Source organism: Dendropsophus ebraccatus, chromosome 15, assembly GCF_027789765.1.
Source record: "Dendropsophus ebraccatus isolate aDenEbr1 chromosome 15, aDenEbr1.pat, whole genome shotgun sequence".
NCBI lineage: Eukaryota > Metazoa > Chordata > Amphibia > Anura > Hylidae > Dendropsophus > Dendropsophus ebraccatus.
This window is the reverse complement of record NC_091468.1, coordinates 9,637,343-9,709,431: the sequence shown is the minus strand read 5'-3', so window position 1 is coordinate 9,709,431 and position 72,089 is coordinate 9,637,343. Positions and strand designations below refer to the sequence as shown.

General features: G+C 47.3%; 1 protein-coding gene across 1 annotated transcript; it reads left to right on the top strand.

Annotated features, from left to right (window-relative positions):
- The first annotated feature begins 28,777 nt into the window (after window positions 1-28,777).
- Window positions 28,778-53,942, top strand: RRP15 (ribosomal RNA processing 15 homolog). The gene is made up of 5 exons (XM_069954694.1): window positions 28,778-28,864; window positions 35,972-36,222; window positions 36,797-36,894; window positions 38,016-38,205; window positions 53,092-53,942. The coding sequence occupies exons 1-5, from the start codon at window positions 28,825-28,827 to the stop codon at window positions 53,257-53,259; spliced, it is 747 nt and encodes a 248-aa protein (XP_069810795.1). The 5' UTR covers window positions 28,778-28,824; the 3' UTR covers window positions 53,260-53,942.
- Window positions 53,943-72,089: the final 18,147 nt, after the last annotated feature.

The window sequence follows — 72,089 nt, the reverse complement described above, 5'->3', positions numbered from 1 at the left end:
GCCATGCTGGTTGTAGTATACTAACCTCTTGCACTTTCTAGCACTTGCACTTTGACTGTTTGCAAATAAAATTTCTATTTATTTATGCTATTTATGAGGTGCAGTCCAATTTTTTCAGTCCTTTTTTTCTTTGGAATATGTGTAAAGTAAGCTGAGAAGAAACTGTTAGCTGTGTCTTGTCTTACTTCCTACTCATACAGGAACCTGACTAAGACTGACCCTTTAGGGTAGGGGGACCTGGCAGAGGGCCATGGCCCAAGAGGACCACTGTAGAGAGCTTTCTAGCTTGCGTCCTTCCCCTACAACGTCTAACACTGAAGACTCATACACTTCCTCTACCCATGTGACTTCCTATCTCCAGCGTATCTAAAGTGCGCTGTGAGTGGGTGAAGAGTGCATAAGAAGTAAAGTGAGAGGTGATAGGATAGAAGAAGAAGATACTCCCATAGGTTCACAGATCCATGTGACACACAAATAAACAATAACTTTTTCCATACTTCAGCCGTGCCGCATCTAAGTACAAATACCTATAACTATGACATCTAGTGGCGAAACTTTATCACTACTTCATCACCACTGACTCACAATAAGTACAGGCTTTTACGAAGGTTGTAACCAATAGCAACACCTATGGTGGGACACCACAAATGAACCACTGGCAATATTAGATAAGGATGCTTGGGGGAAAGTTGTCCACTATTAAGCAGTATGTTTCTGAGCTGGAAGTGTAATATGAAGCAGGGGTGTAACCAGGATTCATGGGGCCCCATAACAAAAAACTCTATGGGGCCCTATGAATCCTGTACGGCCCCCCTCCCCTGTACTTGCATGCAGGGGCGTAGCTGGGATTCTGGGGGCCCCATGCTGTACACCTCCCCCCCCCAACAGCTATTGGGCAGCACAAGCATACAAATATACTTGCCTAGCGCAACAGCCCCCTGCGTTATGCCGTTCTCCTGGCTACCCAACACATGAGTGACGTCACACAGGAGCTGCAAGCTCCATTGAGTGAACTGACAGGGTTTTCTGCGGCTGCTATTCACTGAATAGCGGCTGCCGAAAACTGACATGTCAGTTTTTTGCTGCGCCGCTAGGGATCCCGGGCGTTAGTGTATACTATGTGTATACACTCCGGCCGAGATTCCTTAGAAGGCAGCACTACGTAAGTTCCGTAGTTATCACAGCCATTGTTACAAAGGACGTGATTATTACGAAACTTACGCAGTGGGATCATAGCCTAATACTGCTCCTATATACAAGAATATAACTACTATAATACTGCTCCTATATACAAGAATATAACTACTATAATACTGCTCCTATATACAGGAATATAACTACCATAATACTGCTCCTGTATACAAGAATATAACTACTATAATACTGCTTCTATATACAGGAATATAACTACTATAATACTGCTTCTATATACAGGAATATAACTACTATAATACTGCCCCTATATACAGGAATATAACTACTATAATACTGCCCCTATATACAGGAATATAACTACTATAATACTGCCCCTATATACAGGAATATAACCAGGGGCGTAGCTAATGTCTCCTGGGCACTGGTGCGAGAGGTCAACTTGGGCCCCCCCCCCCCTTTTCACGACCAAGCCTATAGGAAGAGAACATTTTATCACCATACATATTACCGCCATACTGTTATTGACCAAATCCTGTACACTGAGACCAATATTACCAGTATATAGGAAGGAAATATTACCGCTACACCACACCCACTACCATCACCACCATGTTGTTACTGACCAAATCCATACTGAGACCAATAAAACACTGTACCAGATAAAAGTAACAAATATTACCACCACATACTGACTAACACCACCGCTGCTACTGAATAATCCACTGTACACAGATCACTATCACCTCATCCAGTCATATAGAGGCTGACCCAGCCCTACACAGGCTCTGTACACCATATACATTATAGTGCAGTTATATCAGGTGACTCACAAGGGGCGTCTTCTCTGATCAGAGTCGTTTTAATTTTCTCCTCCATCCGTTCTGGGCCGTTATGAGAACTTCTCCGAGCCACGAATCCACAGAATCTGCCAGACAAACATATTAGGCTCCTCACTCCATTAGGCACCATCCTTATCTCTCTACTAACTGCACATCTGTATTGGTCCCTATATGCCCTCATTTAGTGGGTATGCTGACACTATGTGATCCCCCTTATAGTATATGCCCCCCTCTGTGTAGCCTCCTTATAGGCCCTCTCCCCCCTTACTTATACCCCCTTGTAGATGGCTCCCCTCTCCCCCCTCCTTATAGATGGCTCCCTTTCCCCCCTGCTTACAGATGGCCCCCCACTCCCCCATAGATGGCTTCCCTCTCCCCCCTCCCTTATAGATGACTTCCCTCTCCCTCCCCCCCATTATAGATGGCTTCCCTCTCCCCCATTATAGATGGCTTCCCTCTCCCTCCCCCCATTATAGATGGCTTCCCTCTCCCCTCTCCCCCATTATAGATGGCTTCCCTCTCCCCCCTCCCCCATTATAGATGGCTTCCCTCTCCCCCATTATAGATGGCTTCCCTCTCCCTCCCCCCATTATAGATGGCTTCCCTCCCCCTCCCCCCATTATAGATGGCTTCCCTCCCCCTCCCCCCATTATAGATGGCTTCCCCTCCCCCATTATAGATGGCTTCCCTCCCCCTCCCCCCATTAGAGATGGCTTCCCCCTCCCCCCATTATAGATGGCTTCCCTCTCCCTCCCCCCATTATAGATGGCTTCCCTCTCCCTCCCCCCATTATAGATGGCTTCCCTCCCCCCATTATAGATGGCTTCCCCCTCCCCCCATTATAGATGGCTTCCCTCTCCCTCCCCCCATTATAGATGGCTTCCCTCTCCCTCCCCCCATTATAGATGGCTTCCCTCCCCCCATTATAGATGGCTTCCCTCTCCCTCCCCCCATTATAGATGGCTTCCCTCTCCCTCCCCCCATTATAGATGGCTTCCCTCTCCTCCCTTCTTATAGATTACCCCCCTCCTCTCCTCCCCCTGTGCACAGCAGATAACAAAACAAAAAAAAAAACTCACCTGCCATCCGTTCCCACGTCGACCCTCTCGCCTCCTGGTCCGGTCCCCGACTGATGCGCGGCTGCCGGGGGTGTCCCGTCCTATCCCCGGCAGCGCTACGCATCAGTGAACTCCCTGTACGCCGGGGCTGGGACTTTCGGCACAGGAAGCGTCTCTGACGTGCGCTTCCTGTGCCGGAAGTCAGGGCCCCAGCCGGCATAGGGAGCTTACTGACTCGCTGCGCTGCCGGGGATAGGATGGGACACCCCCGGCAGCCGCGCATCAGTCGGGGAACATAGAACTCTTGTGACCGCAAGCAAAATTATGCTTGCGGTCACAAGAGAGTGCAGTGGCGAGGGGGGGCCTCGCGGGCCCCCCCTCATGGCGGGCCGGGTCGCAGCGGCGACCGCTGCGACCCTGGTAGCTACGCCACTGAATATAACTACTATAACACTGCCTCCTATATACAGGAATATAACTACTATAATACTGCTCCTATATACAGGAATATAACTACTATAATACTGCTTCTATATACAGGAATATAACTACTATAATACTGCTCCTATATACAAGAATATAACTACTATAATACTGCTCCTATATACAGGAATATAACTACTATAATACTGCTCCTATATACAGGAATATAACTACTATAATACTGCTCCTATATACAGGAATATAACTACTATAATACTGTTCCTATATACAGGTATATAACTACTATAATACTGCCCCCTATATACAACATAGCTACTATAATAAACCAATAAGTACATATATCTTGCCAGACTATGATTTTCTACACCTCCCATAGTATTGTATATAGTGAGTCACGGTCATCCCTCTGTTTTTATTTTCCAGGTTGTGACCATGCTAACAGATGGAACAGAGTTCACAGGATCACGGTTTTCTAGATAGGTGGGGGTTGGTGAGTATGCTATTAAGAACTGTAATTGAAAAAAATCCTCTAAGATTCATAGCTATGTCTCTATATCAGAACACAAAAAACGAGCATTTCCATATGAAAAACGAGGGTTTTCTCACAGGATTCCCTCTACACGTCTTCTCTCGCCCGGTGTTGCCCGTATTATGACGGAACACTCCGTACAAAAACTGATCCATACTGAAGGCAGAAAACTCTTTCCAGTCGGTAAATGTGTACAAGTTCTGCTTTTCACCTTCAAATTGGCTCCTAGACCCCCCCCCCCTCCTGTATGGAGAGTCTCAGAACAGGAGCAAAGCATTGGTGCATGCCTGCGCTGCTTCTCCGCAAACTAGGTTTCACCCCCAAGAAATAAAATAAGATAGACAAGAAAGAGAAGCTAATCCATCTGATGAAATTAGCAGACGGAGATTGTGACTGTGTGGAATGATGAACGAGGCTGAGAGTGCTACAAAGGTTTCCGTCCACCGGGATAATTACTCCGCGCTCTCAGGCTAAAATCTGTCTTGGAGCAACTGGGAGGCATAGATGACTCAATTCAATGGGCATGCTTAGGAAACACATACTAAAAGCTATTAAAATTGAAATTGTTCTTGGGTGGGATTGTGGAACTGGGCTGCTGACCCCATTTGGCTGCTTTAATAAGGTACAAGATATTTTTGTTTAAAGTGGTGGCACTTCAGTGTCTGATATTAACCCCTTCCCACCATGAAGTGCTGCCAAAGGCACATTTACCGCTACAGGGATAATGTATGGAGTATGCTGCTTATTAAGAAGAGGTCTGCAAGGATCTGTTCACATCATGTTTAGGGACTCTGTGTAACCTGTATGCTGAGCAAATATGCTAAATGGATGTTCTACAGTGGTATCAATCACTACTACAACTACTACTACTGCTACACAGCCGCACATCTCCTGCCTAGTCCATCATGTTCTGTACTGTACTACTACTACTACCGCTACCATTACCACTACTGCTACTACTACCTACAGTATACTACTACTACCACTACTGCTACTACCACTATTACTACTCCTACTACTACCACTACCACCAGTACTACAACCACTACTACTAATACTACTGCTACTACTACTATCACTACTGCTGCAACTACTACTACTACTACCACCACTATTACTTCTACTATGAATACCACCAGTACTCTACACAGCCCCACATCTCCTGCTTTGTCCATCATGTTCTATACTGTACTACTACTACCACCACTACTGCTACTACTACCTATACTACTACTACTACTACTGCTGCTACTACCACCACCACTACTGCTACTACTACTAATGCTGCTACTATTATTACTACTACTACTACCACTACTACTACCACTACTACTACTACCACCACTACTACAACCACTACTACTACCACCACTATTACTTCTACTATGAATACCACCAGTACTCTACACAGCCCCACATCTCCTGCTTTGTCCATCATGTTCTATACTGTACTACTACTACCACCACTACTGCTACTACTACTTATACTACTACTACCACTACTGCTGCTACTACTACCACCACCACTGCTACTACTACTAATGCTGCTAGTACTATTATTACTACTACTACTACCACTACTACTGCTACTACAACCACTACTACTACCACCACTACTACGTCTACTATGAATACCACCAGTACTCTACACAGCCGCACATCTCCTGCTTTGTCCATCATGTTCTATACTGTACTACTACTACTACTACCACCATCACTACTACTACCAGTACCACTACTACTACCACCACTACTACCAGTACCACTACTGCTACTACTACCTATACTACTACTACTACCACTACTGCTGCTAATACTACTACCACCACCACTACTGCTAGTACTACTAATGCTGCTACTACTATTACTACTACTACTACCACCACTACTACAACCACTACTACTAATACTACTACCACCACCACCACTACTGCTACTCCTACTACCACTACCACCAGTACTACAACCACTACTAATACTACTGCTACTACTATCACTTCTGCTGCTGAAACTACTACTACTACTGTGAATACTACTAGGGATGGTCCGAACCGAGTACGGTTCGGGTTCGTACGAACACGAACCCTCGGTAATGATTCCTGCTGTCTGCTCGCTCCGTGGAGCGGGTGGATCCAGCGTGAGGACTGCCTGGAAAACTGGGATACAGCCATAGCCATAGGCTGTATCCCAGTTTTCCAGGCGTTCCTCCCGCTGTATCCGCCCGCTCCACGGAGCGGGCAGACAGCGGGAATCTGCTGCCGGGCGTTCGGGTTCATAGGAACCCGAACCTCGGCAGGTTCGGACCATCCCTAAATACTACCAATACTACTACTACCACCACTACTCTCAACAGCCGCACATCTCCTGCTTTGTCCATCATGTTCTATACTGTACTACTACTACCACCACCACTACTACTACCAGTACCACTACTACTACTACCAATACTACTACTATTACTACCACCAGTACTACTACTACCACAACTACTACTGCTGCTGCTGCTACTACTATTGTATTACTAGTACTACCATCACCAGTGCTACTACCACCACCAACTACTATGAATACTACAAGTGCTACTACCACCACCACCACTACTACTCTCTAAACAGCCGCACATCTCCTGCTTTGTCCATCATGTTCTATACTATACTACACTACTACTAACACCACCAGTACTACTATCACTAAAACTACTACTAACACCACTACTACTACCAGTACTACTACTACCACTAATACTATCCCTACATAGCCGCACATCTCCAGCCTTGTGCATCATGTTCTATACTGTACTACTATTACTACTTCTACTACTATCACCACTACTACTACTACTACTACTACACAGCCACACATCTCCTGCCTTGACCATCATGTTCTGTACTGTACTACTGCTACTACCACCACTTCTACTGCTATTACTACTATGACTACTACCACTACTACTACAAGCTGCACATTTAAGTTGTAATATTCACCAACTATGTACTGTATCAAAGTGCTAAAGTAAAAGTATAGTAAATCTTTTGGGCCATGGGAATAACTCTTACCTTCCCTGCTCCAGCACTGGTGGCCACATATCACCGATATGGTCCCCAGCCGCTTCCTGGTATAAGCGGGGACCTGAGTTGTGATGTGTGAGGTCTGCTCGGGGTGGATGCGATCGCTGGCAGAGTATATTTATACCGCCGGGGTGGGGGACTGGTACGGGTGGGTGGCACAGAGCACAGGAGCAGCCAGGACGGGGCTGACAGGGGCGATCTTTGGGAATGTAATATATGTATGCTCCGGGGACTGGTGCCAGGGAGTGGCAACGGGGGGTGGGGGGGTTGGTGGTCACTGTCGGATGGGACAGGTATAGAATAACATAACAGACCAGCTGTGTGCCTCTCTTGGGGGGGGGGGCGCTGTAATCCCCCTCTTCAGTGGGCAGGGTTATAATCGCTCATCCTGCCCATTGAGGAGACGGAGGACACGTGATTCTGACTCGGAGGGTGGGGGCCAGGAGCAGGGAGCAGTGTCAGACAGGACTGAGATTTGATGGTTTTATGCAACGAAAGGGAATGATTACACCCAAACAGCAAAACTCTGCAGAATCCTTAATAAATGTATATTGGAAAGATGAAAAGCTATGGGTGGGCAATATATTAAATAAAAAATCATTTTGGGGGGAATACCCCTTTAAGAGCATGTTAATTTTTTTCCTTCCACTTTAATCCCAATAAAATATTGGGAATTGTACTGTGAATAGCGTTATATTGAAAAAATGTTGTCACCCAAACAAGGCAGACAGATAATAGCCCCCCATGGCTATGCAGGTGCTATGAAGCTCTATATCAGTAAAAAGGGAGTCCTCACATCTATACAATTACAGTAAGAGGTGAATCTTTACAGATTTTTGCACCTACTTTACAATAAAATATTTACCTTATTATTGATATATAGAGATGGGATATCACGCCTTATTGTAGCATTCACTATTTCACATATTACTATTTTAATTTTAAAAAAATTCTTTAAAAGAAAAAAAACGCATTCACTAAACTAATAAAAAAATCTCTATTTGCTGCAATGCCACTATGCTTAAGCTAATGTAAAAAAACAGGATGTGAAAGGCACCTTTATCTAGACCCAATGCTTTGCTTCATTTCATTGAAATGACTAATACTTTAATGTCTTATTCCATATTTGCAATTGATTGGCCTATTCCATAATGGAACTGATATGGTGCACTCTTAAAACACCATAAACTAGATCAGAAACTTCTTCCGCTAGGCAATAAACACAGCAGATTTAAGACGTGCCATTCACCACGGAGACGTACCGTAGATGTGTAAATTTGCAACTAAAGACATCAAGAGCTGTGTTCTTCATGCATAGGTGCCTCCTTCTGCAAATAGTTTTTGGATACATACAGTGGGTAAGTCAATATGCAAACAGGATTCATGTCTTGAAAGACTTAAGACAATGAGACGTTGACCTTCAAACGCACTTTAGTAAACCGGCGGCTGATACCTTTCTCTAATCTCTCCGTCCGTTTCATTATAAAAATGCCCCCGATGAAGGGAAATGAGGGAAATAATAAAATTAAACAACAATTCAAAATTAAAGTTTTCGACATTTTCTGCTCATCTGCACCCTGGAGGTGTCTACGGAGTCCCGGAGTTAAGGAATCTGTTTAGAAGTTACATTCAAAGGATTCAATCAAGGTAATGGAAACGAGTCAAAGACAAGGGTAAAAGTTGTTTTATCAAATGAGATTTGAAAATAGAAAAGGTGGTGACATAAATTATAGGAGAGAAGTGTGTCTCACGTGGGACAAGTCTGTGAAGAACAGAATCGGGGAAAGATCATTGAGAGTCCTGAAGGTTTAGATGGACCCTTCAATGGATAACAGAGGACATTGAGTAGAAAATGAGACTCGTGCAAGGTAGGAGTAAGCAGCCTGTTCCAGAAATCGGATGTTGTTAAGTATATTTATCCTGAGGTTCTAAAGTCGCAGTCTCTGGTCCATTTGCTTAAAATGAGAATGCAAAGTTCCCCATACCTGTTAAGAGTTATCCAAAACACACAAAATCCTCTGTGGCGTGTGGAGGTCTTCCACTCTCGCCACAAGATGAAATGGAAGCAGAAAAAGTCTTGATGAGCCTGATGAAGGGTCCGTTGGATATCGGAGGCCAAACGTCTTGCACCAATAAGCAGAAAGTTTTGCTATCTCTTGGTTGGCCCTTTATTTGATTTTGGTTACATTGGTTGTGCCCAGTAGTGGAATCTCTCTCGTTTGTTGTGAGCTCTGGGAGTGCTGTCTCTTGATTCTGTAAACGATAAGTGTTTACACTAAAAGACTTACGAACGATTACCAATGATTTTGAAGGTCAGCTCAAAAGATGCGATCAATGGCATACGAATTGTTCCAAGAAAATAACGCACAGGTTAGGGACTCCCGTCAAAGGCATGAGTTCCTGTACATCAAGAAGTAAGGCGTACACTTATGTCTCGATGCTCAGTTAACATTCAAATGTGTGTGGCCACCTCTAGGTAAGCAGTAGTGCTGTATTGGTTGGTTACTCACATTCGTACATTCACCAGGCGAACACTCTGCACCTCGTCCCATTGAATTTGTAAGATGGAATTCAAATTGGTTTTCAAGTTCCATCAATTACAATGGCCAAATCTACCTGAAACAAGTTTCAAGAGATTTGTTTGGTTCTATGTTACTTTCACATTGTAGTCCTACCCTCTGAGGATCAAAAGATGACTGAAAAAGAAGACATCCTTCTGAAATAAGATCCCCAAACTAGCCTAACAAGTAGCCTAAAGTAAGGCATCCCCCCCAAATAAGGTGCCACCACCCGAAAATAAGGCACCCCCTGAAAGTAAGGCCGCCCGCCACCACCCGGTGCCTGCTGGGGACGCCACCCGGGACTCCGAAGACTTAATCCCCTTGTTGACCTACACAGACGGCGCCACAGGCATACTGGTCCATGGCCCCTACATTCTGCTGCATGTCTGGACACATGCTGGAGGTCACCTGACGCACGTTGCGATATGTGCTCCTGGTCCCGCTGCTGGTTACACTGAGGACATTGGTGAGTATTCCTGGGGGGGGGGGGGTATGGTTGGGCCAGGGGGGAGAGACAAATAAGACATCCCTCAAAAATAAGACATAGTGCCTCTTTGGGAGTAAAAATTAATATATTTTCGGGAACACACTGTATATAAAACTTTTTCATCCAAATTTCATCCTTAAGGAAAGTGTTTAGGTTTTCTGTGCAAGATGATTTTTCAGGTAGATCCAGATGGAGTTTTGGAAATCCCATTCACATTCACTATGCTGCAAAATGCCAAGATCTGAGATGCACACTCCGCAATACCAATCTGCACTAATTCCGCTGGGTGTGGACATCACCTACTACCATCATCATTTCTAGCCTTATCACAACATCAGGGTGTTCCAGCCCTTTAAGCCTCTACCTATTAGGTCGTAAATGAGCATTACTATAAATATGGAGGAAATAGACTGTGTTAATTTTTATCTCCGACCATCACGGATTCTTCTCTCTGATCATCGGTGAGAACGGAGGATTAGTGCTCTTTTAGGAAACGTTTTTAATTGATCGACCTAAATAATACGAACAATGGGCATACGGGTTTTATTTTAGGGTCCATCTCGCCCGCTGCAGAGATATAATGGACCCAATTTTCATTTACTCCAAGTCTGAGCAGTTCCTAAAACATCTAAATGGCTATTAATTTAATCAGGTAATTTAACGCTAACGGTGGAAAATGCCACTAGCGAATTGTGGCGGGATGATTATAGGTGTGACATTTCTCTCATATGATGCCAGTCCTACTTGGATCCATCATTTTCCTTTTGAAGGTTAAGCTCAGATAACCTGCCTTTGGCATTTAATTAGCTACATATTAAACACTCTTTTAATAATAAAATGATTAAAAATTTTATTGCTTCTTAAATGAGGCCCTTTTAGGTAGATTTAATGAGTGGGTTTCTTAGAGCACTTGTCTTCTGTGTGAATGCGAGTCCGTCTCTCCAGCCTGGCATGTAATGATAATGGGCACTATAGCTTGCAAAATCTCTCTTTTATTCAAATGACAACTATAACCATTTTGTCGAAAAGTTCTTGTGTGTGTGTTTAAGCCTGAACTGATTTAAAGGGAAGGTGGAAGCGCTTTGTATTTTCTTCTTCTTTATGTTTTCGTTTTGCCTGTCGGGAGAGGTCGTAAAGAATAAAAAGTCATATTTGCTCATTTGCATGTGTTACGGTTGTAAATGGGGGGCGGCCATATTGATTAATCATGCCAGAAGTAATGATGTTATAGTTTGGAAATTAGAAACTTCAACCAAACATTGCCACCTAGTGCTATATTGCCATACATGACTTACTAGTTAAAGGGGTTATCCACACTTTAAATTTTTTTTAATAATTATCTAAAAATATATAAAAATCTCTCCAGGGAAATGCAGCACAGCGCTCCCCAGTTCACACCCTCCCTCCTGTGACGCTGTTGTTGTGGTTGTTGTTGCTATGTGGGGCTGGGCCACTTTTAGTTAGGGACCCACACGAATCTGGGACCTTAAAGGGGTACTCCAGCGTGGGGGCACTTTTGCGCTGGGATCAGGGAAGAGGTGGCCGAGGGAAAAGACTCCACTCACCTCCCCGGTTCCAGCGGCGGGTCCCGCATTGCGGAGCTCCGGTGCCCGGTTCCCGGACGCTTCTGGGTGTCAGACGCGGGTCCGAGAGGTGACGTCTCAGGTCCGCTCAGCCACTCAGTGAAGGAGGCGGGATCCCGGCACGGGAGCGCCGTGATGCGGGACCCGCCGCTGGAACCGGGGAGGTGAGTGGACGTCTTTTCCCTCAGCCACCTCGTCCCCGGTCCCAGCGCAAAAGTGCCCCCACGCTGGAGTACCCCTTTAATGTGGTGTGTGGGCTTATGCACTTTGATCAAATTGACACTAACTCCTGATGTTTGTAGTATACAGTGCTGTTACCATGGATGTTACCATGTCTGTTTTTCTCTCCATAGAACTACTTTGTATATATTCTGTCCCCTCTTTTTTTCTTGGCTTAGCACTACACCCCCACCCCACCACCCCCGGACAGGCGGTTTTAATAAGTATATATAGGGTCAAAACCTGACTTCCCTCAGTCTTGTGACTGATAGCACAGGATAAGGTGTCTTTTTTTCCATCTGCTTTTCCTTGTGTGGTGTTGGCTTTGTGTGGCGGCCATTGCTGTGGCGGCACTGTGCCTGCGGGTGCTGCGGCCCAAAGCCCAAAGGGGCTATGTCTGGCAAATTGGGGTTGCTGGACATCTGGGCCACTCCCCCCTGTGGTACTATTGTTGTTGTTACAGTGGTGGTCGTCGTTTTTAAGTTAGGGACCCACACGAATCAGGAACCTTGAAGCGGTGTGTAGGCTTATGCACTTTGATCAGATTGCACATGACCAATGAAGGCAGCAATTAATTGTCGGCCACCATCAAAGATTGGGGAGCTTTGCTCTTGATCATAATGGCATCGGAGCGATTTCTTGCTTTCATGCTTTAAAGTGGGGATAACTCCTTTAAATTGGTGGTAACAAGAAGGAAACGGCAACATTAAGACCCAATGTGAGACTCCAATATAAAGGGAGGAATTGCGGATCAGCCGGTCACTGGCCGCAGTCCCATCTCAGTCAGTGATTGGTGGAGCAGGCAAGTCCTGCTCCAACCTGATATCTCAGAAACAGGAGAAAACAGAACAAAAAAGGGGTCTGAATAAACAAGTGGAAATAGTTTGAAGTCCATATACAGGAGGGACTGCTCGGGGTCTGTATACACAAGGGGGGAGGATTTGCGATCTGTTTATACAGGATGGAATGGTCTGGGGTCTTGGTCTGTTAATGGGGAGGTCTGGTCTGGAGTTATAATTTTCAGGATTGAGGTCTCTATTTATTTAGGGGGGCTGGGGTCTGCATACAGGAGAAACTAGTCTAGGCTCCATATACACAAGTAGGCATGATCAAGGGTCTAACAGGGGGTGGTCTAGAGTTAGATTTTTAGGTCTCTATTTGAGGGGGGTCTGGGGTTTGCATACCGTCTGGCTTTGGGTCTGTATAAAGGGGGGTCTGATGTGAGGTCTATATCTTTATTAAGGTGTCTGGTGTGAGATCTATATCTTTATTTAGGTGTCTGGTGTGAGATCTATATCTTTATTTAGGTTTTATCCAAGAAAGAAAAAATGCTGAACTTACGTAGCAAGAAAATGTAATCTTTATTGAGTATACATATTTAAAACAATTCATAAAAAGAGAGAAAACCTAACATTAAAAAGAACGGTGGCTATCCCGGAGATGGTTCTTATATTTATTGAATCATACTATTTGCTTCAATCCCTGACCCACAACACATGTTGTTCAACAGATGGATAAAGTGCAATACACAATAAATAATGCTAAAAAATGCTATATTTATCTTAACAATGCCAAAGTGCTAGTGCATAAAATTCATTAGATTAGAATACATCACAACATTAGTCCTATAATCCACCTATTTGTTGTTGTTACTACCCCACAAATTCTGGGGATCCAGCAAGTAAACTACCTTAAAGGTCCGTTATTGTGTAAATCCTCCGGGACGCCACCACCCCGACACGCACATTTCGTTGCCTTCGTCCGGTCTGGGGATGTCTATATATTTAGGGTTCTGGTGTTAGGTCTATATATTTAGGGGTCTGGTGTGAGGTCTATATATTTAGGGGTCTGGTGTGAGGTCTATATATTTAGGGGTCTGGTGTGAGGTCTATATATTTAGGGGTGTGATGTTAGGTCTATATATTTAGGGGTCTGGTGTGAGGTCTATATATTTAGGGGTCTGGTGTGAGGTCTATATATTTAGGGGTCTGGTGTGAGGTCTATATATTTAGGGGTCTGGTGTGAGGTCTATATATTTAGGGGTCTGGTGTGAGGTCTATATATTTAGGGGTCTGGTGTGAGGTCTATATATTTAAGGGTCTGGTGTGAGGTCTATATATTTAGGGGTCTGGTTTGAGGTCTATATATTTAGGGGTCTGGTGTGAGGTCTATATATTTAGGGGACTGGTGTGAGGTCTATATATTTAGGGGTCTGGTGTGAGGTCTATATATTTAGGGGTCTGGTGTGAGGTCTATATATTTAGGGGTCTGGTGTGAGGTCTATATATTTAGGGGTCTGGTGTGAGGTCTATATATTTAAGGGTCTGGTGTGAGGTCTATATATTTAGGGGTCTGGTTTGAGGTCTATATATTTAGGGGTCTGGTGTGAGGTCTATATATTTAGGGGACTGGTGTGAGGTCTATATATTTAGGGGTCTGGTGTGAGGTCTATATATTTAGGGGTCTGGTGTGAGGTCTATATATTTAGGGGTCTGGTGTGAGGTCTATATATTTAGGGGTCTGATGTGAGGTCTCTATATTTAGGGGTCTGATGTTAGGTTTCCATCTATATTTAGGGGTCCGGTGAATTACTTTTGTAGCCATATTGTCTATCATAAGGGATAACGCGCTGCCTTCTATAGTGACTAAACAAAATAATTATAATTTACGCAATTTGCAAAAAATCTGTATATTTTTCCCCAAAACGTTGTACTTCGAAATACTTCAAAAAGAATTGAACATCTCCTAAAGGTAAAGGAAATCTTTGCAGTTTGGATATTTTGGGGGCGACAGATGATGCGTTTGCTATAACAATTACACCAGCTATCCCAGCGCTGGCTCCTTCCTTGTGTTAGAGGCACGGCTGCTCCCAGTGCTGTTTAATATGCGATTTCACATATATGTCTCCTACTGCTATTCCGAGCGCCATCGCTCCTGTCTCTTTGCTATGTCAATCACCGTGACAGGTACCAGTTCTGCCGCGAGCGCCGAGGGCTATGACAAGTGACAAAGAAATGTTCAGTTTGTCTTGTGTTAATGTAAAATGCCCCCGGACCCCTCCACTTATTCATCTCCTTCTTGTTGACTAACGCCTTTCCCATGTTGTTACATGTTGGTAAATTAAAGACGGTGTCCTGACAGCTCTGTCAACACTTTACTGCAATATTCCGATCTAATGAAGTGGAGCCGGCACATAGGTAGAAATAAATCTCTGAAAACCGACAGAGAAACAGACTTTGGTGCAAAATGGGCGCTTTGATGTTCTTTCTCTACGTGATTTGAGGATAGGATTTTGAAGCATTCTCATTTTGTAGATTTTATTATTTCGTCTGTAAGAAGGCGACCCTTCTATGTCCTAGGAGGCTAGGAGGGAAGAACTGCTCGCACTACTGATTTCCTTTATGATTTGTTCTTATGCTAGGATAAAAAGCAATTCTCCTCCAGAAAGAGAAGTGTTGGCTCTCTGCTGCCACCTACTGGAAGTCAATGCCCAACCCCTTAAAGAGCCTTAAATGGGTTTGCTCTAAAAACAACATTTATCCTCTTTCCAAAGAACTGTTGAAGAGTGTCCGATGGCTTCAGGATCTATTACTGATCTATTTGATCTACATTTCGATTACTGATCTACCACAGATCATATGAACTGGGTCCTGGGTGCCCCGTATGAATGGAGTGGCAGTTGGACATGTTAGTTGACTCTCCATTCAGCACATTAGGCCTGATGGAGACATGGATAGTCTCCATCAGCTTCAGTGCTCAGCAATGGGATGCATGATACCAGTAGTGCATTATGTGACCACTAAGAGATGGGATGCATGATACCTGTAGTGCATTATGTGACCGCTCAGCAATGGCAAGCATGATACCTGTAGTGCATCACATGACCGCTCAGTAATAGGATGCATGATACCAGTAGTGCATTATGTGACCACTCAGCGATGGGATGCATGATATCAGTAGTGCATTATGTGACCACTCAGCGATGGGATTCATGATATCAGTAGTGCATTAAGTGACTGTTAAGCAATGGGATGCATGATACCTGTAGTGCATTATGTGACTTCTTAGCGATGGAATGCATGATACCTGTAGTGCATCACGTGACCGCTAAGAGATGGGATACCAGTAGTGCATTGTGTGACTGTTAGGCAATAGGATGCATGATATCAGTAGTGCATTATGTGACCACTAAGCTTGGGATACATGATACCAGTAGTGCATTACTTGACTGTTAAGCACTGGGATGCATGATACCTGTAGTGCATTATGTGACCGCTCAGTGAGGGGATGCATGATACCTATAGTGCATTATGTGACCGCTCAGCGATAGGATGCCTGATACCTGTAGTGCATTTTGTGACCGCCCAGCAATGGGATACATGATACCTGTAGTGCATTATGTGACTGCTCAGAGATTGGATGCATGATACCTGTAGTGCATTATGTGACTGTTAAGCAATGGGATGCATGATACCTATAGTGCATTATGTGACCGCTCAGTGATAGGATGCAAGATACCTGTAGTGCATTATGTGATTGCTCAGCGATTGGATGCACGATACCTATATTGCATTATGTGACCGCTCTGCAGTGGGATGCATGATACCTGTAGTGCATTATGTGACTTCTTAGCGATGGAATGCATGATACCTGTAGTGCATCACGTGACCGCTAAGAGATGGGATACCAGTAGTGCATTGTGTGACTGTTAGGCAATAGGATGCATGATATCAGTAGTGCATTATGTGACCACTAAGCTTGGGATACATGATACCAGTAGTGCATTACTTGACTGTTAAGCACTGGGATGCATGATACCTGTAGTGCATTATGTGACCGCTCAGTGAGGGGATGCATGATACCTATAGTGCATTATGTGACCGCTCAGCGATAGGATGCCTGATACCTGTAGTGCATTTTGTGACCGCCCAGCAATGGGATACATGATACCTGTAGTGCATTATGTGACTGCTCAGAGATTGGATGCATGATACCTGTAGTGCATTATGTGACTGTTAAGCAATGGGATGCATGATACCTATAATGCATTATGTGACCGCTCAGTGATAGGATGCAAGATACCTGTAGTGCATTATGTGATTGCTCAGCGATTGGATGCACGATACCTATATTGCATTATGTGACCGCTCTGCAGTGGGATGCATGATACCTGTAGTGCATTATGTGACTGCTCAGAGATTGGATGCATGATACCTATAATGCATTATGTGACCGCTCTGCAGTGGGATGCATGATACCTGTAGTGCATTATGTGACTGATGTGGCCTGATGGAGACATGGATAGTCTCCATCAGCGCTCAGGGTGGGATGCAAGATACCAGTAGTGCATCACGTGACCACTAAGAAATGGGATGCATGATACCTGTAGTGCATTATGTGACTGCTTGGCAATGGGATGCATGATACCTGTAGTGCATTATGTGACTGCTTGGCAATGGGATGCATGATACCTGTAGTGCATTATGTGACCGATTGGCAATGGGATGCATGATACCTGTAGTGCATTATGTGACCGATTGGCAATGGGATGCATGATACCTGTAGTGCATTATGTGACAGCTTAGCGATGGGATGCATGATACCTGTACCTGATACCGCATCACATGATGACTCAGGGGACTGATTGCAGAAAGGTGCCATGTGTATTACTATTAAACAAATGTCAGAGCTAGAGGATATTCCAGTAACACAGGACCCGGCTAATTGTATGCAGAGAAAGAATTATTCATAATGTGACTTATTTCTGGACTATTCAATCATACCGCGCTCAGCGGCTCATCCTCAGGCAAGTTTTCAATGTATTTAGTCCAAATAGTTCAAGTTAATTGGGACCCTGAGGGGTAAGAAATGGAGTTTTTCATGGGAAAGCTGAAGCCTGGTCATTCATTTTCAGGGTTCCCAAATGAGCGGTCCATCATTGCCTGAGCGCGGCTCTGACCATAAAGTGGATATAAATACGACTGGTGGAGACTTCACTTATTCTATATATCACTGCTCATAATGGTGATTAAAGCGACAACCAAAGGAAAGATCCCGGACAACTAAGTGGGTCTCACTACAAATTGGTAACTGTATAAATTACTGTGGATTATGGATGGAGCTGGAGTACTTCAGGTATCTGAGGGGGTTCTAGGGGCATCAGTCGGGGGGGTTGGGGGGTTCAGGCTATTATAGGTGGGTAGAGGGGAGAAGCCACTCTTGGTACACATGACCCGAGATGATCCCCATTGTCTTGTATTGTGAGACTTTCTCGGTTACATGATACAGTACCGGGATAGATTGTGCTTAGCGTGCTTTGTTCCATTGATTGGTCAGGACTAAACAATCAGCCCAACATGGCCCCTAGGACATTTCAAAAGTATTTTTTTTTAAATCTCAGCGACCCTTTAACTATCATTTAGAAGTTTTCCAAACTTCAATTGCACCGGCCTGATCTGATGCCACATTTGTTCAATTAAAGGTGGTGGTGGGTAAGGAGATCCAGCAGGTGTATGGAGTCTTACAGGCAATACAGGTATCAAAACTAGATTTGCATTTCCAGGGAAATACATAGTGCTTGAAAAGAGCGCCCCTTTAACAGTGACTTCCCTTTAAGAGAAACTTTAACCCTACAGACCCTCCCTTTAAGAGCAACTTTGGTACAGTCCCTTAAGTAGCAACTTTGGTGCCAACGCTTTGAGTGACCTACATACTGTCCCTTTAAGACAAGCTTAAGTACTGTCCCTTTAAAAGAGACTTAGATACCATCCTTTGAAAACCAGCTTAAGTACTGACCCTTTAAGAGCAACCTGGGTACCGTCCCTTTAAAAGCGACTTGAGTACCGTCCCTTTAAGAGTGACTTAGGTACCGTGCCTTTAACAGCGACTTGAGTACCGTCCTTTTAAGAGCTTAGATACCGTCACTTTAAGAGCGACTTATGTAATGCCTCTTTAAAAGCAGCTTGGGTACCGTCCCTTTATAAATGGCTTGGGTACCGATCCTTTAAGAAAGGCTTAGGTACCGATCCTTTAAGAGCGACTTATGTAATGCCCCTTTAAGAGCGACTTGGGTACCGTCCCATTATGAGCGACTAATGTAATGCCCCTTTAAGAGTGACTTGAGTACCGTCCCTTTAAGAGCGGCTTGGGTACGTCCAGTTTTAGAGCGACTTGGGTACCGTCCCTTTAAGAGCGACTTGGGTACCGTCCCTTTAAGAGCGGCTTGGGTCCCGTCCCATTAAGAGCGGCTTGGGTCTGTCCTATTAAGAGTGGCTTGGGTACCATCCCTTTAAGAGCGGCTTGGATACCGTCCCTGCTACATGGCTGGCTCAGCTCTGCTACTTATAATGGTAAAGATCATTGCTCGGTTACCATGACAATCTTACTAATTTCAATGAGACAAAATTGTTAAGGACCTTCCATCTTCTACATCTTCTATTGGCCAATAGTGGACATGTGACTGTGTTGATGTTGTGATACATTGACTGACAAGACCTTAGCCAATTTCTATTGGCTGCTATATTTCAGCTATTTGCATATGTTCTGTGATTGGCTGTTAGCGTTTAAAGTGTGGCCATTATTTCCAATGGGCCATTATTTTCTATGGGAAATTCTGGGTCTTTAAACTTAAATTTCTTAAATACGACAAATCCGATAGAAACGAAAAATAGATAGCACACCTCACACTGCCGAGGGCTTTGAACCGCAGTTTGAATGGAGTCTGTGCGCAAAGCGGTTCGGGCTGTATTTTTCGCAGAAGAATGGCTGGAAGAAGAAGAATACGGATTACAATATAGGGATTTTTAAAGCACTATAATTAACTTCTAATAGGAGGCAGACTGTCTCTCTACTGGCAGGGTGATATGGCTGTATATTCAGCAGGGCGGTGCAGGAACGTAATAAACAATGTATACTTACCAGTCCTCGTGCCTCCCATGCGCAGCTCCTGTATCCTGCTGATGGCCGCAGGCCTCAGTCATTTTTGGCTATAATGTCACTTATGTCACGTACCCGGCTCTACCAGTTGCATAATCATGGCCCGGCTGAGTGATTGTGTGTCCGCCAGTCAGTGACTGGGCCAGTGTCCCACCACACTCCCTAACTGGCTGAGCAGGCAATAGCTCCACCAGGTCCTCAAAGTTGCAGCTGGACCCAGATTTTGTTTATTATGTTCACTATGTTCCCCCCGTCTGTTTTTTTTTTTTTTTTTTTGTAATGTCTTAGGACTCTTTTAAAAAAAAAACTTTACTATTCACAGATATTGCCCCCAGGTGTCCTAATAATTACTTCTCAGAATGTCCATCTAATGCGTCCGGGACCGGTGAGAAGAGATCACTTTGCTACACAGGAACAGGAGTGGGTGGTAGGACGGAGCTACTGAGCATGTGTGACCCCCCCATACTGGATACATTAGGTGGACATTCTGAGAAGACCAGGGGGCTCCATAACAAGTATGTAACAGCAGGATTCATGGGTTATTCAGGGAATAAAGTAAAAAGAAAAAATTATAATTGGTGCTCATGCAGGTTGGTAAAACAAAAATAAATGCTATACTCACCTTCCTTACACCTCCCTGCTCTCAGTATCACGGAGCTCTGATCCCTGCTGTGCAGCACTTCCAGGTTTAGGATCACGCACGGATTGGCTAAGTGATCAATACTACCAGCCCCAAACTTATAGACCCTGTGCAGTAGGGATCATCCTCACCCTCCTGTGTCTGGTGGATGCTGCATTCAGTGTTAGGCTATGTTCATACAACATAAGTTCTGCAGTAATCACATCCGTTGTTGCAACGGCCATGATTAGTACGGAACTTACATTGTGCTGAAGGCTGAGGGAATCCCGGCCGGAATGTATACACATAGTATACACTACGGCCGGAATCCCTAGCAGCGCCGCAAACAACTGACATTTCAATTTTCTGCGAATAGCGGCTGCAGAAAACCCAGTCAGTTCACACAATGGAGCGAGCGGCTCCGGACGCCTGCTTCATTGTGTGCAGTGGAGAGTTCTGATGCGGATGCGCAGGGATGTGCCTGCATCAGAACTCAGTGGCGCTAAAGATCATCTGGCCGGTACTGTAGTACGGCTTTGGATGATCTTTAATGAGACCGGCCGTTCCGTGACCTGGTCGGGGGGGGGTCAGGGTGAACATAGCCTTACACAGTGCTCTCTGCTGCCACCTCTGTCCATGTCAGGAACTGTACAGAGCAGGAAAGGTTTTCTATGGGGACTTGCTGCTGCTCTGGACAGTTCCTGGAATCCCCCTTTAAACCTTCCTGTAGGGCAGTGATAGTCTGCACGAAACTGCAACATGCAACCCCTGGCCTGCTGCTGGGATGATACAAGCTGCTGGGATGATACCGGATACTGTTCTGGTTACACGACTGACCTCACTGACTCGAGGTTCGACGAGATTTCCGCCATCTTTGTAGCTAGGTTATTCTTTCTGCTGAAAGTGAGAAAACCTCGGGTGGCGTCTCCGGACGGCGACACAGAATATTACTATTTCACACATGTCCGCCGTCCCTCCATCCCGCCCCGGTCAACTACATTACTGAAACCTTTTCCGATGAGTCCGTCGGCGTTGAATCACCCCGGCTCTTAATCAAAGATCCCATTTAAAACAACAAATGGAATTGTCTCCTTACTCACTCAACACTGACAAATTAGCAAATGTGGGACTAAATTATGCATATCTTCCCGAGCCGTAATGATATACTGTACACAGCGCCGATAATTTACTTACGCCGAGTCCATTCATTTAATTATGCCGCTAAACTGGCTAAGCCAATTGGTCATCATGAGAGATTCCAGGCAGGCTAATCACAAATATATAGAACGCGTCCCCTTATTGTCCCCAGCGGCTAAGTGCTAAAATGCTACTTACTGCTCAGAAGGTTAATGTCCTGCTTATGTAAATTGTCCAATTTAACATGCAGCCGGCAGGATTATAAATCCCGGCACCGGGGATTTCATCTAACGTATGTTCAAACTAGTTGACCTGAAAGGTTAACAAGCACAAGTTCTACAGGACGATTATTGAACCGGCTGCTTATCAAGGAGCGGAAGCTTCTAGACGCTTAATAGTGCTGCGCACCTGGCGACGAAGTCACCGCGCCGCGGCCGTAAGGTCGGGTTTGTCAGATAGCGACTATATTCGAGGTTCCTTGTCCGGGATTAGGAGAAAAAGGCCAGAAAGAGCGCCGCTCTTGTTCAGGGGCTGTCTCCGGTACTGCATTACTTTCTCGTTCTAGTTAATAGAGTTGGGCTGCAAAACCAGACACGGACAAGAGGGGCGCCATTTCTAGGATAAAAAGCAGATGATTTTTTTAAAAAATTGTGAACTACAAGATTGGTTAAAGTGACTCTGTACCCACAATCTGACCCCTCAAACCGCTTGTACCTTCGGATAGCTGCTTTTATTCCAAGCTCTGTCCTGGGGTCCGTTCAGCAGGTGATGCAGTTATTGTCCTAAAAAACAACTTTTAGGCTACAAACACACTGGGCGGATCTGCAGGGAGTTTCTCAAGCCGTAGCGGGGACCAGGTGATGTATACGTTCCGGCGGCCGGGGGGTTAACGTGGCGGGTTGAGGACAAACTCGCATCTGGATGTGCATCCTGCTGCGAGTTTGTCTGCCCATAGGGGGTACAGGATGTGTGACACTAGACAGTTCATGTATCTAAGCCTAGGATGTGTGACACTGGACAGTGTATGTATCTAAGCCTAGGATGTGTGACACTGGACAGTGTATGTATCTAAGCCTAGGATGTGTGACACTGGACAGTGTGTGTATCTAAGCCTAGGATGTGTGACACTGGACAGTGTGTGTATCTAAGCCTAGGATGTGTGACACTGGACAGTTCGTGTATCTAAGCCTAGTATGTGTGACACTAGACAGTGTGTGTATCTAAGCCTAGGATGTGTGACACTGGACAGTGTATGTATCTAAGCCTAGGATGTGTGACACTGGACAGTGTGTGTATCTAAGCCTAGGATGTGTGACACTGGACAGTGTGTGTATCTAAGCCTAGGATGTGTGACACTGGACAGTGTATGTATCTAAGCCTAGGATGTGTGACACTGGACAGTGTGTGTATCTAAGCCTAGGATGTGTGACACTGGACAGTTCGTGTATCTAAGCCTAGGATGTGTGACACTGGACAGTGTATGTATCTAAGCCTAGGATGTGTGACACAGGACAGTGTGTATATCTAAGCCTAGGATGTGTGACACAGGACAGTGTGTATATCTAAGCCTAGGATGTGTGACACTGGACAGTGTGTGTATCTAAGCCTAGGATGTGTGACACTGGAAAGTGTGTGTATCTAAGCCTAGGATGTGTGACACTGGACAGTGTGTGTATCTAAGCCTAGGATGTGTGACACTGGACAGTGTATGTATCTAAGCCTAGGATGTGTGACACTGGACAGTGTGTGTATCTAAGCCTAGGATGTGTGACACTGGACAGTGTATGTATCTAAGCCTAGGATGTGTGACACTGAACAGTTCATGTATCTAAGCCTAGGATGTGTGACACTGGACAGTGTGTGTATCTAAGCCTAGGATGTGTGACACTGGACAGTGTGTGTATCTAAGCCTAGGATGTGTGACACTGGACAGTGTGTGTATCTAAGCATAGGATGTGTGACACAGGACAGTGTGTGTATCTAAGCCTAGGATGTGTGACACTGGACAGTGTATGTATCTAAGCCTAGGATGTGTGACACTGGACAGTGTATGTATCTAAGCCTAGGATGTGTGACACTGGACAGTTCATGTATCTAAGCCTAGGATGTGTGACACTGGACAGTGTGTGTATCTAAGCCTAGGATGTGTGACACTGGACAGTGTATGTATTTAAGCCTAGGATGTGTGACACTGGACAGTGTGTGTATCTAAGCCTAGGATGTGTGACACTGGACAGTGTATGTATCTAAGCCTAGGATGTGTGACACTGGACAGTGTGTGTATCTAAGCCTAGGATGTGTGACACTGGACAGTGTATGTATCTAAGCCTAGGATGTGTGACACTGGACAGTGTGTGTATCTAAGCCTAGGATGTGTGACACTGGACAGTGTATGTATCTAAGCCTAGGATGTGTGATACTGGACAGTGTATGTATCTAAGCCTAGGATGTGTGACACTAGACAGTTCATGTATCTAAGCCTAGGATGTGTGATACTGGACAGTGTGTGTATCTAAGCCTGAGATGTGTGACACTGGACAGTGTATGTATCTAAGCCTAGGATGTGTGACACTGGACAGTGTATGTATCTAAGCCTAGGATGTGTGACACTGGACAGTGTATGTATCTAAGCCTAGGATGTGTGACACTGGGCAGTGTATGTATCTAAGCCTAGGATGTGTGACACTGGGCAGTGTATGTATCTAAGCCTAGGATGTGTGACACTGGACAGTGTATGTATCTAAGCCTAGGATGTGTGACACTGTCAGTTGTGCATAGACCTATTATGTATGTGTCTCGTGTATCTAAGCCTTTCATGTGAGATACCACTAATTTTATAAAAATCCACTATGACCTAAGTGTAAGTTGGATGCAATTTGTTGTACCTAAACCAACCTCACGTGAGATTTTCTTCACTGTATCTAAGCTCATCACGTCTGATACTGTTATCCTACATCATGTGCTAAACTGGCTCTATCACAAGGGCGTCCTTCCCGGCACTATTATTTCTTATAGGACTCAATACCTGGTACTGTTATTGGGCAGTATTATAGGACACACTGCCTGGTACTGTTATGGGGCAATATTAGGGGACACACTTTCTGGTACTGTTATAGGGCAGTATTATGGGGCACATTGTCTGGTACTGTTATGGGGCAGTATTATGAGTCTCAGTATCTGGTACTATTATGCGGAAGTATTATAGGGCACATTGGTACTGTTATGGGGCAGTATTAGGGGACACACTGTCTGGTACTGTTATGGGGCAGTATTATGAGTCTCAGGGTGGTATTACACGGGCCGAGCAGGGCCCGATAATACCTGTAAACGAGCAGCGATCTGCTAGATCGTTGCTCGTTTACTGGACCTATTACACGGCCCGATAATCGTTTGACAAGAGCTGCAAGGACATCGTTACCGATGTCCTTGCAGCCCTTGCTAAACTGGCATACATTACCCATCCACGTTCCAGGGCTGCTCCTGCGTCCGCTTCTCCCGGGGGTCCCGCGCGCTCTAGCTTCACAGCAGCCTGTCAGCTGATAGGCCGCTCAGCCAATCACAGGTCGGGACCGCCGCGGCCTGTGATTGGCTGAGCGGCCTATCAGCTGACAGGCCGCTGTGACGCTAGAGCGCGCGCGGGACGCAGGGAAAAGCGGACGGCAGGAGCAGCCCTGGAACGTGGATGGGTAATGTATATCGTTAGTCGCCGGCCACGCACCGCTATTACACTTAGCGGTGCGCGGTCGGCGCCCGACAAAAATAGGTCCAAACCTATATCAACGATCAGCCGATGATCGTTGTCATCGGCTGATCGTTGCATTTATTACACGGAGCGATAATCGGCCGAATCGGGCCAATTCGGCCGATTATCATTCCGTGTAATAGTACCCTCAGTGTCTGGTACTGTTATGGGGCAGTATTATTGGGCACATTGTCTGGTACTGTTATGGGGCAGTATTATGGGACACACTGTCTGGTACTGTTATGGGGCAGTATTAGGGGACACATTGTCTGGTACTGTTATGGGGCAGTATTAGGGGACACATTGTCTGGTACTGTTATGGGGCAGTATTATAGGACACACTGTCTGGTACTGTTATGGGGCAGTATTAGGGGACACATTGTCTGGTACTGTTATGGGGCAGTATTAGGGGACACATTGTCTGGTACTGTTATGGGGCAGTATTAGGGGACACATTGTCTGGTACTGTTATGGGGCAGTATTAAGTGGGAAAATTGTCTGGTACTGTTATGGGGCAGTATTATGGGGCACATTGTCTGGTAGTGTTATGGGGCAGTATTATAGGGCACATTGTCTGGTACTGTTATGGGGCAGTATTATGGGGCACAGTGTCTGGTACTGTTATGGGGCAGTATTATGAGTCTCAGTGTCTGGTACTGTTATGGGGCAGTATTATGAGTCTCAGTGTCTGGTACTGTTATGGGGCAGTATTATGGGACACACTGTCTGGTAATGTTATGGGGCAGTATTATGGGACACACTGCCTGGTACTGTTATGGGGCAGTATTAGGGGACACACTGTCTGGTACTGTTATGGGGCAGTATTATTGGGCACATTGTCTGGTACTGTTATGGGGCAGTATTATGGGGCACATTGTCTGGTACTGTTATGGGGCAGTATTATAGGGCACATTGTCTGGTACTGTTATGGGGCAGTATTATAGGGCACATTGTCTGGTACTGTTATGGGGAAGTATTAGGGGACACACTGTCTGGTACTGTTATGGGGCAGTATTATGGGGCAGTATTAGGGAACACATTGGCTGGTACTGTTATAGGTCAGTATTATGGGGCACATTGTCTGGTACTGTTATGGGGCAGTATTATTGGGCACATTGTCTGGTACTGTTATGGGGCAGTATTATTGGGCACATTGTCTGGTAGTGTTATGGGGCAGTATTAGGGGACACACTGTCTGGTACTATAATGGGGCAGTACTATGGGCCTCAGCATTTGGCCATATCATTGGGTACTATGACAGTGACTCATTGGACACCACATAAAAAGAGAACTGCAGTCACGCTATCAGCACTTCACTAAAATGTAGTCACGCTATCAGGAATTGCAGTGCTCTTATATACCATGTATTACGGTAATAGCCAGGACTAGTTAGTTCCAGGCTTCAGAATGTGCCAGGACCATCATAGGGCGACACCTACACAAGACTAAAGAATGTCAACTCTTAACCCCTTCAGATCCATTCACCCACTGTTAACCCCTTCACATCCACTACAATCTAATTCATATACTGTTAACCCCTTCAGTTCCGGGAATATTTTTTTTTTCTAACTATATGTAAAACAATCCTAAAATTTTAAAGTGCTGCGGAATCTGTTGGTGCTATATAAATAAAAAAATATTATTATTATTATTATTATTCTAATTAACACCTAAAAGAAAATAAATGTGTTTTGCGCCATTCCTGCACGTATAACCGCCTTAGGGTAGCTTTACATTACCGGATTCGCAGCGGATTTCACGCTGCCAGTTTGCAGTGAAATTTGCTGTGAATCCTTGTACTGAGAAGGTCAATGGGGTTCCGCTTCTTGTGATGCATTAAATTTCGCCACATAATATTTAACACCTGAAAACCCGGCGCATTGTAATTTATTTCTCTCATTTGTCTTATAGAAGAATCATTGTTACTGTAGGAATTCGGAGTAATGTGATGGTAAAGTGTCTATTTGGAGCTATATGTCGCAGTATTTGTATCACAATAAAATCACGAAATCAAGTTGTTATCCAATCTCGTTACCATATCCTAGAAGAACGCTTACTCTCATACAGGTTCTGTGATTTTCAGACATTTTTTCTGTTGAAATTTACAGTAATGTGATGGTAAAATGTCTATTTGTAAATCCCTACAGTAAAAATGTCTGAAAATCACAGAATCTGTAGAACAGTAACCCCTCTTCTAGGATATGGTAACGAGATTGGATAACAATTTGATTTCGTGATTTTATTGTGATACAAATACTGCGCCATATAGTCCCAAATAGACATTTTCCCATCACATTACTCTAAATCCCACAGAAAAAATGTCTGAAAATCACAGAATCTGTAGAACAGTAACCCCTCTTCTAGGATATAGTAACGAGATTGGATAACAATTTGATTTTTTTATTTTATTGGACTTCAAAAAATGCGACATATAGCCCCAAATAGACACTTTACCATCACATTACTCCGAATTCCTACAGTAAAAATGATTCTTCTATATATAAGACAAATGAGAGAAATAAATTACAATGAGTCGGGTTTTCAGGTGTTAAATATTATGTGGCGAAATTTAATGCATCACAAGAAGCGGAACCCCATTGACCTTCTCAGTACAAGGATTCACAGCAAATTTCACTGCAAACTGGCAGCGTGCGAATCCGGTAATGTAAAGCTACCCTAAGGCGGTTATACGTGCAGGAATGGCGCAAAACACATTTATTTTCTTTTAGGTGTTTATTATTATTATTATTATTATTATTATTATTATTTTAATTAATATAATAATAACAATAATTTTTTTTTATATAGCACCAACAGATTCCGCAGCACTAAAATTTTAGGATTGTTTTACATATAGTTAGAAAAAAATAAAATATTCCCGGAGCTGAAGGGGTTAACAGTAAATGAATTAGATTGTAGTGGATGTGAAGGGGTTAACAGTGGGTGAATGGATCTGAAGGGGTTAAGAGTTGACATTCTTTAGTCTTACATGTAGGTGTCGCCCTATGATGGTCCTGGCACATTCTGAAGCCTGGAACTAACTAGTCCTGGCTATTACCGTAATACATGGTATATAAGAGCACTGCAATTTCTAGTGCTGATAGCGTGACTACCTTTTAGTGAAGTGCTGATAGCGTGACTGCAGTAAAAGAGAGGCCATAAAAAAGCAGAGGACTCCGTTACCTCAGCCTGCTGCATCCTGGGTAACTAAGGGGTCACTGACAGCTGCAAAACCCGCTGAAAATATCAAATAATCACTAAACACAAACAAGAAAAAAGGTGACTGGAACACCAGCGTGTACTCACCACCAGATGGCGACAGAGCAGCGGAAGCAGGATTCCCGAATCAAAGATGGCGGCGAGGGAGCCGCACAGACAGGAAGTGAACCGGGACCACGCCCACCCACCGGAAGCGGTACTCTCAGCACGTGTGTGATCCTGGGCAGCTATGGCAGCTGAAGTAGCAGCGGAGCGGGGCAGCCCTGCAGGTATGGGCAGCGGGCCGGGGGCGCCGTCTAGGTGTACAGGGCTGAAGGGCTGTTCTGTCTGGGAACCGTGAATGACAAGTGTATCTTGTAGAACTACATGTCCCAGAATGCTATGTGGGTGCACGAGTGGTGGCCTTACCTGGGGAGCAGCAGCAGAGAGTTTATCTAAGGTGACTAGTTACATAGCAGCAGTGTCCTCTGTATCTCCTCCCCCCCCAGGAGGGGCAGCAGTGTCCTCTGTATCTCCCCCCCCCCCCCCGGAGGGGCAGCAGTGTCCTCTGTATCTCCCCCCCCCCCCAGGAGGGGCAGCAGTGTCCTCTGTATCTCCCCCCCCCCCCCAGGAGGGGCAGCAGTGTCCTCTGTATCTCCCCCCCCCCCCAGGAGGGGCAGCAGTGTCCTCTGTATCTCCCCCAGGAGGGGCAGCAGTGTCCTCTGTATCTCCCCCCCCCCCCAGGAGGGGCAGCAGTGTCCTCTGTATCTCCCCCCAGGAGGGGCAGCAGTGTCCTCTGTATCTCCTCCCCCAGGAGGGGCAGCAGTGTCCTCTGTATCTCCCCCCCCCCCCCCCCAGGAGGGGCAGCAGTGTCCTCTGTATCTCCCCCCAGGAGGGGCAGCAGTGTCCTCTGTATCTCCTCCCCAGGAGGGGCAGCAGTGTCCTCTGTATCTCCTCCCCAGGAGGGGCAGCAGTGTCCTCTGTATCTCCCCCCCCCAGGAGGGGCAGCAGTGTCCTCTGTATCTCCCCCCCCAGGAGGGGCAGCAGTGTCCTCTGTATCTCCCCCCCCAGGAGGGGCAGCAGTGTCCTCTGTATCTCCCCCCCAGGAGGGGCAGCAGTGTCCTCTGTATCTCCTCCCCAGGAGGGGCAGCAGTGTCCTCTGTATCTCCCCCCCCCCAGGAGGGGCAGCAGTGTCCTCTGTATCTCCCCCCCCAGGAGGGGCAGCAGTGTCCTCTGTATCTCCCCCCCCAGGAGGGGCAGCAGTGTCCTCTGTATCTCCCCCCCAGGAGGGGCAGCAGTGTCCTCTGTATCTCCCCCCAGGAGGGGCAGCAGTGTCCTCTGTATCTCCCCCCCCAGGAGGGGCAGCAGTGTCCTCTGTATCTCCCCCCAGGAGGGGCAGCAGTGTCCTCTGTATCTCCCCCCCCAGGAGGGGCAGCAGTGTCCTCTGTATCTCCCCCCCCCCCCCCCCCCCCAGGAGGGGCAGCAGTGTCCTCTGTATCTCCCCCCCCAGGAGGGGCAGCAGTGTCCTCTGTATCTCCCCCCCCCAGAAGGGGCAGCAGTGTCCTCTGTATCTCCCCCCAGGAGGGGCAGCAGTGTCCTCTGTATCTCCCCCCAGGAGGGGCAGCAGTGTTCTCTGTATCTCCCCCCCCAGAAGGGGCAGCAGTGTCCTCTGTATCTCCCCCCCAGGAGGGGCAGCAGTGTCCTCTGTATCTCCCCCCCCCCCCCCCCCAGGAGGGGCAGCAGTGTCCTCTGTATCTCCCCCCCCAGAAGGGGCAGCAGTGTCCTCTGTATCTCCCCCCCAGGAGGGGCAGCAGTGTCCTCTGTATCTCCCCCCCAGGAGGGGCAGCAGTGTCCTCTGTATCTCCCCCCCCCCCCCAGGAGGGGCAGCAGTGTCCTCTGTATCTCCCCCCCCCCCCCCCCCCCAGGAGGGGCAGCAGTGTCCTCTGTATCTCCTCCCCCAGGAGGGGCAGCAGTGTCCTCTGTATCTCCCCCCCCCAGGAGGGGCAGCAGTGTCCTCTGTATCTCCCCCCCAGGAGGGGCAGCAGTGTCCTCTGTATCTCCCCCCCCCCAGGAGGGGCAGCAGTGTCCTCTGTATCTCCCCCCCCCCCCAGGAGGGGCAGCAGTGTCCTCTGTATCTCCCCCCCCCCAGGAGGGGCAGCAGTGTCCTCTGTATCTCCCCCCCCAGGAGGGGCAGCAGTGTCCTCTGTATCTCCCCCCCCAGGAGGGGCAGCAGTGTCCTCTGTATCTCCCCCCCAGGAGGGGCAGCAGTGTCCTCTGTATCTCCCCCCAGGAGGGGCAGCAGTGTCCTCTGTATCTCCCCCCCCAGGAGGGGCAGCAGTGTCCTCTGTATCTCCCCCCAGGAGGGGCAGCAGTGTCCTCTGTATCTCCCCCCCCAGGAGGGGCAGCAGTGTCCTCTGTATCTCCCCCCCCCCCCCCCCCCCAGGAGGGGCAGCAGTGTCCTCTGTATCTCCCCCCCCCGGAGGGGCAGCAGTGTCCTCTGTATCTCCCCCCCCCAGAAGGGGCAGCAGTGTCCTCTGTATCTCCCCCCAGGAGGGGCAGCAGTGTCCTCTGTATCTCCCCCCAGGAGGGGCAGCAGTGTTCTCTGTATCTCCCCCCCCCAGAAGGGGCAGCAGTGTCCTCTGTATCTCCCCCCCAGGAGGGGCAGCAGTGTCCTCTGTATCTCCCCCCCCCCCCCCCCAGGAGGGGCAGCAGTGTCCTCTGTATCTCCCCCCCCAGAAGGGGCAGCAGTGTCCTCTGTATCTCCCCCCCCAGGAGGGGCAGCAGTGTCCTCTGTATCTCCCCCCCCAGGAGGGGCAGCAGTGTCCTCTGTATCTCCCCCCCCCCCCCCAGGAGGGGCAGCAGTGTCCTCTGTATCTCCCCCCCCCAGGAGGGGCAGCAGTGTCCTCTGTATCTCCCCCCCCCCCCAGGAGGGGCAGCAGTGTCCTCTGTATCTCCCCCCCCCAGGAGGGGCAGCAGTGTCCTCTGTATCTCCCCCCCCCAGGAGGGGCAGCAGTGTCCTCTGTATCTCCCCCCAGGAGGGGCAGCAGTGTCCTCTGTATCTCCCCCCAGGAGGGGCAGCAGTGTCCTCTGTATCTCCCCCCCAGGAGGGGCAGCAGTGTCCTCTGTATCTCCCCCCAGGAGGGGCAGCAGTGTCCTCTGTATCTCCCCCCCCAGAAGGGGCAGCAGTGTCCTCTGTATCTCCCCCCCAGGAGGGGCAGCAGTGTCCTCTGTATCTCCCCCCCAGGAGGGGCAGCAGTGTCCTCTGTATCTCCCCCCCCAGGAGGGGCAGCAGTGTCCTCTGTATCTCCCCCCCCAGGAGGGGCAGCAGTGTCCTCTGTATCTCCCCCCAGGAGGGGCAGCAGTGTCCTCTGTATCTCCCCCCCCAGGAGGGGCAGCAGTGTCCTCTGTATCTCCCCCCCCCCCAGGAGGGGCAGCAGTGTCCTCTGTATCTCCCCCCGGGAGGGGCAGCAGTGTCCTCTGTATCTCCTCCCCCAGGAGGGGCAGCAGTGTCCTCTGTATCTCCCCCCCCCAGGAGGGGCAGCAGTGTCCTCTGTATCTCCCCCCCAGGAGGGGCAGCAGTGTCCTCTGTATCTCCCCCCCCCCAGGAGGGGCAGCAGTGTCCTCTGTATCTCCCCCCCCCCCCCCCCCAGGAGGGGCAGCAGTGTCCTCTGTATCTCCTCCCCCAGGAGGGGCAGCAGTGTCCTCTGTTCTCCCCCCCAGGAGGGGCAGCAGTGTCCTCTGTATCTCCCCCCCCCCCAGGAGGGGCAGCAGTGTCCTCTGTATCTCCCCCCCCCAGGAGGGGCAGCAGTGTCCTCTGTATCTCCCCCCCCAGGAGGGGCAGCAGTGTCCTCTGTATCTCCCCCCCAGGAGGGGCAGCAGTGTCCTATGTATCTCCCCCCCCCCCCCCCAGGAGAGGCAGCAGTGTCCTCTGTATCTCCCCCCCCCCACCCCCCCCCCCCCGGAGGGGCCGCAGTGTCCTCTGTATCTCCCCCCAGGAGGGGCAGCAGTGTCCTCTGTATCTCCCCCCCCCCCCAGGAGGGGCAGCAGTGTCCTCTGTATCTCCCCCCCCCCCCCCCCCAGGAGGGGCAGCAGTGTCCTCTGTATCTCCCCCCCCCCAGGAGGGGCAGCAGTGTCCTCTGTATCTCCCCCCCCAGGAGGGGCAGCAGTGTCCTCTGCATCTCCCCCCCCCCCCCCCCAGGAGGGGCAGCAGTGTCCTCTGCATCTCCCCCCCCCCCCCCCCCCCCCCAGGAGGGGCAGCATTGTCCTCTGTATCTCCCCCCCCCCCCCCCCAGGAGGGGCAGCAGTGTCCTCTGTATCTCCCCCCCCCCCCCCCCCCCCCAGGAGGGGGCAGCAGTGTCCTCTGTATGTCCCCCCAGGAGGGGCAGCAGTGTCCTCTGTATCTCCCCCCCAGGAGGGGCAGCAGTGTCCTCTGTTTCTCCTCCCCCAGGAGGGGCAGCAGTGTCCTCTGTATCTCCCCCCCAGGAGGGGCAGCAGTGTCCTCTGTATCTCCTCCCCCAGGAGGGGCAGCAGTGTCCTCTGTATCTCCTCCCCCAGGAGGGGCAGCAGTGTCCTCTGTATCTCCTCCCCCAGGAGGGGCAGCAGTGTCCTCTGTATCTCCCCCCCAGGAGGGGCAGCAGTGTCCTCTGTATCTCCTCCCCCAGGAGGGGCAGCAGTGTCCTCTGATTCCCCCCCCACCCCCCAGGAGGGGCAGCAGTGTCCTCTGTATCTCCTCCCCCACCCCCCAGGAGGGGCAGCAGTGTCCTCTGTATCTCCTCCCCCAGGAGGGGCAGCAGTGTCCTCTGTATGTCCCCCCAGGAGGGGCAGCAGTGTCCTCTGTATGTCCCCCCAGGAGGGGCAGCAGTGTCCTCTGTATGTCCCCCCAGGAGGGGCAGCAGTGTCCTCTGTATGTCCCCCCCAGGAGGGGCAGCAGTGTCCTCTGTATGTCCCCCCAGGAGGGGCAGCAGTGTCCTCTGTATCTCCCCCCAGGAGGGGCAGCAGTGCCCTCTGTATCTCACCCCAGGAGGGGCAGCAGTGTACTCTGTATCTCCCCCCCCTCAGGAGGGGCAACAGTGTCCTCTGTATCTCCCCCCAGGAGGGGCAGCAGTGTCCTCTGTATCTCCCCCCCCCCCCAGGAGGGGCAGCAGTGTCCTCTGTATCTCCCCCCCCCCCCCCAGAAGGGGCAGCAGTGCCCTCTGTATCTCCCCCCCCCCCCCCCCCCCCCCCCCCCAGGAGGGGCAGCAGTGCCCTCTGTATCTCCCCCCAGGAGGGGCAGCAGTGCCCTTTGTATCTCCCCCCAGGAGGGGCAGCAGTGCCCTCTGTATCTCCCCCCCCCCCCCCCCCAGGAGGGGCAGCAGTGCCCTCTGTATCTCCCCCCCCCCCCCCCCAGGAGGGGCAGCAGTGTCCTCTGTATCTCCCCCCAGGAGGGGCAGCAGTGTCCTCTGTATCTCCCCCCAGGAGGGGCAGCAGTGCCCTCTGTATCTCCCCCCAGGAGGGGCAGCAGTGTACTCTGTATCTCCCCCCCCCAGGAGGGGCAGCAGTGTCCTCTGTATCTCCCCCCAGGAGGGGCAGCAGTGTCCTCTGTATCTCCCCCCAGGAGGGGCAGCAGTGCCCTCTGTATCTCCCCCCAGGAGGGGCAGCAGTGCCCTCTGTATCTCCCCCCAGGAGGGGCAGCAGTGTACTCTGTATCTCCCCCCCCAGGAGGGGCAGCAGTGTCCTCTGTATCTCCCCCCAGGAGGGGCAGCAGTGTCCTCTGTATCTCCCCCCAGGAGGGGCAGCAGTGTCCTCTGTATCTCCTCCCCCAGGAGGGGCAGCAGTGTCCTCTGTATTTCCCCCTCCAGGAGGGGCAGCACTGTCCTCTGTATCCTGAAAGTTATATAGATTTCTAATTTACATCTATTAAAAAGTCTCAAGTCTTCCACTACCTATCAGCCGCTGTATATCCTGCAGGAAGTGGTGTATTCTTTCCAGTCTGAAGAGCAGGATCAGTTTTCTATTTGTTACTGCTCTGGACAGTTCCTGACATGGACAGAGGTGGCAGCAGAGAGCACTGTGTCAGACTGGAAAGAATGCACCACTGCCTGCAGGACATACAGCAGCTGATAAGTACTGGAAGACTGGAGATTTTTTTAAAAGAAGTAAATTACAACTTTGTGACACAAGTTGATTTGAAAGAAAAAAAATGCTGGAGTACCCCTTTAATTAAAGTCAGTTCTCAACCTAACCCCAATGACTGGGACTGAGAGCAGCCCATGGTTATAAGGATCTGTTCACACCACCATAGGGGTAAATGTCAGATCTGTGAGGGTCCAGTGGCTGCAGCCGGGGTCCGGACCTCTTTGTATGAGTCTGTATTATCTGTTTCCTCATCTCCCATAGATTTGTATAGAATGGTCGCACATACACTCGGCCGCCCCACTATACGCCATAGCTGTCCGTGCATAGAAATGTTTTTGTTCCTATTCAGAGGATAAAACACACATTGTTCTCACCAGCGAGAGGTGTAATGGTCATATCCCCTGTGACCCAGCACCCCTGCACAGATATCTCCTCTCCTGAGGGTTTGCTGCAGTGTCTCAGCCCCACACACCGCATTACTCTGTGCATCCACTAGAGGTCACTGTTGCTCTGTAACCAGTAGTAGAAGCTTCGCTGTGAGCTCATGGTCTGTATGATGATGCGTCTTGGTATATGTGAGAGATACATCGCCAGGGTTTCTCAGGGTGTATAGATAGAAAATCTCACAGCATTCAAAGGTTTCACAAATAAAGATCAGTAATTTCATGTATTATAAGGAAGCAATGTATTACTGCAGCTACATAGGGTGAATATGAAACACGCATGTGACCATTGCAAAGTTATCACTAAATATATATGTGCATTATAATTCTGTAAAGCAAGTATTAATATTAAAGGGGTACTCCGGCAAAATATTTTTCTTTCAAATCTGCTGGTTTCAGGAGGTTATATAGATTTGTAATTTACTTCTATTTAAAAATCTCCAGTCTTCCAGTACTTCTCAGCAGCTGTATGTCCTGCAGGAAGTGGTGTATTCTGTCCAGTCTGACACAGTGCTCTCTGCTGCCACCTCTGTCCATGTCAGGAACTGTCCAGAGCAGCCGCAAATCCCTACAGAAAACCTCTCCTGCTCTGGACAGTTCCTGACATGGACAGAGGTGGCAGCAGAGAGCACTGTGTCAGACCACTTCCTGCGGGACATGCAGTAGCTGATAAATACTGGAAGACTGGAGATTTTTAAATAGAAGTAATATACAAATCTGTATAACTTTCTGTCTCTGGTTCATTTGAAACCTCTTTTTTTTTTTTCCTTTAAAGGATGACCCTGTCTTGTATTACACTACTCTATGGATGGATATATATTATTATAATCTATTTCTTAGGTTCTGAAGAATCAGATTTTGCAGACGATAGTTTTTCTTCAGATGGAGGAGACGATCCAGAAGCCTCTGACCATGAAAGCGACGATGAAGCAGAGTCCCAGGACCCGAACCAGGGCTGGGCGGAGGCCATGGCCAAAATCCTCAACAAGAAAACCCCCTCTGACAAGGCCGGCACCATCCTGGTGAAAAGTAAAGCGCTGCAAAAAGAGAAGGAAAAAGAGAAGCAGGAGCGACTGGAGAAAAAGAAAGAGGTGGGTAGAACCCGTGGGTGAGCGCCAATGCTGCTTCTGAGGACACAGACCGGGTACCAGTGGCTGAGGGAAGAGGCCGGGAAAGTGCAAATAATTTCCTCAAATCAACTGGTGCAAGAAAGTGGCTGAGATTTGTAATTTACTTCTATTTAAAAAACTGCAGTCTTCCAGTACTTATCAGCTGCTGTATGTCCTGCAGGAAGTGGGGTATTCTTTCCAGTCTGACACAGTGCTCTCTGCTGTCACCTCTGTCCATGTCAGGAACTGTCCAGAGCAGCGGCAAATCCCCACAGAAAACCTCTCCTGCTCTCCAGACTAGAAATAATCCACCACTTCCTGCAGGACATACAGCAGCTGATAGGTACTGGAAGACTGGAGATTTTCTAATAGCAGTAAATTAAATATTTCTGGCACCAATTGATTTGATTTAGTGAACAACCCTTTTAATCCGTAGACAAAGCCCTTCCTTTAGCCTATGAGGCAGCCCAATGTTTTTTATTTGAACGGTCAGTCATTTCATGTGTCTCCCGCTCCACGCGCCTGCCGCTGCCTGACGTTCTCCCTTCTATCGCAGTTTGATAAGAAGCGACAGTGGGAGATGATGTGCAGAGTCAAGCCAGATGTGGTTAAAGACCGAGAAGCCGAGCGGAATCTGCAGAGGATTGCTACAAGGTAAAAGAGAAATCATCTCTATTCCGCTTCCTTTTATGTCTCCTCATTTTTTTTTCAAAACTGATATTAAAGATGGGACGTTGTGCGTAATCTGGTTCCAATAAGAGAGATCCCGAGATCAGCCGCAGAGGAGCCGTAAGATTTATGTAAGGAGAATACGAGGAACAGAGGGGTCCGAGAGGAGAAGATAAGAGGTTTGTGTGTGTATAAATATATATATACACACATAGCAGGATCAGCCATAACATTAAAACTAACATTCTAATAGTTGTGCCCTCCCCCTCATTCTCTGACCCATCAAGACCCGGACCCTCATAGCCCTGTGACGTGACTCCCAAGACCCGGACCCTCATACCCCTGGGGTTTGGACCCTCATAGCCCTGTGATGTGACCCTTGGGGCTCGGACACTCATAGCCCTGTGATGTGACTCCCAAGACCCGGACCCTCATACCCCTGGGGCTCGGACCCTCATAGCCCTGTGATGTGACCCCTGGGGCTCGGACCCTCATAGCCCTGTGATGTGACCCCTGGGGCTCGGACCCTCATAACCCTTTGATGTGACCCCTGGGGCCCAGGACCATATAACCCTGTGATATGACCATCATAGCTCTGTGATATTCCCCCCCGGGGCATTATCCTGCTGACCACTGCTATTAGGGAGTCCTGCTTCCATTAGGGGGTCCCGCTGCCATGAAGGGGGTAACTTGGTGTATATAATGGTTAGGTAGCTGGTATGTATCACAGTAACATACACATGATACTTAGGCACAAGGTCTCCAGCAGAACATTGCCCATCACACGGCCCCGCCATCTTGTCTTCCTCCCATAGTCCATCTCTTCACCAGTGACACAACCACCCCCGGCCGTCCACATGATGGAGAACGTGACCCATCAGACCAGGCGCCATCTTCCATTACTCCACTTCTAATGCTTATATGATGATTGTAGACACTTCTGGAGTGACCAGGAGGCAGATTCCTATGGCTGCCCGGACGCCCATGTGCAGCTTACAGACCAGTTTGGTGAAATTAAAGGGTTATTCTGCCTGCAGACATACTGTATATGGCCTGTCCCCAGGACTGTCTATTACCGACCTGTTACTTGCATTCTTTCCCCACAGAGGTGTCGTACAGCTATTCAACGCTGTGAGAACCCACCAGGGTAACATGAGCGATAAGATGAAAGAGGTTGGGCGCTCCGAAAGGAAGAAGAGCAAACTCATGGCGTCCGTGTCAAAGAAAGACTTCATTCACGTTCTGAGAGGGCAGGAGAGCAAAGGCGAGGCTGGGGAGCGACACGGGGCGAAAAAGGTGCGTTCTGTCTGCTGTTGTAATATATATATATATATATATATATATATATATATATATATATATATATATATACACACATTAATACACTATATACCTATACAATCAACGCATCCAGTCATCTTTACATTATTATATATTACTGGGCGGGCATAATTTATATTATTATAGCCGGGTTGTTGATATAAGCAAATCCTAATCTCTCTCCTCTTATATGAGCAGTATTACAGCTTGGCCTGCAGGGGGCAGTGGTGCCTTTGAAATGACAGTAAAGCAGTTTCTTCTGTTCGGGTTCAGGGCAGGTATCTCCTGTGTGTTTGGCCTCGTGTAATAATGGCAAAAATAGATGTGACTGCGACACTGTCACCATTCAGGTGAACGTATCACAAAGACTTGGCATGGATAATAATAATAATAGTTATCCTTGATAGCTGCCATAACTGGTTAAATCATCATAGAGGAAGCTCCTTCCCAGGGTTCGGGGTTTGGGTGCAGATGTCCTACAAACCAATTCTGCTGGAAGTTCTGACAACTTAGTGACCTATTCTTAAAGGATCTACTTTAGACTTGAGATTTACTTTTGTTAAAAAAATCTCCAGTCTTCCAGTACTTATCAGCTGTTGTATGTCCTGCATAAAGTGGTGTGTTCTATTCAGTCTGACACAGTGCTCTCTGCTGCCACCTCCATCCATGTCAGGAACTGTCCAGAGCAGGGCAAAACCTCATAGAAATCTTCTCCTGCTCTCTAGACTAGAATGAGTACACCACTTCCTGCAGGGCAAATAGCAGCTGATTAGTACCAGAAGACTTGACTTTTTTTTATGTAAAGTTAAATTACAAATCCCTGGCACCAGTTGATTTGAAAGATAAAAATTTAAGGGTGAACTACCCCTTTAATTGGTCACTTTTAGAAGATACCCACCACATATGGAGCAGGGTTCCCCTGAACCTGCAAAGAGTTACTGTCACTTTAAAAACTTTTGACATATCATGTCATTGTGTTGTGGCGCGCACAAATTGCTGGATGGAGATGAGAGTAACACGCCTCCGCAACTTTGGTTTTTAGCAATTAATGGGGGTCCGAACAACCCAGCCCCCAACCGTTCAAAACTTTTGACATGTCTAAAAGTTTTTTCTTCTTTGTTAAAGTGACAGTAACGCGTTAATCACATTGTAGTGTCAAGGGGTTAAACTGTCCAGATGTTAAGAAGCCTAGCTTGTTCTTTTCAGGTAAATACTGCATTCAGCTGTAAGCAGCACCAGGGTCCGTCCATCCCCCCCGACCCCTCCTTCACTTCTCGGCTCTGTACAGAATGTGCTGTAAACGTCCTCCTAAAAAAGTGCCTAGTAGGCAACTGGGTTTTCTTTAAATCGCCTTGGCACGGAGCGGCGCCTCTCATGAGCTAATGCTTCTAATAATGGGCCCAGTTTTCCTTCCATCTGAACTCCCCCTGCAAATCCCCTGCCCGAGTCCTCCGCTGGAAAATGTTTGTGTGGTTTGTGTTCGGTAATAGCCGAGATCTAAAAAACAAATGTTCCCTGGTGGTGCGGCAGTAACAGAGTGTGCGGAGCCGGTGCTATCGGAGTGTTGCTGTTTACACTTTGATGTGCGCTGGCCCAGGCGGGGGATGCACTTGGCCCCCTTTCTACCTCGGTGGGTTTTCTTTTTTTCTTCTTCTTCTCCGTCTAAGTGCTTTTTGGATGCCAGGAAGCCGTCCTTGATCCAATTACCACATAAACATATTGTCATATGGTTTTTGTTTGTGTGTACTCTGGCCACGCCGATGGTTACTTTATCATCGAAGGGTTTTATGTCTTTCAATAACAGATACTCTGAATCAGACGCCCGATATGGAAAGGTTACTTCAAAGGCTCCGGCTGCTGGGAAGCTTTTAACATTTAAAGGGGGGCTCCACCTTATACTGTAACATTGCAACTTTTCTTACTTTCTAAAAGTCTTCCCTGACCCGACGCATCTCATCTGCCGCGGTGGCGTCTTGTATCAGGTACAGGGGAAAGTTTTAGACTACCCTTCACTCCTATGTGCAGATTGGAGGGGTTGTAGTATGAGGCTGTGGTAATAACCATAGAGTTATTGGGAGCGAAATAAAAGGTCAGAGCTGAATGGGACTAGTCACATCCCAACGTTTTATGGGTCTGAGAGGTGACAGTGTTATATTGCAGCATTATGCATCATAGTGGGCCCATTGACTGACCTTTGTGATGTCGGGGAAAGTGGAAAAAATTTAGAGATTACCGTATTTTTCTGTAACTTTGGTCATGCTCAGTGGTGTACGTGTATCATTTACAGCTCACTAATGGAAATAATGAGTAACTGTATAAAGCATTACTGATCCTGAGTTACATCCTGTATACTCCAGAGCTGCACTCACTATTCTGCTGGTGGGGTCACTGTGTACATACATTACTTATTCTGTACTGATCCCGAATTACATCCTATATTATACATCCAGAGCTGCAGTCATAATTCTGCTGATTGTAACTACCGATGCGATTGGCTGACATGATCACATGGAATGGAATCCACTGCATTCTCTTGTAAACCCAGGATCTACATAGAGCGGCTCAATGGTTAACTTAAAGTGATAGAATCCTTTGGTTTTCTTTATGGACTACACTGGATTTCTGGCCGCTTTACATCCCTTACAAACCTAAAACCTTTGACATTTGAGGATTTGCTTCCAGTCTAGGAAATCCCCTGTGAGCCGGACTCTCCTCACTATTCTACAGTGTGGATCTAAGATATAAATGGATACAATTGTAGCAAACCCTCTGCTGTGAGTAATCATCTTTCCGTCCTCAGTTATAAGGTTGTTAGCGATCGGATCCGTACGTTATGTTGCAGTTTTCTTTAGGCTTGGGGAACGAGTGTGTATTCGGCAGCTCCTGCTTTATCTACATTAGCGCTCCCCGTACACCTTGAAAGAGTTTATTATAAATTGTGCCGTCTCCAGCTTTGGATTTCATTAACTTTGTTTTTTACGATCGTCGCGTCACATCTAGAGCCAAGAGCGCCTGCCTGCATGTTCATCAGGATCACATTAACGTTAGTCCGTACCTCCGCATCACATAGCACTTCAGCTCATTTGTAGAAGGTTTTTCTTTCTCTTCTCTTGGATACAATATTGGTGGTAGCTTTTTTTTTTTTTTTTTTTTTCTTTTTTTTTTTTGGGGGGGGGGGGAGGTTATAGGTATGGCAACCGTCATTTATTTAAAGAGACTCTGTCAGTAGGTTTATGGTGTCCTATCTCAGAGTAGCATAAACTAGTGAGAAGCTGAACAGAATGATGGATCGCTTACATTGTTCTATGCAGCTGTTCCAGAGATCTCCTCCTGAATAACATGGACAATAAGTAGTCCTCTCCATTATGTGCATGAGCCCAGTAGTCCTGGATATTCATGAGAAGCAGAAAACTCCGCCCACCAGCTGCTGATTGGCAGTTATCTATTCATGCTGTGTATAGGCAGTAACTTAGAATCATGTAAGTAATACACCTAGTGACAGATTCCCTTTAAGGACAACTGCAGGCAGGGCAATTTTTTGTAAAAGTGGACGAGCGTCTGAAAGGAATAACATGCACTCATCTCCCTTGCTCCAGCGCTGATGCCGCATACCGCTTCTCCGATCCCCCGGGTCCTCAGCCGCTTCCTGGTTAGAGGGAGGACCTGGATCGTGACATATCAGGTCCGCTCAGCCAGTCAGCAGCTGAGGCAGGACCCTGTTACAATCTGTGACTGGCTGAGGGGCTCTGACACATCATGACCCAGGTCCCCTCTCTAACTAGAAGGCGGCCAGGGAATGGAGCGGTGGTACGCAGAATCAGCACTGGAGCCTGGCAGGTGAGAGCACGTTATTGCTTTCAGCCTCCCCGACACATTTAGAAAAGAATTACCCAGCCCGGAGTTGTCCATTTAGGTTTACAAGAACATCAGACAAGCTCACCAAGAATGGGTAGTCTGCCCGGAACACCCCAAGGTAGTACGAATATTACTGAGGAGGAGCCTGAAAATAATTCATGGCGTGTATAAGAGCACATGGCTAATACCAAGAGTGATTCGCTATGGACTGGACGTCATCGCACCTGCATCAGGGCAGAGGTTACGGCCTGTAAGTGTAAGCTACGGACATGAGGCCTGCACTCACTCACCCCGGGGATCTGGGACAGCTGTCCTGCATTCTCTTTTTAGCGAGCGGTCTATGGCAGCAGAGAGAGCTCTGAGCGCTACATCTAGCATGTGTGCCATACATTTGCCATCACTGCTATAGACTGGGCAATGCCCCATGGGAATAACATATGCAAAATACCTCTCCTCCTGAAGGGAAAGTTACATGCTGCCACCTATTGCACACCATAGAACTAACCACGTTCAACTGCAAACTGATCAAAAGCAAATAAATTGCCAAATGCCGTGGGAACATAGCCTCATGCAGAATAATGGCTAGACATACAAAAACAAGACCTACATAGGGGAAAAGAAAAAGCTAACCTGACCCATAAATTGCCCCCTGCCCATCTTCCTTCCAGGTTAAAAGGATTATCTAGTGTTTACATTTTTTGGTGCGCTCTTGGTAAACATAATAAACATGTTATACTTACCTCTCCGCTCTCCCTCGGTGTCTCGATGCGGTGTTGCCAGTCCCCCCGACTGCAGCTCAGCTACAGTGATTGGCTGAGTGGGCTGTCACTCCACTCTGAAGTATCGGAGCCACAGTCAGTGGGGGACAGTAGAGAGGTAAGTACAACATATTATGTTTACCAACAGGCCAGCAATATATAAAAACTTTTTAAACACTGGATAACCCCTTTAAAAGCGTCATTTACCATTTTTTTTAATCAGCTGTTGCCAGAGATTGGTAAATTACTTTTATTAAAAATCTTGAGTCTTCCAGTACTTATCAGCTGCTGTACGTCCAGTAGGAAGAGGTGTATGCTTTCCAGTCTGGAGAGCAGGGGAGGTTTTCTATGGGGATTTTCTACTGCTCTGGACAGTTCCTGACATGGACAGAGGTGGCAGCAGAGAGCACTGTGTCAGACTGGAGAGGATACACCACTTCCTGCAGGATATACAGCAGCTGATAAGTACTGATAGACTGGAGATTTTTTTTTTTATTAGAAGTAAATGTCTGGCACTTGCTGGGACAAGTTGATTTGAAAGAAATTTTTTTGGGGGGTGAACAATCCCATTGAACACCCACAGTGGTCTTTCCACTAGTGTTTACACATAGTAGCATAGTACATAGGCATCTGGTGAATATTTGCCCCTTCACCCTTGAGTGCGATATAGAAGTCATTGAATGCCCATATGGTGTTCATTATATTTGGGACTTGGGCCAGTGTTCTCCTTTCATATCTTCCAGTGTTTTTATCAAGGTATTGCCTTATCCTTATTCAACCTATTGCTTTTTTTCCCTGTCACTGTCTTTCCCGGGGTCTTTACTCTGTTCTGGTTTTTCGGTCCACAGCATTTAATTTATTTGTGGCCCTTTGGGGAAGAATGAATCAGATCAAACACACACGTTCCTCCACGGCTTGTTTGCCAAGATCTCTGCTCCAGAAATCATATTTTGGGGGTTTATGAAGTCACTTCCATCTAAGAGGGTAATACATCTATGGGAGCGTTTTCATGTCATGCTCTGGTTTTATTTTATAATAACCCGGTCTCATGTTGCTCGTGTTCTTGATGACTTGGTTCTTGGCTACTGGAAACGTTAGATGTTTTAGCTAAATCCTCCTGCCGACTGGCTCATCGTTTTCTTGAGGTTAAATAAAGTTACGGGCTGGGACACTTGGAGGTTTTTAAAGCTAAAAACAAATTGTCTCCTTTGTTTTAGGAACTTTTTTTTTCCACTTCTAATCCTTAGATTTATTAAACATTTTTAAACTGAATGTACCATCAGGTACATCACTGCTTTTTCTTTTTTTTTTTTTACCTTAATAGATTGTGTCAACGATGCGGGTGGTGCGCTCTTTTTTTTAAAAACGCTGCCCAGTTCTGGTCTTTTCCAGAGCACCGTCCTGCCCGGAGCAATAGTGACAGGCTCGCACCCCCCACTGTGACGAAACCCCCTCCCCTTTGTGACGCCGCTCCATTAGAATCAATGGAACTGTGTCACAGAGGGGAGGGCATAATTCCACGCTAGGCGGGGGCGGCCGCTGCTCACGAAAAGACCGATGCCAAGTGCGTAAACCAGGCAACATTAAAAAAAAAAAAAAGCACCTGTGGAATCCCTGCTTCGGTGGCGATCAATTAAGGTAAATTATAAAAAAGCAGCGATGTGCCTGATGGTACATTCTCTTTAACTTTATCTATGAATGACTCTTAAAGGAGCACCCTGGATACATTGCATTATGCCAACTACAAGGCCGACAGGGTGGAGCGTGACACTAGGGTTCAACGAACATATAATGCTCCGCCCATTATTCTTGAAACAGTTTTTTTTATCAAAGGATTGTATCCTTCCGATCAGCCGATCGCCTCCAATCCTACTTCTCTAACCTCAGGAGATGACAAGAAGCTGCTATTGGATGGACATTTTTCTAGCAGTGGCAATATAACATTGAAAAAAATGGCTGTCCAAGTAATGCATGTAGGCGCTCCATCGTGGCTCACAGAAGATGTACCTAGAGGGGAAACCACCCTGAGGGGCCCCATTAGTTGTTAATGGGTCTGTTGGGTGCTAACTACTGCAGTGTGAACAGAGTCTAATTATCGCTCCGTGGAATAGGCCCCTTGGTGAGTTTAAAGGAAGCCTGTCACCCCGACTGCCGGGGTAAAGCCTGCCCGACCCCACGGTGGAGCCCCTTATACTTACCCCTTCCTTGAAGTCCCGGACCCTGTCCCGCCGCCGAGAAAATCCCCGTCGGAAGCCGTGCTCGCGCTTACCAGAGATGTGTCAGACGTTGGGACTTAGGGGGTTAAGTATAAGGGGCTCCACCATGAGGTCGGACGGGCTTCGCCCCAGCAGCCGGGGTGACAGGTCCCATTTAAGCAATAATATTTCTGTGTGTATGCAGGCAAAGATCAATGAAAGTTTGTAGTCGTTGATCGCCTCTTTTGAGCCGACCATAAAAGCATTATTAATTGTTTGCCAATCGTTCAATGTATGTACACATTGTTCTTCATTGCGATCATAGCTATCGCTCTGTGTATTATGGGGAATAATTTCAGGTCGCTCGCAAAAGCACTTGTTTGCAATAAAACAAAGAATTTGCGAGAAAACTAAAAATTGCTTCACCTAATAGGAACCGTAAGATGACCACACATTAGATAGACCATGGCTGGTAGTTGACCAGCTATTTAACAAATGATGAAGATTACCATTCCCCTTAATGTTTTTCAATTAATCTTAGTTTGGAGCAAAGATTTCTATAATTCATTCCATTGAAATTCCGCTTTGCACAGTGAATGTTTTAGTTATATTTTGGCCGTTTCACCAAAAAATGAATAGAAAACTTGTATCATCTGGAAGTTAGGAGAGCCTCTAGATTCTATACTTGGTATTAGTATTGTCAGATCCCCACTTTGCAGGTGCAGATACCTGAATAGGAGGTTATCGTTCAGGTTCATCATTGCAGTATTTATTTGGATACCATAGATATGATACGACTATCCCATGGAGCCCTATCTCTGCGGTTGTGGCTCAGTCACTGGGTGGTCTCCTGTTCTCCCTTTTCATTGTCTCCCCCATTGCAGGATTAATAGGTGAGCTCTGGAGCCTTTGCAGCCTGGCACCTCTTGACATTTCGCGTAAACAGAGATTCCTCTTTCCTTAGTGCTCTGTGTGGTCAGGGATTACATCCATTATCTTCCTTGTGTACATATAACAATATATTCTTACGCTCAAAGCCGTCCTTTAGGCTATAGCAAATTGACACAGCTAACCAAACATAAAATACTGTAGTGTTAGTCCTCCTAAAATATTGGTGAAAACCATTGAGTTCATCGAGACTCCTCTTGACCATGTCAAGAGTTTCTCCCTAATGTTGTGTCATTGGGTCTTTTAGCCAGCTCAATGATGTGTTCATGATTTCTGTCATTGTCCTTGTCCCCATTGTTTCTGGTTGCCGCTGCCTTCCTTTTCAATTTTTTCTCAAAGATCTGATCTTCAATTCTGTTTGACCAAAACAAGATAAAGATTCTCTCTGAAGGTCCATCCTAATTTGGGTAAATGGCTTATCCTGAATCGCCTTGGGGAAAGCTTTGCCATGTTCAGACTTGTTTGGTCTTCCAGCGCAAGGGACGCTCATTGTAGCCGTATTCTGCCCTGATGAAAAGACAAAGGCTCTGAGAAGACTCCATCGTAGAAGCAGAAAAACTAAAGTAATAATTCTAGATCCAATAGACCAATAGATAAACCTTATTGACTTATAAGTGGACCCATTAGGTTCCATCAAAGCATAAATTCTTTTGACATTTTGAGCAGTGCTACATGCTTTTCTTTTGTCAAAGGATCTGCAGTGTAGGTTGCGAGCAGAACCTCCAAAGTAAATGTCGCCCTACCTGGGGCAATCAAGTACATGTTGATTGCTGTTGGCACACGTTTTAACTTGACCCCTGCTGGTGTGTTTGGTTGTTTTACTAAACCCATCACGTTTTACATGAGGGCAAATAATTCAATTTCTTTACCAGATCATAGGATGTATAGAAGAATAAGTCCATCCTCTATATTTCGAAAGCTTAGGGTTCACACTGAGGAATTGGAGAGGAAAGTTATCTGCTTGAAATTTCCTCCTCTTCAGCTCTTCCGGAATAGGCGTGGAGAGGGAGCAGAAATTCAAAGCCCCAATGACTTCTATGGGATTTCTCTAGCGGAATCTGCCCTGAGGGTGGGTTCACATTGAGGAATTGAAGAGGAAAGTTCCTTGCCTATTCAGCTTTGGCAGAAACGGAGCGGAATTTGAGCAGAATGCAATTGGAATTGAAGCAGAATTCAAGCCCCAATGACTTCTATAAGATTCCTCTAACACAGGGGTGGGGATCCTCCGGCCCGCGGGCCGCATCCGGCCCCTGACACCTCCGGATGTGGCCCGCGGCTCCCCTGTGACATGCGCCGCTCTGGAGGAGAAGGAGCCGACACACACGGCATCCTCCTGTGTCTGTGACAGCTGCCAGGAGGATGCTGTGAGCGCCGGCTCCTTCCCCTCAGAGCGGTGCACATCTTCTGACTCCTGCCCTCCTGTGACGTGCGCCGCGCTGGTGAGGCAGGAGCTGGCACAGACACAGGAAGATGTGTTGTATGCCGGCTCCTGCCTCACCAGCGCGGCGCACGTCTTCTGACTCCTGCGGGCCGCGCGCGATGACGTCATTTCATCGCGCGCCGCCTGCAGGAGAAGACCGGCACAGAAGAGAGGAGGGAGAAGAGGACCTGGACAGCGTGGGAGCGGAGGAAAGGTGAGTGGGATGTTTATTTTTTTCATTTGGGGCAGACACTGGGGGTTAACTAGGCCACCAGGGACATGACTGGGGGAGGGGGGGTTAACTAGGCCACAAGGGACATGACTGGGGGGTTAACTAGGCTACCAGGGACATGACTGAGGGGTTAACTAGGCTACCAGGGACATGACTGAGGGGTTAACTAGGCCACCAGGGACATGACTGAGGAGTTAACTAGGCCACCAGGGACATGACTGAGGAGTTAACTAGGCCACCAGGGACATGACTGGGGGGGGGGGGGTTAACTAGGCTACCAGGGACGTGACTGGGGGGGGGGTTAACTAGGCTACCAGGGACATGACTGGGGGGGTTAACTAGGCCACAAGGGACATGACTGGGGGGTTAACTAGGCCACAAGGGACATGACTGGGGGGTTAACTAGGCCACCAGGGACATGACTGGGGGGTTAACTAGGCCACCAGGGACATGACTGGGGGGTTAACTAGGCTACCAGGGACATGACTGGGGGGTTAACTAGGCCACAAGGGACATGACTGGGGGGTTAACTAGGCCACCAGGGACATGACTGGGGGGTTAACTAGGCCACAAGGGACATGACTTAGGGGTTAACTAGGCCACCAGGGACATGACTGGGGGGTTAACTAGGCCACAAGGGACATGACTGGGGGGTTAACTAGGCCACCAGGGACATGACTTAGGGGTTAACTAGGCCACCAGGGACATGACTGAGGAGTTAACTAGGCCACCAGGGACATGACTGAGGGGTTAACTAGGCCACCAGGGACATGACTGAGGAGTTAACTAGGCTACCAGGGACATGACTGAGGGGTTAACTAGGCCACCAGGGACATGACTGAGGAGTTAACTAGGCTACCAGGGACATGGCTGGGGGGTTAACTAGGCTACCAGGGGCATCACTAAGGATTCAAATCAGGTACAAGGGGCATCACAGAGGGTTAACTACAATAGCAGGGGCATTAGGGGAACAATACTTTGCCTTGTTCGGGTGCTGCAAACCCACGCCACTAACTGCCGCGCACGGTATAACATTGAGTGCGGCCCTCGAATGATTTTATTAAGGCCCGACCGGCCCTCGACATGGAAAAGGTTCCCCACCCCTGCTCTAGCAGAATCCGCCCAAAGAATTAACATGTCAATCCTTTGGGCAGAAAACTCTGCTCGGAAATTCTGCAGTGTGAACAACAGAGCTGAAATAAGAGCGGATTCCTCTTCAATTCCTCACCTAATGCCTTACCTATTCCTCAGTGTGAACCCACCCTAAGAATTGACATGTCGATTCTTTGGGAGGAAAGCGTAAATTCCACTTTGTAAACGATAGAGCGGAAATCCCATTGAACACAATGGGACATTGCTTTGTACATATTTTATGGGCAGAACTTTAAGCAGAATATGCGTAAAATTAAGAACAGATTCCTTGCCTATTCCTCAGTGTGAACATACCCTTACTGTTATTACAGGCATTGGGCATTGTAAGCTGGTCATATATTTCAGATATCCATAATTTAGCTAAGAGCCATCTCTTCCGATCTCTGCATCTTCAGAGCGGCCTGTCAGAGCACAGGAGAACACCGGTAGCATGGACAGGTAATATATTAACTTTGGGCAAGGGCTGCACGGAACGATGTCCGTGCAGCCCCAGCTAAACCATTATCGGGCCATCTAATAGGTCCAGTAAACGAGCGTCAATCTAGCAGATCGTTGCTCGTTCACAATATTGATCAGGCCTTTAGCGGTCCATGTAATAGTACCCTTACCCCAGCGTTGGCTCCATCATGTGGCTGTAGCATTCTTAGCTATGACTTTCCAGTATTTGCACTGGAGGACTGAGCCATCCCGGAATCTGTAACAGGTGCTTGAAGCTAAAACCTTACATAGATTGGGCTCTTTATCTTTGCTGTTTGTGAAGGAGGGCTGGAGAAGACAAAAGACCCCAGTATGTTTTATAGGCTGGCATTGTGTCAGGATTCTACAAATAAAGGAAAGCTCTTTTTACACAAGTTTATCACTTGGATTTCTTCTGTTTACAAGCGAATACCAAAGCGTTATTAGGAGAGCACAGAACGTCTCGGAGCTGTAGCGGAGGAATGGACAGACTCGCGTAGGCTATCTGCTACAAAGCCTATAATTCTAGGTCTCGGTTTTCGCCTCTACCCATCATCTGTCTTCTGTAGAGACGTACATATTGTGGCTTCTACTGTTAGCGCCTGATTTTACTAGAAGACAATACCTCATGGCTGTAAGTGTTGCCAAGCCTACTGTATCCCTCCGAGCAGTATTGGTGGCTGCAGAGGGTTATCTCAGGACAACAACCCCTTCTACGTGTATCTTATTAGAACATATGGATGTCATAGAGTGGGATCCCGTACACCAGACCCAATGTGTCCCTCCACTGCACGCCCACTTATAGGAATGGGCACTATATAATATCATAGTTTTATTTATTTGATGAAAAGATTGAGATCTTAGCGTTGCTACGTCATGTCTCGACGGTCCAGAAAAAGGGGGGAGTGGGGGAGGAGTAGAAAGTGATATAAAAGGGGTATTCCACTCAAACATAACTTTTGATATGTTGCTGCCCATGGTGAGACTAACAATTAATTCTGTACTCGTTATTATCTATTCAGTCTCCCCCAGTTTTGAGCTGCTGTTTTTTGTTGAAGACACAAAAATCTGTGTGTGAGCTTTTCTCTCTGTCTCCCTTTCCTCCCCCTCCCTTCCGAGACAGCTGATGTAAACAAGTCCCTGGCAGGAATTATCTGCAACATTGTAGCTTCTTTGTAATGTTGGGAGAGTTATTCTGAGGTCAAGTTGCTGATGAACTCACTGTGATTAACCCTCCCAGCATTACAAAGAAGCTACAATGTTGCAGATAAAGCCTGCCAGGGACTTGTTTACATCAGCCACCTCAGAGGGGAGGGGGGAGATGGAGAGATTTTTGTGTCTCAGCAGAAAGCTGCAGCTCAGAACTGGTGGAAGGAGACTGAATAGATAACAACAAGTATGGAAGGAATTGTTAGTCTCACCATGGGCAGCAACACAACAAAAGTTGGGATTGAGTGGGATACCCCTTTAATGACTTGTATATGCAAATCAAAGCCTCTTTCGATAACTATTGTTGAGACACCCCATTAGCCACACGGTGGCGCTGTTGTTTCATCCTCTCGAGCTGTACTCCCGTTAACGCTTTGGCAATGTCCAGTTATTGTTTAAACATACTGTACGGTCATTTGAAATATCTTTATGAAAGGGCCTAGGAATGCTCCTCTGTATGCAGATTACATGCTTCAATGGAAGCGCTTCCTGATCCCCCGACAGAAAGGGGGGAAAATGAAAGGGAAATCTGAAATGGCTTTTAATGGCGGCCACACACGTACACTGTTTGCAGCAGTATTGTACTATTTGTTCAGTATCATCGTAGCACATAGGTCATAGAAATGTGTGTCGGTGAATGGAGAGTATGTGCTAGTAAAATCAAAGAGACCCTATTACCCTATCATAGCATTACTTGTCACCCCATAAATTAACAATTCTCGGTCACCTCTTCTTAGATCTCCATCCTGATGTTCCACTGTTATTGTTGCCAGCTGAGCGGGTGGGTTCCTCTTATTGTGATACTTGGGGGCTGAACAGCCGATTGGATGTCTCCTCACTTCTGCTGCTCCTTCTCTTCCAGAATGCAGCTGCATCTCCCACCTCCGTCTACTATTTGCAGTTTTAGGCCATGTTCCCACTATGTAAGTTTCGTAGTAATTACGGTCGTTGTAACAACGACTGTGATTACTACGGAACTTACGTATTGGTACTTTCTAAGGAATATACACTCCGGCGGGATCCCTAGTGGCGCCGCAAGAAACTGACATGTCAGTTTTCTGTGGCTGCTTTTCACTAGATAGCGGCTGCAGAAAATCTGCCAGTTCACACAATGGAGCGTGCGGCTCCGGCCGCGCGCCCGATTGCGTGCAGCGGGGTGTTCAGATGCGGGTGCGCACGCATCCGAATTCAGCGTCCGTAAAGATCATCGGGCCAGTGCTGCAGTACCGGCCAGGATGATCTTATCTGACACCAGCCAGTATTTTGGTCAGTATCAACCAAAACCAAGAATGGGACGGCCGTCATTTTACAGCAAATAATTACCGTTATTTCAAAACAACGGCCGTTGTTTGCCATTAAATGACGGCCATCCACTTAATTTCAAGTGTGTAAATATAGCCTTTCTGTGTTTTCAATCCACTTCTGGTTTTGGTTGAAAAATACTGTGTGTAAACATAGCTTTATGGCCGTATTACACCAAGTGATTATCGTCCGTATTTGGCACATTACCGGCCGTTACGGTTGATAATCTCTTGGTGTAATAGCTCCTGTAAAAGGCAGCGGTCAGCCGACATGTACAATGCCGGCTGATCCTTGTCTTTCAACATGTTGAAAAAAAACGATAACGACAGTCTGCTGTCCGTGGCTCCACATAACAGAAGCAGCGGCAGCAGACCGCCACTATCTTCTATGGGCCACCCGGACAATATAAAGATTGTCCAGACGGATTCAACGTGTCAAAGACTCATGTCAAGATGCAAGAATCCCTGCCCCTGTATATTGTGTGTGTATACCTGCTCTACTTCACCACTCAGTTAATATTTTCTGGGCAGGGGACAGAATGCTTGGCCTAGAGAATAAGAGGAGTTTAAGCGAGGATGCAAATAGCATTGCTGCTTAACCCCCAATTTGCCATTTATATCCCTAACCATTCGTAGACTATATGGCAATGTGACCATAAACTCAGAGTTAAAGTGAATGTTCTACTGCTCACTGTTCTGGAGGGACTACTACTTCAACAGATTCATGTAAAACAAATCCCATCAAGCAAAATCTATACCTAATGTGTTGGTTCTAAACACATTGATCGCTAATCTCTAGTGAAGAGTTTAAATGTTCAGATCTTTGAGTTCTGTTCTTATTACCGTAGTTTAAAGGGGAATTTATGTAACTGGCATCGGAAAGTTATACAGATTTACTTCTACTTAAAAATCTCCAGCTTTGCAGTACTTATCAGCTGCTGTATGTCCTGCATGAAGTGGTGTATTCTTTCCAGTCTGACACAGTGCATTTTTTCTATGGGGATTTGCTGCTGCTCTGGACAGTTCCTGACATGGACAGAGGTGGCAGCAGAGAGCACTGTGTCAGACTGGACAGAATACACCACTTCCTGCAGGACATACAGCAGCTGATAAGTACTGGGGGACTGGAGATTTTTTAACAGAAGTAAATCACAAATCTGTATAACTTTCTAACACTATTTAAAAAAAAAAATTCCCTCTGGAGTACCCCTTTAACTGTCGTCACTCACTATACACAACTACTTTTATATAAGAGGCACCTCTTTACCTGTAATACGCTGCTACACTGAGCCGTATACCCCCTGCTGACCTTGTACTTGGACTCATCTATTTCCAGGCTGCCGCAACAACACGACAGGCGTCAGAATGGAACATCCTGCGTGATGACTTCATGATGGGAGCGTCTATGAAGGACTGGGATAAGGACAGCGACGATGGAGACGTAAACGCCAAATCCAAACCCGGGGCCAAACGGGAAGATAGCGGCAGTGATTCCGACAGATGAGGCGGACGCAGAGCTAGAGATACAACCTTATCTCTCAGTATCCGACCTGGATAAACTCTTCATTCTATGAATGCATAACATTTCTGACATTGCACAAATGCCTTGTTAAAAATATAGAAATCGATGCAGAAGAAACTTTTTTTTTTTTTTTTCAGTTTTGTTCGTGAATCTGAAATATTTTCCAAAATATTTAATTTTTCAACTTATTTTTCCAAAATATCTTGTGCAGTCAAAACAGCGTAACCTGCCGGATAGCAGTGAGGAGCGGTGCCAGGGGTCGTCTCCCGTATCGATGGCCCGGCTTTTTCCTCCACGTCCCCTTGTCTGGATGGGGGTAATAGACTTGCGGGCATCACCTTGTGTGGTAGATGGGTTTAACATGTCTACTGTTCCTGGCAGCCGGAGGAGTCGCCTGGCTTGGCTTGAAACGGATTCCAGCGCTGTGCTTCACATTATCCTGCATGAAAGTAACTACTTGGCTTTCACTAATGTCTCTCCAAGGTTAGAAGAACAGAAAACAGCTTGACCTGCATTTATCAAAGGATGCTACGCTCTCCCATTACAATTGGTACCTGGTGGGGGAGAGGGGGGCAGCAGCTCAGCTACTGTGGTTTGGCCTTCGGCAGTGATGCATTGTGGGGGTCACTGGTCTGTGTATGACATCCATTAAAAGTTTAACCCTATATCGAAAGTTTATCTTTCTCATTTGTCATAGTATTTAGAACCTCTACACTACACCACACAGGAGAGCCGACAGATCCTCTATACTACACCACACAGGAGAGCCGACAGATCCTCTATACTACACTACACCACACAGGAGAGCCGACAGATCCTCTATACTACACCACACAGGAGAGACGACAGATCCTCTATACTACACTACACCACACAGGAGAGCCGACAGATCCTCTATACTACACCACACAGGAGAGCTGACAGATCCTCTATACTACACCACACAGGACAGATCCTCTATACTACACCACACAGGAGAGCCGACAGGTCCTCTATACTACACCACACAGGAGAGCCGACAGATCCTCTATACTACACCACACAGGAGAGCCGACAGATCCTCTATACTACACCACACAGGAGAGCCGACAGATCCTCTATACTACACCACACAGGAGAGCCGACAGATCCTCTATACTACACCACACAGGAGAGCCGACAGATCCTCTATACTACACCACACAGGAGAGCCGACAGGTCCTCTATACTACACCACACAGGAGAGCCGACAGGTCCTCTATACTACACCACACAGGAGAGCCGACAGATACTCTATACTACACTACACCACACAGGAGAGCCGACAGATCCTCTATACTACACCACACAGGAGAGACGACAGGTCCTCTATACTACACTACACCACACAGGAGAGCCGACAGATCCTCTATACTACACCACACAGGAGAGACGACAGATCCTCTATACTACACTACACCACACAGGAGAGCCGACAGATCCTCTATACTACACCACACAGGAGAGCTGACAGGTCCTCTATACTACACTACACCACACAGGAGAGACGACAGATCCTCTATACTACACCACACAGGAGAGCCGACTGATCCTCTATACTACACCACACAGGAGAGCCGACAGATCCTCTATACTACACTACACCACACAGGAAAGACGACAGATCCTCTATACTACACCACACAGGAGAGCCAACAGATCTCTATACTACACTACACCACACAGGAGAGACGACAGATCCTCTATACTACACCACACAGGAGAGCCGACAGATCCTCTATACTAAACTACACCACACAGGAGAGACGACAGATCCTCTATACTACACCACACAGGAGAGCCGACTGATCCTCTATACTACACCACACAGGAGAGCCGACAGATCCTCTATACTACACTACACCACACAGGAGAGACGACAGATCCTCTATACTACACCACACAGGAGAGCCGACAGATCCTCTATACTACACTACACCACACAGGAGAGCCGACAGATCCTCTATACTACACCACACAGGAGAGCCGACAGATCCTCTATACTACACCACACAGGAGAGCCGACAGGTCCTCTATACTACACCACACAGGAGAGCCGACAGGTCCTCTATACTACACCACACAGGAGAGCCGACAGATACTCTATACTACACTACACCACACAGGAGAGCCGACAGATCCTCTATACTACACTACACCACACAGCAGAGCCGACAGATCCTCTATACTACACCACACAGGAGAGCCGACAGGTCCTCTATACTACACTACACCACACAGGAGAGCCGACAGATCCTCTATACTACACCACACAGGAGAGCCGACAGATCCTCTATACTACACCACACAGGAGAGCCGACAGGTCCTCTATACTACACCACACAGGAGAGCCGACAGATCCTCTATACTACACCACACAGGAGAGCCGACAGATCCTCTATACTACACCACACAGGACAGATCCTCTATATTACACCACACAGGAGAGCCGACAGGTCCTCTATACTACACCACACAGGAGAGCCGACAGATCCTCTATACTACACCACACAGGAGAGCCGACAGATCCTCTATACTACACCACACAGGAGAGCCGACAGATCCTCTATACTACACTACACCACACAGGAGAGCCGACAGATCCTCTATACTACACCACACAGGAGAGCCGACAGATCCTCTATACTACACCACACAGGAGAGACGACAGATCCTCTATACTACACCACACAGGAGAGCGACAGATCCTCTATACTACACCACACAGGAGAGCCGACAGATCCTCTATACTACACTACACCACACAGGAGAGCCGACAGATCCTCTATACTACACCACACAGGAGAGCCGACAGATCCTCTATACTACACTACACCACACAGGAGAGACGACAGATCCTCTATACTACACCACACAGGAGAGCCGACTGATCCTCTATACTACACCACACAGGAGAGCCGACAGATCCTCTATACTACACTACACCACACAGGAGAGACGACAGATCCTCTATACTACACCACACAGGAGAGCCGACTGATCCTCTATACTACACTACACCACACAGGAGAGACGACAGATCCTCTATACTACACCACACAGGAGAGCCAACAGATCCTCTATACTACACTACACCACACAGGAGAGACGACAGATCCTCTATACTACACCACACAGGAGAGCCGACAGGTCCTCTATACTACACTACACCACACAGGAGAGACGACAGATCCTCTATACTACACCACACAGGAGAGCTGACAGATCCTCTATACTACACTACACCACACAGGAGAGACGACAGATCCTCTATACTACACCACACAGGAGAGCCGACTGATCCTCTATACTACACCACACAGGAGAGCCGACAGATCCTCTATACTACACTACACCACACAGGAGAGACGACAGATCCTCTATACTACACCACACAGGAGAGCCGACAGATCCTCTATACTACACTACACCACACAGGAGAGCCGACAGATCCTCTATACTACACCACACAGGAGAGCCGACAGATCCTCTATACTACACCACACAGGAGAGCCGACAGGTCCTCTATACTACACCACACAGGAGAGCCGACAGGTCCTCTATACTACACCACACAGGAGAGCCGACAGGTCCTCTATACTACACCACACAGGAGAGCCGACAGATACTCTATACTACACTACACCACACAGGAGAGCCGACAGATCCTCTATACTACACTACACCACACAGCAGAGCCGACAGATCCTCTATACTACACCACACAGGAGAGCCGACAGGTCCTCTATACTACACTACACCACACAGGAGAGCCGACAGATCCTCTATACTACACCACACAGGAGAGCCGACAGATCCTCTATACTACACCACACAGGAGAGCCGACAGGTCCTCTATACTACACCACACAGGAGAGCCGACAGATCCTCTATACTACACCACACAGGAGAGCCGACAGATCCTCTATACTACACCACACAGGACAGATCCTCTATACTACACCACACAGGAGAGCCGACAGGTCCTCTATACTACACCACACAGGAGAGCCGACAGATCCTCTATACTACACCACACAGGAGAGCCGACAGATCCTCTATACTACACCACACAGGAGAGCCGACAGATCCTCTATACTACACTACACCACACAGGAGAGCCGACAGATCCTCTATACTACACCACACAGGAGAGCCGACAGATCCTCTATACTACACCACACAGGAGAGCCGACAGATCCTCTATACTACACCACACAGGAGAGCCGACAGGTCCTCTATACTACACCACACAGGAGAGCGACAGATCCTCTATACTACACCACACAGGAGAGCCAACAGATCCTCTATACTACACTACACCACACAGGAGAGACGACAGATCCTCTATACTACACCACACAGGAGAGCCGACAGATCCTCTATACTACACTACACCACACAGGAGAGACGACAGATCCTCTATACTACACCACACAGGAGAGCCGACTGATCCTCTATACTACACCACACAGGAGAGCCGACAGATCCTCTATACTACACTACACCACACAGGAGAGACGACAGATCCTCTATACTACACCACACAGGAGAGCCGACTGATCCTCTATACTACACCACACAGGAGAGACGACAGATCCTCTATACTACACCACACAGGAGAGCCGACTGATCCTCTATACTACACCACACAGGAGAGCCGACAGATCCTCTATACTACACCACACAGGAGAGCCGACAGATCCTCTATACTACACCACACAGGAGAGCCGACAGATCCTCTATACTACACCACACAGGAGAGCGACAGATCCTCTATACTACACCACACAGGAGAGCCGACAGATCCTCTATACTACACTACACCACACAGGAGAGCCGACAGATCCTCTATACTACACCACACAGGAGAGCCGACAGATCCTCTATACTACACCACACAGGAGAGCCGACAGATCCTCTATACTACACCACACAGGAGAGCCGACAGGTCCTCTATACTACACCACACAGGAGAGCCGACAGATCCTCTATACTACACCACACAGGAGAGCCGACAGATTCTCTATACTACATCACACAGGAGAGCCGACAGGTCCTCTATACTACACCACACAGGAGAGCCGACAGGTCCTCTATACTACACCACACAGGAGAGCCGACAGGTCCTCTATACTACACCACACAGGAGAGCCGACAGGTCCTCTATACTACACCACACAGGAGAGCCGACAGGTCCTCTATACTACACCACACAGGAGAGCCGACAGATCCTCTATACTACACCACACAGGAGAGCCGACAGGTCCTCTATACTACACCACACAGGAGAGCCGACAGATCCTCTATACTACACCACACAGGAGAGCCGACCGGTCCTCTATACTACACCACACAGGAGAGCCGACAGATCCTCTATACTACATCACACAGGAGAGCCGACGGGTCCTCTATACTACACTACACCACACAGGAGAGCCGACAGATCCTCTATACTACACCACACAGGACACATCCTCTATACTACACCACACGGCACATCCTCTATACTACACCACACGGCACATCCTCTATACTACACCACACGGCACATCCTCTATACTACACCACACAGGACACATCCTCTATACTACACCACACAGGACACCTCCTCTATATACTACACCACACAGGACATATCCTCTATACTACACCACACAGGACATATCCTCTATACTACACCACACAGGACACCTCCTCTATACTACACCACACAGGACACCTCCTCTATATACTACACCACACAGGGCACCTCCTCTATACTACACCACACGGCACATCCTTCCTACTACACCACACAGGACGCCTCCTCTATATACTACACCACACAGGGCGATACCTCTATACTACACCACACAGGGCGATACCTCTATACTATACCACACAGGACACCTCCTCTATACTACACCACACAGGACACCTCCTCTATACTACACCACACAGGACACCTCCTCTATACTACACCACACAGGACACCTCCTCTATACTACACCACACAGGACACCTCCTCTATACTACACCACACAGGACACCTCCTCTATATACTACACCACATAGGGCACATCCTCTATATACTACACCACACAGGACACCTCCTCTATATACTACACAACACAGGACACCTCCTCTATATACTACACCACACAGGACACCTCCTCTATATACTAAACCACACAGGACACCTCCCTTATATACTACACCACACAGGACACCTCCTCTATACTACACCACACAGGACACATCCTCTATATACTACACCACACAGGACTCCTCCTCTATACTACACCACACAGGACACCACCTCTATACTACACCACACAGGGCACCTCCTCTATACTACACCACACAGGGCACATCCTCTATACTACACCACACAAGACACCTCCTCTATACTACACCACACAGGACACCTCCTCTATATACTACACCACACAGGACACCTCCTCTATATACTACACCACACAGGACACCTCCTCTATACTACACCACACAGGGCACCTCCTCTATACTACACCACACAGGACACCACCCCTATACTACACCACACAGGACACCACCCCTATACTACACCACACAGGACACCACCCCTATACTACACCACACAGGACACCTCCTCTATACTACACCACACGGCACATCCTTCCTACTACACCATACAGGACACATCCTCTATATACTACACCATACAGGACACATCCTCTATATACTACAACATACAGGACACATCCTCTATATACGACAACACACAGGGCACCTCCTCTATATGCTACACCACACAGGGCACCTCCTCTATATACTACACCACACAGGACACATCCTCTATATACTACACCACACAGGACACATCCTCTATATACTACACCACACAGGACACCTCTATACTACACCACACAGGACACCTCCTCTATACTACACCACACAGGACACCTCCGCTATACTACACCACACAGGACACATCCTCTATACTACACCACACAGGACACCTCCTCTATACTACACCACACAGGACACATCATCCTCTATACTACACCACACAGGACACATCCTCTATATACTACACCACACAGGACACATCCTCTATATACTACACCACACAGGACACCTCCTATATACTATACCACACAGGTCACCTCCTCTATATACTACACCACACAGGACACCTCCTCTATATACTACACCACACAGGACACATCCTCTATATACTACACCACACAGGACACATCCTCTATATACTACACCACACAGGACACCTCCTCTATATACTACACCACACAGGACACCTCCTCTATATACTACACCACACAGGACACCTCCTCTATACTACACCACACAGGGCACCTCCTCTATATACTACACCACACGGAACACCTCCTCTATACTACACCACACAGGACACCTCCTCTATATACTACACCACACAGGACAGCTCCTCTATACTACACCACACAGGACACATCCTCTATATACTACACAACACAGGACATATCCTCTATATACTACACCACACGGAACACCTCCTCTATGCTACACCACACAGGGTACATCCTCTATATACTTCACCACAGAGGTGGCAGCAGAGAGCACTTTCAGACTGGAGAGAATACACCACTTCCTGCAGGACATACAGCAGCTGGAAGGCTGGAGATTTTTAAATAGAAGTAATTTACAAATTATTGATATTTTTTAGCATTTGTACTTGGTTTAATGTTCATTTTTTTCCAGCAGACACAGATATTGTGCTATTGCCCCATCTGTTACTGTACGTCATGGTGGTTCAAGGGGGTTCAGAGAGGGATCACCCCAGGACCCCGCTCTGAATGGCACATTGCCGTACCGGCTAATTAAGTTTTTAAATGCAGCTGCCAAACCTGAAAGCTCAATTTAAATGCTTGGAAAGGCAAGTGCCTGGTGTTTAGTGGGTCGGAACCATTCTTCTGCCCGTGCCGGGCATTAGCGACGCTGGTCCCCAGATTAGCAATCCATAGCTCTGGGCTGCAGCAGCCCAGAGCAATATATGGTGTACCCCCAGGGTGGTGATATATCGGAGAAACGGACGGTCACTTGCCAGATGGTAAAGTGTGACTCCATGCCGGAGGTGGTTGGCTGAGATACAGCCGGACCTTGGAGTGTTACTTCGGGACACCAGTGCCGGGAAGGCACAGCGGTGTGAGGGCACGCCTGCTTTTATTTTACAAGGCCGGTTGTACCTTTTCCCCCTGTGGTTAGTGTCCTGTCGGGTTGCTACAGAGTCCCTTGGGTTAGAATGATTACGGATGGGCAGAGTAGTGTAGTGACCCTCCCGGATTATCGGATCTGCCACCCACAGAAAGGGGAAGTGTCCCAAGGTTAGGTGGCGTGCTGTGTCGGTGGAAAGTGAAAGATCACAGAGTCTCGTACTTAAATAAGCTTGTTTTACTAAGAAGATACGTGCTTTAGACAAGGTAACACGCTTATGAGGTTTCTCTTGATAAAACACTTGGTAATACACTTGACAATAGTTCCAGACAAATACTTGACAATACAGCAACCAAATCTGTAGTAGGAATGCAGTGTAGGATATAGTCGTGCCGACTGAGTAGTGTGCTGAGTGATACAAAGAAGCAGAGTAGCAGAGAGGAGGATGTCTTGAGAGTCTCACCCCAGGTAGTACTGTGCTCTGCCGGGATGTTTGAGGATGAGGTAGAATACCTGTGCCTGTGTATTGACCTTGAATAGTCTTCACACCACCTTATGCCCACTAGACTCGGCTGAACCTTCCTAGAGGGTGACACTGGCCCCAAACCTTGTTACCTGGGATAAGTGGAATGCTGAGGGTTCCCTGCTGACACCCACTCTGCGCGATAGAGTTCCTAGGCTTATCGCAACTTTGCTCTATCCGGATCAGTTCCTAGCTTACTGCTGTCTGTGGACACTGTCTTGCTCTGTTATTCTCCTAGTCTATGGTGTGGGTTGAGGTTGTCTCTGGCTTGTCCTCTCTTAGAAGGGGTTCAGCACTGCACAGTGTTGTGTAGCGTTACTGAGAAGAAACTGTGAGCTATGTCTTGCCTCCTACCCATGCGTGGGTTCTAGCTAAGACTGAGCTTTGAGGGTACGGGGACCTGGCAGAGGGCCAGGGCCCAGATAGGACCACTGCAGAGAGCTATCTAGCTTGCGTACTTCCTCCATAATGTCCAACACGAAAGACCCTTGCACCTCCTCCACCCATGTGACTTCCTTCCCTAGCGTAACTAACTTGCACTGTGAGTGGGTGAAGAGTGCAATAGAAGTAGTAAAGAGAGAGCTACTGGTCTGCAGATTCGTGTGACACACAAAGAAACAATAACCCTTTATATAGTTCAGCTGTATGGCTTCCAAATACACATAACCAATAGAGCGACATTTAGTACTACTTTTATCACTACTCAAGTACAATAAGTACAGACTTACGAAAGGTGTATAGAACAGTAACACCCGTGGTAGGACACCACAAATACAGCACTGATCTCTATATACACACAACATTGATCTGCACGAGACTGAAGAAGTTGGATGCAGCCCTAGGGAGTCCAGAAAAACATGGATACAGTCGTAGGCCGTAAGCTGTATCCATGTTTTCCAGGACTCCTTAGGGCTGCACCCAACTTCTTCAGTCACTGGTGATCAAATGCTGAACGATTGGATTCAAGTTGCAGTCCTCTCTCAAAAAAAAAAAAAAAAAAACATGACTTCAACAGAAGAGCAGTAACAGTTAACTCCACCTTCATGACTATTTATGATGCTATAATGTTAATGTTTGTTAAATCACCTTTGCATTGTGGAGATTGTGCTTGCTTGATGTTCGGATGACTTTTAGTAATGAGTTTGGTCCTGTGTTGTGTACAGCAAGTAGAATGTCAGATGACGACCTGGAGAACAGATTAGGGAAGAGACTGTGTTCTTCTGCATTAAGCCCCCCACTGCAGTATGGAATGTCGTGCATCCTTAGGACAGGCAGGTTCAAGATAACAAATCCTTACTGGAGTGACCTCTGATCTGTCGGCTACACAACTAGGCCCAGAAGTAGTCATTTACAGGAGACTTTGTGTGAGATAATGGTGGTAGTGAAGCAAGACGTTTAGGCGAAGATCATTGCTCACACTTGAATCCAATGGAGATCATATGGATTGTTTAAAATCTGAATGGAAAATTACCTTTAAAGTGATTCTGTCACCCCCTCTTACTACATGTGCGGTGTCTTGGCTAATGAGGCAGGTGTTTTCGGCCATATTGATCCCTATTTGATCACTAAAATTATTTTCTGATCCAACGCCTTACGGCCATCTGGAACACGCTTTCTGACCCAACGCTTTATGGCCATTTGGGACACGCATTCTGACCCAACACTTTACATCCATTCGGAATGCGCTTTCTGACTCAACACTTTACGGCCATTTGGAACACGCTATTTGACCCAATGCTTTGTGGCCATTTGGAACATGCTTTATGGCCATTTGGAACATGCTTTCTGACCCAATGCTTTGTGGCCATTTGGAACACGCTTTATGGCCATTTGGAACATGCTTTGTGGCCATTTGGAACACGCTTTATGGCCATTTGGAACATGCTTTCTAAACCAACGCTTTATGGCTATTTGGAACATGATTTCTGACCCAACGCTTTACAGCCATTCAAACTAGACACTTGATACCTCTGTAGTCCTTTTTCTCTTATAGTCATATAGATAGAAGATTCTACCATACATAAAGTATGGTAGAAACTGAAGCTTCATCTTCACCTTATGGTAATGATAAAGCCCAATGTCTTCTATCAGGATAAGTAAAGCTTAGACCCAGGGACGTCTCCTGAAATGTTACAGAAGGTCTAGGAGCAGAGCGGTGGCGTTTTCCCACACTTGTCACTATCTGCCACTCTTCTATGACCTCAGTGGAGGAAGTGAGGAGAGTGACTTCTGTCCTGATTATGGGAGAAGGAAGATCCTTATGGGGGATTACCTGTGTTCTCCAAGTGACAGCTTTAATTCTGGTGCTTAGCACGGAACAAGCTTCAAGATTGACTTGAAATTTGGCGATAAGAAGTGTTTACTCCAATAAAAGATCGACCTTTATTTGTTTTTCATAATTTTGAGAATAATTTTGAGCCATTGATATCTGCAGCTGTTCAATTCCAGGGACACATATTCAGGCTTCAATTTAAGGCGAATCTGTCAGCTGTAATTCAGGTTTAAACCTGCTTGAAATTGTTGGATAGCTGGAGACATATGATAGATTGTACATTTACCAACTACCTCTGCTGGAAGTTTGTTCAAACCATCTACTACTTTTTCAGTAAAATAACTTTTTCTCATGTTGCTTCTGATCTTCCCCCAATGTCTTCAGATCGTGTCCCTTTGTTCTTGTGTTCAATTTCTTCCCTCCTGAACCTTATTTTGGCCTGTAACATATATAAAGGTTTCAATCGTGTCCACTTTTTCCCTTCTTTTCTTCAAGCTATACAGATTTCAATCCCTAAAGGCCCCCATGCACTTCATCGTCAGTTAAACCCGCCACCCGCTGCAGATTTGGCTGTCCTGAACCACCACTGACAGATGATGTCGGTAGTGATAGGGGTCGGCCATGATGGAAAACTATTGCCGACCCCTTTGTTCAGAAAGAGAGAAGCTGCAGCGAGAGCGCTCTTATTTTGGCTTACCCCTCCCCATAGACAACATAGAATCGTTCAGCCGTACCGAAAGCTCCTGTATATGGGGAGGATGGGCGGGGGATTTAACTGATGGACGAACATTAATTCCTTCCTGATCCCAATCAGATATATAATATGCCTACATAGAGGTCTTACGATGGAACACCTTGCATTGGTGCTTCTTCCATTACTCAGGTTGGCAATGGGGTATATTAGAGGGTATGATATATCTAGATATGTGTCTGTCCAATTGTAACGTCCCATATAAAACTCTGCTACATATGTAAAGGGCCTATTACACGGCGGATCTGGAGGAGCAAGTGAGCGCCAACCTGTCAGGTCAGCGCTCGCTTGCTACTTTTTCCCCACTCACTGTCGGTGCTATTACACGCACCAACAGTGAGCAGGGGGCTGCAGAGACCCCATAGGAGATAACGGCGATCTGCTGCCGCCGCTCCTGTTGGAGAGGGCAACAGCCAGCAAACCGTGATTATGGATCAGCTGACATTGTGATCTCGCATGTCGGCTGATCGTTGCCCTTTTAACACTAGCTATTACACCAAGCATAACAGCCGCAACGGCCAATAATAGGCTCAATACGGTCGGTAATCAGTTGGTGTAATAGGGCCTTAAGTCCTACCCTGTTCTAATCCCGAGCATGCTCACTCATCGGGCCCGACCTCAAAGCTAAACTTTTATGGCTGCATGGAAATAAAGTTTGCGATCTGCAGCCCCATTAAACCCACAATTATCAGGAGTTTGTTGTGCAGTCGCGGCTCTTTTCCCAGCCCTTTAAGCGCACGTCTCCTCGCAGCGTTGGGCTTGTGAAATCTGGCTATTCGTTTAATGATCTGGTCAGCAATTTTAGAAAGATTACTTCCTTTGTGTTAAGCAAAGCTTATCCGTGTATAACCAAAGAAAGGCAATCTAGAGAAGAACCGCAAATTGTAAAAAGCCGACCACATAATGTGCAACATTAAGCAGGAAATCTGAGACCAGGAAGGGCTGAGAAGTAACTTTCCAGGTGTCTCTGGTTTACAAAAAACATCTTTTTTCTATGGAGAAATCGGCATGCCATAACAATGCAGTAATACGTTAAACATTAACTCTAATGTGGCACTTTGGTCAGTCCCTACTACAGATGATCGAACATCGGGAAATGTTAGGTTTGATCGAACTTGAACCTTCTGCATTTGACTCCAGCTGCCTTCCCATTCCGTGGGGAAGGTGGAGACTGCCCGAGTACCGCCTGGAAAACAGGGATACAGTCTAGGTAATAGGCTGTATCCCTGTTTTCCAGGCGGTACTCGGGCAGTTTCCACCTTCCCCACGGAATGGGAAGGCATCGGGAATTAAATGCAGAAGGTTCGAAGGTTCGAACCTAACATCTCCTGATTTTCGATCATCTCTAGTCCGTACTTGTCGATCACATAATGTGCCCCTGCTATGACCATCAGCCATCAGGTTTAATCTGTGGGTCTGTGAGTGTTCCATTTCTATTCAGTGCACCAACAAGGAAAATTAAATCAGAACTATCAACAGGTTAGACAAATCTAACCTGGTGATAGCCCCTTATTGCACTGGTGATGCTGAGGAGGAAGGTATGTGTGTTACCTTCCTCCTCGGTGCTGGTTCTGCGCTGTTGTCTGGGTAAACTCCGGAGCACTGTTAGGGGCACTGCCATGTCATCTGGCCCGCCCCATCTAACGATGATGAACGGAGGGGGCAGGATGGATGACGTGCCAGTGCTCCGGAGCAGAGTTTACTCCCCACCTTCCTCCTCAGTGTTCCCGCTCCCCCAGATTAGGATTCTTCTAACCTGCTGATAGTTCCCTTTTAAGTATTACATGCCGCTTATTCATATCAATTAGAGATGAGGGAACCTCGAGAACGCTTGGGTTTGTCCATACCCAAGCGTGCGGTATTTGATTACTGGTGACTAAAGAAGTTGGGCTGCATCTAACTTCTTCAGCCACCGCTAATCCAATGCTGCACACTCGGAAGAACCCAAGCGTGCTCGAGGTTTTCTCATCTCTAACATCAATATAATAAGCTTTTCAATGTCATAAGTTTTTATTTCTGGAAGTCTGGGTGGTGCAGACCCAACAATCTCTGAAAGGAATGGGCAGAAACATTGGTTGAGAAATCACACGTCCATAGGGGAGGTTATCTGTGTGTACGGGCTCATATAAGGTATATGAATAAAAACACCATCCATAAGAATGAAGTAAACCTGAGGGGCGCGACATTCAGCTGTTTGGTGATCGGGGGGCTCAGCATGTCAAAAACATTCTAAAACTCCTTAAAGTTAAACGTGGGGGTCTCCTTAAATCATAGCAGATGGAATTCTGTCTACCTCTTGGTTGTCTCAGGACAATCTATTTTTCTCCAGTTGAGGTCTGAGAATTGATCAAAGAGGTCAAACTTGTGGATAGTCGACATCTGATCCCATTTTGCGCTTTGTCAATTAAGTGTAATATGGCAAACCCCTTATCATGTGTATCTCAGCCGAGGCGTAAAACTATCGCTTCTTAGAAATCCTCTTATAACTACGTGACACTCAGTCCCACCATAAACATGGTTGGTGAAGTCAGTGGTCCATCTGGTTTTCATACAGCTACAATAGACTTGGTCTTCGCACCGTGGGGGCACCCCGTATTACCCACATTTATGATATTCTGACTTTTAGCTGCTGTTTCCTTTTTACGGTGCTGAGATGAAGGTGCTTGCGAAGGCTTTTGTCGTGTAGATGAGGAATCCCAGGCCAAAGTGTGTATAAAGATGAAAGACAATTTCTGAGAAATATCCTTGAAGAAAGCTTGTGGGTTTTGTGGATTCATAGGGTATGTTCTTGGCAGTAGGGTCCTATTACGCAAATCGATAATCAGCCAAGTCGGGACGATTATCGCTCCATGTAATAGAGACAACGATCAGCTGATGAAACTATCATTGGCTGATCGTATCTTTAGGTCCGGACCTAAAATCATAGGCCACCAACCATGTAATAGAGATGCGCAGCCGACGGCTAATGTTATACATTACCTCTCCACGCTCCCAGTCTTCTCCGTCCCCTTTGCTATGATTCTTGGCGCTGTGGCTGCAGCTTCAGAACAGCTTGTCTGACCTGACAAACCACTCAGCCAATCCCTGGTCGCGATCGGGTGCTGCAGCCGCGGCACCGGGGACAAAACAGGGGGCAGGAGAAGACCGGGAGCGTGGAGAGGTGATGTATAACAGTTTAGGGCAGGGGCTGCACAGACATCACTAAAGATGTCCATACAGCCCTTGCTAAACCATCATCGAACCGTGTAATAGGCTCGGTAAATGAGTGCCGATCTAGCAGGTCAGCACTCGTTTACATTATTAATCGACCACCTTTGGCCCGTGAAAAAATGAGCCCAATTTCCAGGGGTCAGCAGGGCATTTGAGGTTCATGGCTTACTGTGTGTGTATTATTGTCAGTACAGTATGAGGATTTCTAATGGCTCCGTAAGACATTGTATATGGTGCTGCATTATGGAGGTATTCTCTAATATGGCATAAATTTTTATACAAATGTAAAAACATTATGCAAGTTCAACGAGCAGTGGATGTGGACCTGCCGTGCTACTGAACTAGTGGCTTTTCACCACTCTAGGGAGCAGAGTCTAAGTGCCCTCTAGGTCTTCACCCTTTATCCTTCTCCAGGATATAGAAGCTGCACATCTGCGGCTAGAGGGCACCAGGTCGCTCCACAAAAGTGGTCCCGGTGTGGGTAGCAGCTGGTCCCAAGAACCAGGCAGTCCTGGTGTGAGACACTGGGAAACAGGTTGAATAAGCGGAGTCAGCAAGCCATGTTGTCAATGAGAGAACCTGCGTTTCATTAGGGATGTGGCAGCAGCAGCGTGAAGTCAGGATCAGGCCATATGGTCTCAGATGCAGGTCAGACTGTCAGATTCGGCAGTGGGAGAAGCAAACAGTACAGAAGGGATGAGGCAGGCAACTGTAATCCAAGAAACCAGGAACATGTTAGGATACAGGGGTAGCAATGGAATAGCAAATACAGGAACACGAGGATGCAATAATGCTCAGGTAAGAAGGAACAGGAGGAGAGACTTTAAAAAGGTGCATGAGAAATAGAATTGGTGGAGGAAGAGATGGGAGGAGACACACTGATTCTTTAAATCCCTGGAACTCTAGTGGACAGAGGTGGCATTGTAGTGGTGGTTGGAAGGAAACAGAGGCTGGGGGATGCAAGGATGTCTGTGGACAACAGCAATTTCCAGACCAGTAAGGAGTATGACAAAGGAGTGGCCAAGGCCGAAAGGGTGAGCAGCTTTGACCAAAGTGGGACCAGCCCGTTGCCACGAGCAGTAAGTATTGGGGCACTGCGGGGTGCCACCAAATGGTGTTATAGCAACTTAATAAAACTGGAAGCATGCAGAGGAACAATACAGTGCTGTATCCCATCTCTGTACAATCTGGAGATTGGCTTCACTTCAACTTTGTTTCTAAAGTTCTTATTGTTGTTCTCCATTCACATTAGTAGGAAAAAAATATCAACCACAACCTGGGCTACTGCATAAAGGGGAGGGGGGCATCTACTACAGAGGGGATGCACAAAAGGGCCTAATACTATATAGGGGGTATAAAGAGGACCTAATAGGATATAGGGGCAGAGGGAGAAGTCCTCATAATGACCAAGGCCGGATGGAGAAGGAAAGGAAAAGTAAGCGATTCTGAGAAGACTTTCCCACTTACATGGTAAGCAGAGCCTGTGTGCAGCCGGTATCTACCTTTATATACTGGTATTATTGGTAAAATATCATTAATCTATGTGCCTTTAAGACAGGAGGTTGGAAATACGAATAGGTTATGGGGGGGGGGGGGCTCAAGCATGTTGTTTTTTGCACAGGGGCCCTGTGCAGTCTGTGTCCACCCCTGGGCCATATGGGGGCCTTAAAGAACAACCATACAAAAATACCATGATAAACTTGACAGGGGCATCTTTGTATTTTCATTTGTCTGAGTGCCCGAGACCTACATGGAGAACACTTGACTGCAGCCTCAGGTGACATCTTTCATTGTCTTGAGTACTGGGATGTCTTGGGATCACCATCTGAGCACAAAGCGTGGCCTTGGAGGTAAAGTAGTCCCGGGAGTTACTATATGAATTGGCTCTAGGACGAGTGATATCATAGCCTGAAACCGAAATAACCCAAAGTAAGAAAAAGGTTAAAGAAACATAAGCAAATATCTATTACAGATGGAGAAAGATTTTACATAACAAAAACAGACTGTAGATGACTTTTTATGAAGAGGTGAGTTTCATTGGGTTCTGTATGGGTTATCCCGTGTTCTACGAGAAGCCAATCCTGGCATGGTGCAGAACATGTAGTACTACCCTGTAGTATAGGGAGGTGCTATCAGACAGCATATCAGTGCATGGCTTTCAGTAATATAAGTGTTTGACCAGCCAGATGCCAGTGCTGATTGGTTGGATGATCTGTCCATTCACGTTCCACGAATCCAGACAGTCTGTGGCATTGTATATTGAGAATGGTTTTAAGTTACAATGGTCCAAGAAAGTCCATTGTATAATATCGTAACCTGAGGCCACTAGAGAAAACACGTGTATGTCCAACGCTGAATGAGTTAAATACGATCCAGATCTTCTGCCCACGCCGGCCTGCTTCTGGAGAAACGTGGGTGTTTTTTGGCTAGTAAAAAATAAATAAAAAACGTGGAGTGAGTTATATAAGCCTTGACTTCTTCACACTTCTCTTCCCAGTACGAAGCCTTTGCTCCTAACCCTGTACTGAACGCAGTCTTAAGTAAGCTGTTCGAAAACACGAAGGGAAGATTTTCTGAAGAATATAAAAAAAGGGGAAAAAAAAGAAACTTTTGAAATATCTCCAGACGAGCATGCAGACTACGAGCCCATGAAAACAAGAATCGGCTGCCTCAACGCGGCCTCTGTGCAATTTCAGGAGGAGAGTGACTTCTTTTGAAACTGATACACTCACTTGTCACGGATGGGTGTCTGACAGGTCAAGTAACAAAGACATTAGGAAGAAAGCTGAACCCAAGGCAAAGCCCTCACCCGTATTTCTAATCCAAGCGGCCCCAAACACAAAGCCCTGGTGTGTGCGAGAAACCTCCATTTGATCATCTGCCGTGATGTAACTTATCCTGGCACATTGGCTTCATGTGCATTGACGTTTCACTCTACGACCTCCATTTCTCGAAGACCTCGCCCCCTCTAACACATTCACTTTGCTTCCCGAGTCCCGTTCTTCCTTAACTCCTTCATCGTATAAAACCTTTTCCTCCGGGCCAAGTCATTGGAAAATCGTATTTGCTATTACATCGCCGGTGAGCTTGAAAGAAGGCAAAATTACATCAAACCGAGATTACGATATTCTCTTGATGTGCTACTTCACGCATTCCATGACTTGAAAGGGCGGAATAAAGATCAAATACGATCATTAAAGCGAGCGCCGGTCATATGGCTCAGAAGGGAGCAGGTGCACCGAGCTGAAGGTGATGTCATGGCGATGGAGCTTCGCAGATGTAGGACATCAATGGCGGGGGAGCCAACCAGCAGAAAAGAAGTCCTTTCATGTGCCGTAATATGGTGTAAATCGTGTACTATCGATGGCTTCATGTTGCAGCCCCGAAGCCTGATGAGATATTCTAACAACATGATCTATCCTGATTTTCATCGAGAGCTGCGTTGTCGTGGAAATCTTTTGTAATAATCAGAGAAGACTTAATGGGGGGAGGGGGGCATGTAGCCAGGAGAGGTACATGTTCAGGGTGAGTCCAAAGTCTCAGCACACCCTTTTATTTCAGAAATTAGGAACATGAGCAATTGGTGAGGGGGCTTATATTTTAGGCCGCCATATTGGATCAAGGGTAGGTTTTTTTGTTTTCCAGTAGAAAGCTGGTCATAGAGGACGAGAATTGGAATATGTCTAGAGGTTTAAAAGTTATGGCATGGCAAGTTCAAAACTTTTGTTGTTTGTTACACCTTCAGCTCTGTGTTCAGCACTAGGGGCAGCACATCAAACACATCAAATAGATTTTCTCTTGTTCTCGGAGGCTAAATGCCCTATTACACAGGCCAATATTGAGGAGGAAGCGAGCGCTAACAT

Coding starts and splice junctions, on each gene's coding strand:
- RRP15 (XM_069954694.1), top strand. CDS start 28,825: ATGGCAGCTGAAGTAGCAGCGGAGCGGGGCAGCCCTGCAG. Junction 36,223..36,796: donor GACTGGAGAAAAAGAAAGAG/GTGGGTAGAACC, acceptor CTTCTATCGCAG/TTTGATAAGAAGCGACAGTG. Junction 38,206..53,091: donor AGCGACACGGGGCGAAAAAG/GTGCGTTCTGTC, acceptor ATCTATTTCCAG/GCTGCCGCAACAACACGACA.